Here is a 72089-nt window from a genome sequence, read left to right on the forward strand (position 1 = left end):
TTCCTTGTGGGATATTCAAAATTATTTTGGTGTTGATAGACATGTTTTAAGATACATTTTATTGTGTGGAAAAGAAATGTTTTCTAGTTAAAGATAGGCTATTTTGCATTGTTTTTGTTTGAACCTTGAAATTTCCTTGAAGGGCGAGATTTATACTCATTCCAAGGGATTATCAACCTCCGAGGAAGGTGTCGAATGAGAGTTTGATACATGGATGGATCAACTCCGTGATCACATTGTAGAAAAATATACTGGTAAAGGAGAGAGACCCGAATAACCACTGCTTGATACACTGGCCAAAGGTCAAGTGGTGAGAAGGCCACATAGGAAAGAAAGGTTTGCTCCTATAGCAACATGCAAGTTAGGGAGGCTGTGGACATCCCATGCTAGGCCTAGCATCAAGATAGAAAACCTTTGTGGCCTAGCATCTACATGTGTTGGGAGACTCTATTTTAGATAGAGGATGGATTATAAATCTTGAAGCAAATCAAATCGCTTGAATTCATGGGAAAGAGACCTAATGTCAAGACTAACATTGAAGTCTAGATTGAGACCCTTGCATATTATTTTGATGTGGTAGGAACAAATGTAACTAATAAGGTGATGATTGCAAAGCTACGACTTGTAGTCAAGGCACACTTCTGGTGGAAGTAGTGGCACTGAGACAATGCCGCCATCAAAGCCCTTATAAGCTAGGAAGAAATCAAGAAGGTTGTAAGACAAAGATACTTGCCATCTTCCTATCATTCTATCAAGATCAACGAGTTATTTACCTTGCATCAATTGGGATTAAGCCTAGAGGCATATTATTTTCAATTTATAATACTTCAAAAATATACCTTGCTAATGGATACGACCCAACAGGTGGCCAAATTCTATAATGGATTAATTCAATCCTTGGATACTCATCTAGAGTCTCTAAGCTGACTTGCAAGATGCTCTCATATGAGAGCCAAATCTTTGATTGGGTCAAATAGAGACCAAATTCTTGAAGATAGTTATCTTTTAGAGAGTGCCAAAGAAGACCATGATGACTCAAATAACGAAAGAATGAAGTGACACACGTGTGGTAGGGTAGGGCACATACGAAAGAGATATCCCAATTACCAATGCTTCCATTGCAATGAGCTAGGGTATATCCAAACTAATTGCTCTAAATGGGATCAAGAAGATAAGGAACCAATAGTAAAAAGAATCCACGCAAGTTTAGCATTTGGTCTACCTTAAGAATCAAGTAATGATGAAGGCCTAGACCCCATTGTGATCTTTAAACACATGAATAAAAACCCTAGAAAAGTCTTTATGAGATGTAATAAGCCTCATATTGTAATGAATCTCACTTTTGCGATAGCAATTGATCCATATTATATTCCAAATAATCTACTTTTAACTATGTTGTGTTGCCTTGAAATTTGAGTACTTGTGTCTAATCAAAATAGCATAGTAGAAGCATGGTATGCCCTAATCCACATGTCCTACAATGCAATGAAAACTTACCATAGGGAACAACAACCCATAAGTTGTGGATATGAGAATATCTCGACTCCTCTAAGGGGGAAAGGATGTAATATCCATGTCCTCTATATATGAATGAATGCTAGTCGATTGGGTGTTGGGGATGGGGGGATATAAAGGTTGAAAAACCTTGGCTTTGGTTTAAAAGAAATGAATTAATAGGAAGCCTTTCAAAAAGGTAAATGTCATCTCGGTCTACATCGCCACACTCGAAAAAAGGAGGCCATCAATCCTCATAGTTGATCCTAGAAGTTAATGTCATTATTATTTAAAGGCCCAAACTAGATTCCTATGTCCCCTTTAAGGTTGTCACTCTTATTATATGAATGATTAGTGACTTAAGTTTCCCTAATGGTCTACCTTCCCCAAAAATATTAGATGACAATTCATAATGCCTCTAAACATGAAATTCAATATGTGGAAGAATACTCCAAGCTTGGAGAGCTATCCATCCAACCAAAAATAGATGCCTCGATGAACAAATGCTATTTGACACACCTCTATCCCCAAGTTTACTTGCTATGAAAATGGCTCATGTGGCCATTCACCAAGCAAATACTTTGTCCTTGAATGGGAGCTTTAGGACCCACAAGTCCTTAAGGATCATCTCTAGCCTTTCCTTGGATAATTCTAGCCTCAAGCCTTCTTGTGGCCCTTTCTGTTTCCACCTTGACACACAACAGATTATTCACTTTGTTTGCCTTAATTCCCTTCGTGATGCTCATGCCTTTGAGACTCAACAGGGGTCCTTGACAGGCTGATCAAATACAACACCATTACTTATGTTGGCTAATCTAGTGGCCACATAGTACCATGTGAGTTGGAATGCCCTTGATAATCCCCACATCTCAATCTCCCATCCCAAACTCATCATTAATACCTTTCCTAGCTAGAGCATAACCTCTCTTACCAAGCATTAAAGGCAAGAAAGGACTGAAGTCCTAGAACCAAAACACATTGGTTTGCCAATATTAATCCCTTGATTAATCAATTCACCCTCTACTTTTAACAAGAGCTTTCTCCAAGCGAATAGCAAATAAAAAGTAAAACATTTAGCTTTATTTGCAAACAAAGCTTGAGTGGCCATGATCTACTTATCTAGCCCCCACTTATCACTAAACTTGCTATTCCTAATTGCTAAGACCTCAACCAAGGACTCTCTTGATCCCAATGTCTTATCACAAATGTTTCCCTTCTTAGAATTTTGAAGTTACAAGTATGTTAATCCTAAAGAACTTTCTCTTGCTTGAATGTTGTGCTGTCATAGTTTCATTTTAATGTTCTTTTTCCTGATTTGTATGCTTTGAAAAGTTCAAGAAGAGAGGGAAAAGCAATGCAAGATAGTGCCAAAATGACCCGTGGATTAGGAACTTTCAAGAAGTCATGGAAAAATGTGGAGCAAGTTTTGTCCAATCAAGTGCAACAAATCTTGGCTATAATTGATGTGACTAATGATCAACAACCAAGTTACCAACCAAATTGGAGTTGGGTGAAGAGGTAGATTAGGTGGGTGGAACCTACCAAAAGAAATAGTCATACATGACGAGAAAAGAGGACTACAAATGGTGAGTGAAGAAGGGCTATAAAAAAGGGCCTCGGCAATAAAGATGAAGAGCTAAGGAATGCAAGAGTGACAATAAGACGAGGGGTTGCGACTAGTAAAAACAATGCAAATAAAGAGATGGAAGATGGAGTCACAACATTGCTTACAACCACAAATAATTGAAATCAAAATATACAACTATAATCTCAAAGTCTTAGATTCCATTACGATGAGATTAGGATTCGAGGGCCATCCTATCCCCAAGGCTTGAAATGTGTAACATCAAGGGCGTATATAAATCACAAAGTGGTGAAGTAACAAAAAGATTCGAGTGAACCAGCAATCATTGCCTCACTTGAATGGGAGTCTTGGCATCTTAAAAACCTATTGCATTAATTTAAGGAAAAACAATTGTTAATTCAAAAGAAAATGCAAATTTCTAGAGAAAATGTCAGATTTCAATAAGTGCTAACAAACTAGTGCCTTGTAATTATGACCTATCATTGACACATCATTGTCTTGGGTCCCACCAATTGGTAGATGCATGTTGTTAGATTTTAGGAAAATACACTTTACGCAAGTTATCAATCTTTACCGTATGCACGAGACAATATGAACATTTCATATTGCATGGTAACATGGAAGCTTAGAAGAATTATAAAACAAATTTTGGATTGAGAGTTTAAAGGTGGACGATCTTGACTCATTTTACTTTGCAATCACCTTTTCTTAGGGTGGTTACACACCAAATAGCAGATGCCCATTTTGCAAGTGTTAACCAATCAAAGTACTTTAGGGATTGGGAGTCTTCAGTTTTTTTAAATACCGGAAAGAACATGACCTGTTGTTTACCTGCTAAACACAGAGTTGACTCTTCAAGAGTCACTAAACTCTTCACTAAACACAGAGTTGGTTCTAAAGATTTTATATATAGAATCACTAATTGGCGCTAATTTAACGTTAAAATTTTTGATGTATGAGAATGCCAACGTCTGAGAATGGGACAGTAAATGGTGGGTTACAAAAACCTACAGACCCTTTTCCTAGTGAGGTGTCTCAGGAGAGGTTCGTGTGCCTCTTCCTACTAATTTTCCCAACAGAAGACTCCCTTCTCTGTGTTCGGTCTATGTCGTGCCATGAGACGGTGCTTCAGAAAGGCTTCGTTCTAAGCATTAATACTCGCCTCATCCACATCAAATCCAGCTCCTGTCCAGCTATTGGGTTTGGGCTTCTGGCTTGAAAATCCCTTCACAAGGCTATTCCGCCCTTTTGTGTGGTTCCCTGTTCTAGCTGGATTTGAGCGGCTTCTAGATTCACCGGAACTGGCTGATAATGGCGTAACCCCTTCATCACTGGAAGTCGCCACCTTCAATGTGCCTTTTTGATCTGCCTTTTCATGCAAAGATTTAGAAGCCCGGCTCGGATCAACAGCAGGAGGATCCTCAACAGGGTTTCTTCTCTTTTCCTCCTGCAGAAGCACACATCTTCTGACACTCTGTTATACAGGATCTACTCTTTTATCAAAGAAACTATTTAACGACTCACATTTTCTTAGCCATGCTATTACTGTGAAGTGCTCCTTTAAGCATACTACGCAGCTCTCCAGCATTCTCCACAATTTGGAATGCCTCGTGTATAAGTTTCGAAAGGAAGGTACGGTTATATAACGAGTCATTTATACTTTTGCCTGCTAATAAAGCGATTGATTGCTTGAGCAATGAGTTAGAGCAGGGTTATTAAATTCCCCCTGGGCTGATGCTCACAAGACGATAATGCATTTATTTTAGGTCGATCCATGCATCACAGTGGAAGCTGCGAAAGTAGCTTTATCTTTTTCTTTTTCTATCTTAACCGTAAAAATCATCCAAGCCTTGATAAAAGCTGCTCTTGTTCACCTCACTATCTGAAGAAACCACACACCATTCAGAATTAATTTACACCTTGCACTTTAAGCATGATGATCATACTTACGTTTCCAGACTCTGCTGATGCCTCCTGTATATTAAGCTGAGGCGTTGTAGACCCCCCTCCATTAGCGAGAGAACTGGATTGAATAGCACCTCCTGACAATTCAGGATTAAGTGCTTCTAGTCTGTTCTTGAGTTCCTCTAATCGTGCATATTGAGATGCTGCACTTTCCTGTACCTGTAAGCCACCAATACATTAGCCACAAGGGCAATGCAAAAAATCAATCCTCTCAAAAAAATTCTCTAAAAGCAGATAAACCTACCAGCCGATTTAGATCTTCACAAAGTCTCTGCTTATTTTCCTCCTCCTCCTTTACTGCTTTACTAGCAGCTTCCCAAACCTATAACAAGGTATCAGTGATTCAAAATCCAGCACATAATTATCACAACATATATGATGCATCCTTATGTCCGAAATGAAGATCAGCAAATATTATAAGTATCTACAAGGTTAGGTTTTTTTTTTTTGGTGTGCATGTGTGTTTGCATCAAAGCATTATAACAGACCAAAATCAATCGTAGAATAGGGCATATGATATCATCAAAAGTAGAGACTTCAACAAGCAGCAGTAAGCAATCACACGTTTCTGATGTGCATAACTAGTAAGGAGTTAACAGTTGGACCTTTCTAGCCTGCTCCTCCTTTTGCTTTGCAATCTTGATTTTCTCCCCAGATAGCTCAATTTTCTTGCGAAGGTGCTCAAGAGCTAAACAAGGCCAGAACAAAAAGAAGAGAGAAACACAGATGTGAGACAAAAGAGAAGAAAATACTCTCAAAGAAAGTTCTGAAATCAAGAAAAAATGATAAGATTGTTTTCCTCAGGATCTACCTGCCTTCTTTGGTCCAGCAGTAAGTTTTATCTCCAATGCAAGAGATGACAATTCACGTTCCACATTCCGGATCTTCGAGTAATTGTCCTCAATAAACCTATAAGATCAATCCCAATAGCTTTGACATTTGAAAAAAATAAAAATCAACACATGCTGCATTGAGCATGCACAATGTGTCAGGTATCCAGTGCACGTATATAAGGTTCAAAAAAATCAAAGCTTCAAATTTTCTCAAACAATCAAAAAATCACTGCTTAGTGTGGGTCTTCATCAGCCATCCTTTTGAGCTTAACAGTGATTCGAACTGTTATGCAAGAGTTTGGAAATTACTAGTTCCTTGACCCTTGCCAAAATGGTTTTTAAGGGTCACAAAGTTCAATGCGTCAACAAGGACAGCAGTATTTCAGTTCACTCAGTATCTATGGCCTTGTGCACAAGATTATGAAGGATAGGGAGCCTCCTTGTGTTGAGGAGACTCTGAACAAGATTGTTCGTGGCACACCATTCAAGTTGAGTCAGATTCATTGAGCCTAATCAAAACCTTGCAGTTGGTTTTGCTTCCTCCTCTAGAGGACATCTATGTGGAGCAGCCAAGGACATTCAATGTCCGAAGATTAGAAGATCAGTGCATTATGCCCCAACCTCTACTTCAAATCGGTATAGGGTTTGCTGACCTTCCCTATCCCCTAGGTGGATTATTTGATCATTACAAGAGAGCCACAACATCAGCACATTGCCCATACAAGGGAGATGCTAAGCAAGGAGCTTGGGTTAATAATTCCTGGACTACCCCATTTCTTTCTTGGGCTTGATGTTTTTCAAATACCTGAGGGCATTTTCATCTTATAGTAAGATATATGGTTGAGTTGTCATTGTAGCATGATGACATGTTCATCTTGGGTGAGAAGATACATGTGTTGAGCTTAAAATTCATTACCCATTGATTAGCTCTTTAAATCTGACCCAAAACAGTAAATTACCAAAAGTTTCATTAAACAGGGAGTAATTCTAGAAAGTTTTTGTGTCCTACATGCAAAACCCTAATTTGGGAGGATCCTTCCACATCTATAAATAGATAGGCTGCTAGCCATTCAGCCCATCATTCTCTTGCAGGTTTCAGCCATCAGCCCTCTTCCATTAGCTGTCCAACCCCCACCGACTATTGTTAGACAGCCTACAGCTGTCACCCAGCCTCCCACTACTATCAATGATCAACTTCCATCCTCTACATTGGGTCATTTTTGTGTTTTCAGCACTATTCTTCATCAACCTCTGCTCCAGCTGGTAGTCACTACACTCAAGATCCATCTTCGATGAACAATACACATTGACACCTCCCTCAGCCCACTCCCACAAGAGCCACCGGCTGTTGGACAGTCTTGACCTTGAGCATCTTGTACACTCTTTCCTTCATTTACATCATTCATTCATTCACTTCGAAGTTCTCTCTTCTCTATTTTTGTTTGTGTATTTTTGCATTTTGCATTTGAGTTTTACGTTTGGGGTTTGAGTTTTGCACATCACTATCTGAGTCTTTTGTGTTTCAATCATGGTCATACTTTCTGTGCAAACCTTGTCAGAAGTGGTGCAACAATGGAAGCATAGACAAGTGCTGAGATAAACTGCTACACATAAGACAGAAGAGAGAGAAAATAGAAGAACGCTGCAAAACAAGAGAGCTCAGAGAAGTGCTCGGGAAATGGAATCCATATACCAAAAACGAGAATGACATGTATAACAATGAGTCTCTAGCTCCTAGGCACTAGCACCGGCACCGGCTCCCTCTCCCCATAAAACCTGACGGTGATGATGTGACTAAAAGATGAGGGAGCCGGGTGTATAAAGAAGAAAATAATGCCAAAATAGCAGCAAGTCGACCAACATATGTTGGGAATAAAGGCTCACTGTGCCTTTTACAGTGTTTGGGTGTGAACGCACCCTTACACTCTTGTACTTTATATATATTATCAAAACCTAAAAAGTGGTATACTCATCTTTGTACCGAACATCAAATGTGTCGTGCTCACTCTCCTCTCTATTGCTCTCTACTCTCTGTGTGATATCCGACGCGTCAACCCTCAACTCACTCAGTCTAGATCTGTCACGCTCCATCAAACCGGTATCAGAGCCAATGATGAGCATCAAGCTGCAGGACACGTGAGCAAGAGGCGCAAGCGAGTAGGAGGAGCTGCAAGTATCGCAAGCGAGCAGGATTTTCAGGGGTCACAAGCGATCAGGAGGAGATGCAAGGTTGTAGGTCACGCGACAAGTTGACAAGGGGTCAAGCAACTGATACGCAGCCAAGCAGACGAGACCGGCAACCAAGACCACTCACCATGAGACTGGCACGTGGCACCAAGCGACGACGGGCAGCAGTCAAAAAATTTTTTAATCAAAAATATCTGGGTTTTTTTTCCTTCTTTACCGAGAGTTCACACACAAAGGCACAAAGTGAAATTTTGCCCAAGAAAATTGGGGCTTTTCTTTGATTTGGAGATCTCAGTGCGGGACAAGACAATCCGATTCAGAAATTGCACATTTGGTATACATTTGCCCAAGAAATTTTGGGAATTCTCACATTTTAGTAGAATTTCTTCAATTTTACTAAAATGTGTACACTCTGAATGCAAAAATTTGGGGCTTCTGCAAAATCCCTTCAATTTGTGCAACAAATGTATGGTACATGCACTTGGGTACATGTACTGATGCAATCTGGACGGATTACCCTCTAAAAATTTGGGACTTTTAATCAAAATTATCAAATTTGTGCTCGGAAATGCCTTCAAAACAGAAATTGCAGTGAAATTTTGGGGATTTCACATGGAACTGGTGGCTTGGTCTCTAAATGTGTCAGTGTGCTTGAGGAGTGCAGCAAAAGACATCCCTTTAACTCTGAAAATCTATTTGCAGATCTGAAATTTTTGCAATCTCGGGATTTTCTCACTGCTGGTTGGTACTTTTATGTACCGTGGTTACCTGTGTCACATTTGGGCTTATCTTTGGTGACTGGTTAGTCAATTTGGGACTGCAAATTATGGCTGGAAACAATGGCGGCAATAATCTTTTGCACATTAAGAAGCTTGAGGGTGCACATAATTTTGCAATTTGGCAAAAACAATGCTACAATGTCTTGGTGCAGAAGAAACGTGTAAAGCCCACCAAAACAAAAGGAATCAAACCAACAGACATGGAACAAGATGAGTGGGATGACTTGGACGAGCTTGCTCGCTCTACCATTGAGCTCTCAGTGTCAGACTACTTGCTCTTTAACATTGAGAAGTTAAATTCAGCATATGCAATGTGGCAAAGGCTTGGAGAATTGTATGCTCAAAAAAGTGCAGCCAGCAAGGTTTATTGGGTGAAAATTTTAATGGACTTTCGCATGAAAGAAGGTACAGCTATGTCTATACATTTGAATGAGTTTAAATCAATTTTCAGTCAGCTCATTGCTTTGGATTTCCATATTGATGAAGAGTTCAAGGCTAATTTCTTGCTATGTACTTTGCTTGAAAGTTGGGATACTTTCAAGACAGCTTTGAGTAATTCGAATGCTCAACTGTTATACTCTGATGTGGAAAGTTCTTTGCTGATGGAAAAACTCAATAGACAGAATAACTCAGCAAACAAGTCTTCTAATGCATTACACACTAGAGGCAGATTTCAACACAAGGGCAGTTCTGAAAATAGAGCATGCAACAAATCTCGTGGAAAAAATGTGAAGTGCCATCACTATGGCAAAAAAGGGCACTACAAATGATATTGTTTTCAATTGAAGAAAGAGAAGGGCAAAAACAAAAACATTGAAGCCAACAAGGTTGAAAGCAAGGACACTCAACCTGCAAAAAAGAGCAATGTGAAAATAGAAGAGATTAATGTAGTCACTCATGATACTGACAATGATGGTGATGTATTTCTTGCTTCTTCTGTGAGTGCACATGCATTGATTGCAAATTTTGAGAATGATATGCACACTTGGATACTTGATTCAGGTGTGTCCTTTCACGTCACGCCACATCATGAGTGGTTCTTTGACTACAATGGTGGTGTACGTGGTGTTGTCCACTTTGTGGATAACTATGCATGTAAAATTGCACGCATTGGCAGTGTGAAACTGGAATTTCAGCATGGCTACATGTTTGTTTTGCATAATGTGAGACATGTACCTCAGCTCAAGAAGAGCTTGATCAGCACAGGACAACTAGATGATGAAGGCTATCACACCACCTTTGGGGATAGCAAATGGAAAATCTGTAAGGACTCTCACATTGTTGCCAAGGGGTCAAAAAGTAATACCTTGTATCCTTTGCATGTATCTAGTGTGTGTGACCATTTAACCACCATAACTGAGCAGCCAAGTGTTTCTTTGTGGCATAGCCGGTTGAGACACATGAGTCAATCTAGAATGAAAGTACTCTCTCGTTTGGGTTACTTACTGTCTTTGAGATATGCTGATTTTGAATAGTGTGATCATTGTATTTATAGTAAACATGATCAAACGTCAAACAAAAAATCTCTCTAAAGTCTTCACCCTTAGAGTTGGTACATTCAGATGTATATCAAATGTCGGGATTATCTTTAGGGAGGAAGAAGTATTTCATTACCTTTGTTGATGATGCTACTTGCTGAAAATCAAACCTACAAGACATTAAAATGCATTCGCTCTGACAATGGTGGGGAATATGTGTCCAAATCCTTTCAGGACTTTTGTGACAATAAAGGGATTAAAAGGGAGCTTATTGCCCTTCATAATCCGCCCCAAAATGGTGTTGCAGAGCATATGAATAGACCCATTCAAGACAAGGTCCATACAATGCTATCACATGCTACTTTACTCCATGGATTTTGGGTAGAGCCTATTATGACAACCGTACACTTGATTGGTCACCAAATAGGTCTTTGAAGGGGGGGGGGGGGGAAAGGGGGGAAGAGTCCCTCAACAAGAGTGGTCGGGCAAGCCACCTTCGTATGCTCACTTAAGAGTGTGCACATTCGCAAGGAAGAACGCAACAAACTTGAGCCAAAGTCCTATAAATGTATTTTCCTAGAATATGGTGATGAAGGTGAGATAGGATATCAATTATGGAATCCTGAGAAAAGAAAAGTAATACGCAGCAATGATGTTATCTTTCGGGAAGATCGCATGCACAAACAGCCCAAAAGAACAAAGGAGGTCAGAAGGGTTGTACTTCGAGAGAATGTACCAATAGAACAACAAAGAATGCCCATTAGACAGCAGCAAATACCTGCTATAAATGTCCTTGAAAATACAAGGAATTGAAGATAATCGGCAAGATCTTGCCCATGATGTCCCACAAATTCAACAAGAACATGTGCCTTTGGAACAACCTGAACCAGCTATACAACACACCGAACCTGCAAAACAACAAGTTGTTAATGCAGATTTGCAAGCTGAATAGTCAGCAAATCTTAACCATTGGGTCTGTAGGTCGACTAGAGTGCAAAAACAGCCAGATAGGTTCATTCCTTGTGTAAACTATGTGGCTGATTATGTCATGTTAACAAATTGTGGTGAATTGTCATGCTTCCAGGAAACAATGAACAAACACGATAGTAAAAAATGGCACAAAGCAATGCTTTCAGAGATAGAATCCCTCATGAAGAATGACACTTGGGATTTAGTGCATTTGCCAAAAGGACAAAAAGTGCTACCCTACCAATGGGTTTACAAAATGAAAGTCACTTTTGGTTCTTTGCCAAAGTACAAGGCATGCTTGGTTGCTAAAGGGTACAAGCAAGAACATGGAATTGATTTTGATGAAATCTTTTCTCCTGTAGTCAAAATGACTACTTTGCGAACCATCTTGGGCTTGGTTGCATCTGAAGACATGGAACTCATACATATGGATGTAAAAACTGCATTCTTACATGGTGATGTGCACGAGGAAATCTATATGCAACAACCTGAAGGTTTTGCTACAGAGGGAAAAGAGCACATGGTCTGTAAACTCAACAAGAGTTCCTATGGGCTGAAGCAAACACCATGAGAAATTTATCACAAATTTGATACATTCATGCAATCTCAAGGATTTCATCATTCTCAAGTTTATCATTGCTTGTACACCAAGAAGGCAACACATGGTAGCCTTATTCTCTTGGTTTTGTATACGGATGATATGCTGATTGCAAGCAAGGATGTTCATGCCTTGGACTCCTTGAAGCAAAGTTTACACAATAGCTTTGATATGAAGAATCTTGGTGAGACCAATCACATTCTTAGCATGCATATACTCAAAGACAGATCGAAGGGTCTTCTTTATCTGTCACAACAGGAGTATATCACTAAAGTTTTGCAACGTTTCAATATGGAAGGGGGGAAAGCCATTAGTGTACCATTGCCTCAATATGTGAAACTTAGTGCAAATGGCAGTCCTACATCAAATGATGGTAAGGCTAAAATGGCCAAGATACCCTATGCTTCAACTATTGGTAGCTTAATGTATGCTATGGTTGCTACACATCCTGACATTGCATTTACGATGGGAGTGGTTAGCAGATACATGGCATATCCTGGCAAAAAGCATTGGAAAGCAATGAAGGGTATCATGAGATACCTCAAACTTAGTGCAGATGGCAGTCCTACATCAAATGATGGTAAGGATGAAATGGCCAAGATACCCTATGCTTCAACTGTTCGTAGCTTAATGTATGCCATGGTTGCTACACGTCCTGACATTGCATTTACAGTGAGAGTGGTTAGCAGATACATGGCATATCCTAGCAAAAAGATTTGGGAAGCAATGAGGGGTATCATGAGATACCTCAAGGGCACAGAGGATTTGTGTATCTACTATGGTAAGCAAAAGTCATATGTTGTTGGGTTCACGGATGCAAACTATGCTGGCCATCTTGACTACTACAAGAAGTCTACTTCAAGATATGTGTTCATATTCACAGGTGGAGCAGTCTCTTGGATATCGAGGCTGCAAAAGTGTGTTGCATTGTCTACTACAAAGGCAGAATATGTGGCTGCCACTGAGGCATATAAAGAGGCTTTATGGCTTTCAAATCTGGTGAGCGAGCTTGGTATTACAGAGGTTCCTATCCTCCACTGTGACGGCCAAAGTGCTATCATGCTAGCACGGGTCGGAATCCTGTCTTTCACGCAAAGACAAAGCACATACAAGTGAAGTATCACTTTATCAAGGATGTACTTGACAGTAAAGGCATTGAGCTTGTCAAAGTACATACAGATGATAATCTTGCAAACCTTCTCATGAAGGGTCTTCTAACCAAGCGGTTTGCTCATTGCTGCCAAATGATGGGGATTGGATAGTATATGTGTCTTTCAACTTTGTACACACATAGACTTAGCTGATTCTTTCCTCTACCTTCAAGCACGTTGCCTTTAGGTGGAAGGTTGTTTGGAATAAAAGCTCATTGTGCCTTTTACAATATTTGGGTGTAAACGCACCCTTACACTCTTGTACTTTATATATATTATCAAAACCTAAAAAGTGGTATACTCGTCTTTGTGCCGAACATCGAGTGTGTCATGCTCACTCTCCTCTCTACAGCTCTCTACTCTTTGTGTGATATCCTACGCGTTTACCCTCAGCTCTCACTCAGTCCAAATCCATCAAGCTCCATCAACATAAAATGCCCCAAATAGGCATCATAATAACCATAATAAAATGCCTAAATAATCTAGCCATGCAAACTCACATATGAGTTGTCTCAATTGCTAACACCCTCTCTTAGATCATGTGTGATCCGATACAATACAATGAGATAATGATAATGACTCATCACAATCCATATGACTTAAAGCCACCAAAGTAGAACCGTGGATACCCAAGCAGTGGGTGATCAAGCCACCACCAAGGTGTCTCAAAGAGAACCTGAGAGGTTGATGTCAACTGTACCAACTTCAAAAAATTGAGAAGTCATAACAAATCTGTATCTATCAACAATGTCTCGTAGTAGCAAACTTACACCATCCTGTTATTTGAGAAGTCATAACAAATCTGTATCTATCAACAATGTCTCGTAGTAGCAAACTTACACCATCCTGTTAAAAATGCCTTTGAACATATGTGACCATGAATTCCCCGCCTTTGGCCAAGACCACCAGAGTGTCCCCTCGTGAGTTCGGATTAGAAGCCAATCCGGCTCTCTATCAAAGAAACACCCTAACATGAACCTAGATGGCAATCCCAGCTCTAGGTTTTGAACTTGTCAAACTTCGGTCAATGCGTCATGGACGTCCCTCTCTGGAACTTGTATACATGTATACTTGTATAGATGAGGCTCAACTGTCCCATCACACCACCCTCTTACACTCCCTCTTTGGCACTAGAGAGTCACAAGTATACATGTATACTTATATAGATGAGGCTCAACTGTCCCATCACACCACCCTCTTACACTCCCTCTTTGGCACTAGAGAGTCACAAGGAATGACCATATTACCTAGACTAGAAAGCAGCAGAGGAAGGGATAGCTAAGCACTTCCCTCAATCTGAAGAAGTGGATCCTTGCTGCAGCTTAGACTTCCCCTTCGCCCAAGGATCGGATTCCAGGTCTGAGAAAGAGGATGACTCATCGAAAAAGTCCACATCCCACTTTTTCTTCTTCTCCTTCTTCTTCTGTGAGGTTACTAACTCCTTACAATCCTTCCGCAAGTGTCCCTTCTTACAGAAATGATAACACTAGGTCTTCGACTTCTCTTTCTATTACCCCTCTCTGAAGCTATAAAGGCCTTACTAGAACCTCCATAATGACACAGAAGCCTCCCTTGTAAGTGCAAAGATGTCTCGTGCTCAAGCAACAGAGAACATATGTTTTAAACTCACATGCAAAGCATTGGCCACTCCATCAAACTCTAAGGGGAGCTTGTAGAGTACCGTTCCCACTAGATGTGCCTCTCAAAGGGGAAATCTACATACGTCGAACCTAGTTTTCTACCTATGTAACACAAAGCAAAAAGGACTAAATGGTGTTCTTCGGCTCAAACTTCATCTGCTAAAGCTGTCTATAAAGGGTCACTACACGCATGGGAGAAGATGCCTCGTACAACAACTGAAGCTTCGACCACATTTCTAATGATGTCCTGCAAGAGTAACCACCAGTAGAACTTTAGAAATACATCGAAGCAGTGCAAAATATACACATGCATCTCCGAATCCCATGTAAGCACAGCTTCCTCATGGTTGTTCTCATCAAAATCTTTGGAAAGAGAAAAATGACACTGAGGCCAATGAATAGCTCCACATACAATGTACCAAATCTACTTCCGCACAAACCATGCTTTCATCATAGCACTCCATGTAAGATAGTCAAGTCCATGTAACTTATCATCTGTAGAAGTGCATAAAGGAGCCATTGAGAGAGGATGAGAAGGAAAGATAGAGAATAGAAGGGATATAAAGAGAGAATACATCCAAACCAACAACAATTCACAAAATGAAAGTTCACAATAAAAAAAGAAGGCCAACTGCTGCAAAATGGAAAAAAAAAAAAGCAATCAAAAACTGCAAAAACTGTTAGCAGTCATGTTTGTCATGCCTTGTCATCTCCTGCCTGTGAGCCTCAGTCTGAGTCAGACGAGGACATTAGGAGCTCTGACATGTCTATCACTTGTTTTGACGGAGGAGGTAGCTCATTCTAGAGCACTCAGATGTGCATTTCCCGGGGCAGTTTCTGCATTCATCAGCTTGCCTCACCTGCCGGACATTGTCCACCCTTTCCGGGATTTTTCTGAGCATTCCTGGCATTTTTACCAGCATTAAATGCTGGTCAGATCAGCATTAAATGCTGGTCGGACATATTTATGGCCTCAAATTTCAGGTCGGCCAGTTTGTGGGTTTTTTGGCTATTTATAGCCATTTCCCACTTGGCAGTCAGTTGTATTATCAACTTCCCTCCTTCCTTGGCAGGTGCACACTCCGACTCCGTCATCTTCCTCCGTCTTTGGTGCTGCCATCGTCATCAGCCTGATCTGATTCCCTTACTGACGCTTCGGGCTGCGTGCAGGGACTGATCAGTCCATTTCAGTGTATTCAGCATTCATTTCAGTCAGTGCAGATTTTCTTCCTTCATTCTCTGCTTTCTCTCCTCTCCTCCGTGTTCGTATTTCCTCTTCCGTTGCGCACTCTCACATGGTATCATCGCCAAACTGAGAGCACGGAGGTCTTCATCGACTGGAGAGAGACCACACCTATCATCTGTTGCTGCCCCCCTTCTCTCCAACAGCCAGGCGGCCCCTCCAGGTGGTCTGTATATTTGCGTTTGCTGCATCAGCCCCTTCCAGAGGCTGCCACGTCATCAACCAGCCCCTGTTTCCTTGCATTTTCAGCTGGGCGGCCTTCTTTTCAGCTGGGCGCCTCCACTATAGGCTGCGTTTTGCATCCAAGGTGGGGTCGTATTTCCTCCTGGCGGCTCATCTCCAGCTGGCGCTTCTTTTCTGGGCTGCGTTTTGGTGCCTGGCAACTTTTCCTCCGGATTTTGTGCCCTACACAGCTGCGTTTTCACCTTCTGGTGCTAGGCGACCTGATTTCCTGGAGTTTGGTGGTTCTTCTGGTGGTTGGTGACCCTTCTGGTGGTCATTCTTCGGCATCGGCACAGTTTTCTTTGGTGTTTGGTGTTTTGCAGATTTAGAAGATGTCTTATCATCAGTTTACAGGTTTTGATGATTCAGATGATGAGCTTTTGTCTCGACATTCATCTGAACGGAGGCGTGATTTCTATCACAAGGACCGTCGTCCGGAGTCTATTCCTCTTTCCCGTCCCCCTTCTATTCATGTATCTCGGCGATCCCCTTCCAGTGGGCCGAAGATGCAGCCTTTGGTACCCCCTGTACAGGTACCCGTACTTCCTCAGCTGCCCAAAGAGGACCGGTTGGATGGCTCCAACTTTTCTCTATGGTCCTGCAAGGTGGAGTGTATCTTGGACTCCTTCGATCTTTGGGAGCTTGTTTCTATTCCTATTCCCCGGCCTAAGGTGGATCCCGCAGATGGGACATCTATGGATCGTGCAGCCTTATGGGATCGGCTTAATTCTAGAGCCAGATCTTTCCTCTTTCTGAGTTTGCAGGATTCTGTCCTTGTTCATGTTCACAGGTTGAAGACTGCAGTAGACGTGTGGAGAAAGCTTGCGTCTCTCTATCAACAGAAGACGTTTGCCCACCGGATATCTCTTGAAAAGAAGTTGCGGATGCTCGCTATTGATGATAGTCCTTCCATGAAGGACCACATCAACAGATTACAGGATATGAGGGATGAGCTTGCATCCCTCGGTCGGACGATATCTTCTGAAGACATGGCTATGATTCTTTTGACTCAGCTGCCATCGCCTCGGTTTGATGTCTTCTACACCAGCCTTCTTACATCGAGGACCCGTGAGAAGCTTCTATGGGAGGAGCTATCCCCGCTTGTCTTGGAGCATGACGAGCGACTCAGAGAGGTCAGTGCTAGTGGATCCGACTCCACTAGAGCCTTTGTTGCAGGTTCGGGAGGACAGAAGAAGAAGACGAAGTCAAAGGCTAAGAAGAAGGACAGTTCTTCAGGCTCTGACTCAGATTCAGAGAGACTGAAGTGCCCACACTGTGGGAAAGGGACACATCCAGAGGAGAAATGCTGGAAGAAGTACCCTCACCTTCGTCCGGGAGCGAAGGGTGGATCTACATCGGAGCCTTCTTCTACCTCTACACCAGCTGTTACCCATGAGTCAGTGTTCCTTCATATCCATGCTTTGGAGGAGGATCCTTCTTCCGTGGCTGCAGTGTCTTCTGCGCAGCCTTGGTTAGTGGACAGTGGTGCTTCGAGTCATACGACTCCCCGAGGTGATTTGTTACAGGATCTCCGTCCATCCGAGGGTTCAGTCACTATTGGTGACATTTTATCGGTGCCTATTAGTGGTGTTGGCACATTGCCTTTGTTTACCGACCGACCTTCGAGCTCCTTTTCACAGGCCCTACATGTTCCGGATTTGGGACTTCCCCTCCTCTCAGTTTATGGCCTTACGAGGCTTGGCACACGAGTGATCTTCACCGAGCATGCCGTTGTTATTGAGGATTCTCTTACAGGAGCTGTCTTATCTACAGGTTGGCAGGAGAGCGGGCTTTACAGGCTCCATTCCCCTTCTTTGATGCAGGGTCCTCCGAGGCAGTCTATTGCTACACCCGTTCCCGCTTGTGCACATTCTATTCCACAGGTTCCTTCCCATCCCCCACCTTCTCCTCCGGTGGTTCCCTCGTACCCTCCATCCCTTTCAGAGGGGGACGATCTCGGTGATGCGGCTGTGGATTCCCTGGCCCCTAGTGTTTTAGAGGGGGATTCCCAGGATCGTGAGGAGCTCCTTCAGCAGCAGTCTACATCGACAGACTTCATCGACCTTGGCATTCCTCTTGCCACCCCAGGATCCGTTTCTCCCTTGGCCTTCTACCACATCCAGGATCTGAGAGGGGGTGTTAGCAGTCATGTTTGTCATGCCTTGTCATCTCCTGCCTGTGAGCCTCAGTCTGAGTCAGACGAGGACATTAGGAGCTCTGACATGTCTATCACTTGTTTTGACGGAGGAGGTAGCTCATTCTAGAGCACTCAGATGTGCATTTCCCGGGGCAGTTTCTGCATTCATCAGCTTGCCTCACCTGCCGGACATTGTCCACCCTTTCCGGGATTTTTCTGAGCATTCCTGGCATTTTTACCAGCATTAAATGCTGGTCAGATCAGCATTAAATGCTGGTCGGACATATTTATGGCCTCAAATTTCAGGTCGGCCAGTTTGTGGGTTTTTTGGCTATTTATAGCCATTTCCCACTTGGCAGTCAGTTGTATTATCAACTTCCCTCCTTCCTTGGCAGGTGCACACTCCGACTCCGTCATCTTCCTCCGTCTTTGGTGCTGCCATCGTCATCAGCCTGATCTGATTCCCTTACTGACGCTTCGGGCTGCGTGCAGGGACTGATCAGTCCATTTCAGTGTATTCAGCATTCATTTCAGTCAGTGCAGATTTTCTTCCTTCATTCTCTGCTTTCTCTCCTCTCCTCCGTGTTCGTATTTCCTCTTCCGTTGCGCACTCTCACAAAAACAACCTATAAAAAAAGTTGCCCAACCATGGTTAGGGGTAGAAAATGAAAAACACAGGTTGATGGAGCATTTAATGCAGCAAACTGATAATTGCAGGCTGGAATCCAAGGGTAGGCTGAAAACACAAGTTGCTGATCTGAAAAACGCAAGCTTGATCAACAAGGGAAAGAAAGGCCTATAATCAGTAGAAAATCACAGCAAGAACCTAGATCTTACAATCTGATACCATGTCAAAAGTGGTGCAGCAATGGAAGCATAGACAGGTGCTGAAATAAACTGCTGAACACAAGACAAGAGAAAGAAAACAAAATAACACTGCAAAAGAAGAGAACTCAAAGATGTGCTCGAAAAATGGAATCCATATACCAAACACAAGAATGACGCATATAACAATGAGTCTCTGGCTCCTAGGCACTAGCACTAGCTCTCTCTCTCTCCACAAAACCTGTAGGTGATGATGTGATTGAATGAGGAGGAAGCTAGGTATATAAAGAATAAAATAATGCTAAAATAGGAGCAGGTCTGCGAGCATAAAATGCCCCAAATAAGCATCATAATAACCATAATAAAATGATTAAATAACCTAGCCATGCCCCAAAGACACACACAAGAGCTATCTGAGCTGCTAACAAACCCTAGCATATCTTCACATGGTATCAAAGCCGATGCTCTTGTAAAGAGTATCCTGCCAATATTATGGAGGCTTGGTTTTGTGCAAGATACACGAACACGTATCTAATTCATAATGTCTTAATCACCTTCTTCTCAAGATCCCATGATGTCTTATCGGGCTTCTCCATCATTGGAGGCCCTAAGGAGGCATTATGGACTCAAAAAAAAAGACGACACCCCACCTTCACCTTCACCCTCTTTTTCTTCTTCTATTCAAGATTTCAATCTCTTGACAGAGAAGAAGCTTGAAGAGTACTTGCACATTACCTAGAGTCGGGCTTACACCCCTCCTACAAGCTTTGCTACTCCATCCGAACTGGTTGGTGAGGCTAGCCACCTCTCCGATCATGGAGAACATATGACATTTGGGACAACTCGCAACCCATTTGTTTCATCTCAGCTAGGCTCAATATCGGATTGTACAATCCCTTTGAGTCATATAAATCAAAACCCTCTCCTATTTCTCCCTTTAGTGTCCAAGATACAAATCATTCTCCATGTGTAAACTTCAATAGAGGAGACTCTCGAAACAAACATCCTTCATTAGATATATCTACATCTTTTGGTTCATTTGAGCATGTAAACCACTCTTCTCAAATCCCTCCTATCCCACCCTCTTCTAGTCCACACCTCAATTTTCTCTCTTCTTCATTCTAAAACCTCGGATTACACTCCACTTCTGCATCCAGCACACTAGGAGTTGGATCCTCCATCTCTGCTCCTAGCACTTTCTCTTTCTCCACACCATCTTCTACATACCCTCACTTCACTACCCCTTTGTACCCTAGTACATCTTTAGGGTGAACACTACCCGTTAACACTGTGCTTTCCACATTCTCGCAAGTGAGCACTTTTTTTCACCTTGTGACGGCTGTGATGGATATCCCCCTCACTACCCTTGTTCACTCACCTCCCCACTTATCGACCTTCCACACACACAAATTCCCATCCTTTGCTTATCATTCAACTCATTACCCTAAATGCCGACCTTTTATAAGATCAAGTGTCAGTTTTTGTGTTATGAAAGGCTACAAAATCAAGTCCACAAGATGAAACCGGTCTATGACTCACATAAAGCAGTAGTTCCTTCAATTAACATCTGGTCTTTACACAAGTAGAAACCTCACTCCCTCGCTCAACACCAGATTGGCCTCGAAGACCGGCGCCCCTCTCGATATTTCTTTATCAATTAAAAGATGGAAATTTACAAAAAATGATAATGTTCCAAAATACATAAACTATGAACAGTTGGTTTTCATCTCTTCTAAGTAAATTCCAACTGCATAAGAATAGTACAGCATGTCCAAATCAACATCCCTTTTAGGAAAGCATTTTCTGTGACCAAAACTCAATGATTCCTGTGCAGAATTGCAATCTACAGATCTCTGAATTCATTGTTCTTGCTGTCCAGCATGTCCAGTGTTCACTGTTCTTACTACCCAACATGTGCAGAATTCATTGTTCTTACTATCCAGCACATTGTTCTTACTGTCCAACATGTGCAGAATTCACTGTTCTTACTATTCAGCATGTGACCAAGACTCAATGATTCGTGTGTAGTATTACAATCTGCAGATCTCTGAATTCACTATTCTTACTGTCCAGCATGTCTTGCCATTTCTGTGACCAATATTCGATGACTCATGTGTAAAATTTCAAAGAAAACACAAAATTGTACCTTCGATGGAATCAGCCCATCATGCGAAGCATTTCCTCTGAGAATAGAGAGAGAGTTGATTACAAGGAGCAAGCTCTACCTCCGTACTTAAGTCAAAGACGTAGAAGTACTCTCCATGGCTAATTTTCTTGCAGCAATCTGCCCTCAGCTCCTCAAAACTTCATTCTCCCATCTGCCCCTTATGTCTATTACGTTTTTTTTAATGCTCTCTCTTTTGGGAATTTGTGCCACATGGCATACATGTAACAATTTTCCCGTTTAAACCTTTTGATCTAAAATTCTCCATGATCGATGCAAAATTTAACCTCGGCACAAACTAGAGAATTAATCCTCGTGCAAAAACAAAGATAATGACACAAATAGATTCTAGGGTCCAAAAATAGTAACTCCCTAAAATTTAGGGATGGTGGCCCTTGCATTCCTCAAGTTGTTCTCAACAACTTTTATCATTGTGACCACATCAAAAAGTGTAATGTGACTCAATTATGGTGACTTTTATTTCGTGAGCATTCTCACATGTGCATCTTCTGTCTTGGCCAGGCTCATTGTCCTGCACCATCTCCAGTGGCTAAGCACACAGTCCCAAACCACTGGCATTCTATTCTTCAATGCCCATTCAATATGAAACCGGTCCTAAGGCTCAGACAAACCATTAGTCTAATTTGTCCCAATGGCTACCTCTTTAGGCCATGCAAAGATCCCGGCTTATTCCAACAGAACTCTGGGAATAAAAAGCAACAACAACAAAAGAAAAGAAAAATAAAATATTTATATAAGTAAATAAGAAAAGCAACTGTAAAAAGTATCACCACCTGGTGACACAATAAGTCCTTCACATACTCTTATTCAGAGAGAGGTTTGGTTGCCTCTTCTTCACATGGAAAAACCAACGGTAATAAGAACTCACAAGATGTGAAGACAAGCCAAAACAAGGGTGAACACCCCCTTTCTCCGACCAAACCAAAGAAATAAAATCCATTTGGCAACAACTCCCTAAGAAAAATAAGTTTTGCACACACTATTAGAGATTGAGCCATATGTATGAGAAGTGTTGTACCAAGGCTTGTTGAGTTAAAATTCATTATATCTTGATTAGCTCTTTAAAACAGCCCCAAACAGCAAAATTACCAAAAGCTTCATTAAACAGGAAGTAGATCTAGAATGTCCGAATCACAGAATCCCTGCAACTCTAGCGTATCCTTTCCATAGCATATACACCTGTCTTGTGTACCTTTTAAGTATCTAAAGATACATTTCACCGCTTCCCGATGTGGTTTGCCAGGGTTAGACATGAATCTACTAACAATACCCACTACATGAGCAATGTTAGGATGAGTTGCAGCCGTGGCATACATCAAAGAATCACAAGTTGATGCATAAGATATACCCTTCATAACAATAGAAGTTGCATCATCTTTTGGACAATCAACTTTGCTAAGCTTTGTATATGATGGTAAATGCACACCAAGAGGCTTAGCATCAGCCATATTAAATCTTTCAAGTACTTTGTTGATGTACTTGTCTTGGGAGAGAAACAACAAGTGCTGCCCTCTATCTCTTTTAATACGCATATCCAAAATATGTTCAATTGCTTCCAAATCTTTCATTGAGAAGGCTAATCTCAATTGCCTTTTAAGAGCATGTAAAGTACTCTGATGCTTTCTGTAATCAGCATGTCATCCACATATAAGACCAACACAATAAGGCTTTCATCATCAACCTTTTTAGTGTATAAGCAGTGATTTGCATCACTGCATTTGAATCTATGGCTGAGCATAAAAGTATCAAACTTTTTGCAAAAAGGCTTACTTCATGTGACTTGTCACCTTTCTGTTTAGTTGGCTTGAAGGTTTGATGTAAATATATCCATACATTAATATACACTTATTCGTGAAAAAAATAGACGTGCAAAAAACCTTCTAAATTAGGGTTTTGTATGTGACACAAGAGACCTTGACACTAGAAAATCTACCAATGGGTATATCTTTACTTTGGTTGGTGGGGCTATTTCTTGATGTTCAATGTTGCAGAAAATTATAGCACTGAGTACGATGGAGCCTGAATATATTTCAGCCACAAAAGCTTATAAGGAAGCTATTTGGCTTGGCCGTTTGGTCAAGGGTTTTGATCTTTCTTTACGGACTCCAGTGCTTGGTCGTTGTAGCCAGAGAGTTGTTTGTCTAGCTAAAAATGCCATGTTTCATGCACGTACCAAACACATAGATGTTCAATATCACTTCATTCGACAGGTCTTAGACGATGGTCTTGTCACACTAACTAAGGTCAAAACTCATGATAACCCTACAAATGTTCTCACTAAAAGTCTTGCAAAGGCTTAGTTTGAGATTGCATTCGATTAGTGAAAGTTGACTAGCTTAAAGATACCACTTCAGGCCTTTAAGTAGGAGGTTGTTGAGTGTAAAGTCCCATTAATCTCCATGTGTATAAACTTATGGATGTGAACACACCCTTATTTCTACCCTAACATCTAAATACATTTTTATTCTTTATGTACCATAACACTAACGGGTACACTTATCTTGGAATTCTCTCTCTCACTCTCACTCTCAACTCTGCTCCTACTCCATTCCTATCTCGTACTCCATTGCACTCTCGCCTCAATACACTCAGGATCCATCTTCGTTGAACTCACATTCTGATGCTCATTGCTTTGCCCTTGAGCTAAGCTCACTCCCATGAGAGCCACTGGTTGCTGGACAGCTCTATCCTTGAGCATCTTGTACATTCTTTCCTCATTAATAGCTTTCATTCATTCACTTTAGAGTTCTCTCTCTTCTCTATTTGTGTTTGGACTTTTTGAGTTTTGCATTTAGGGTTTGAGTTTTACACATCACTATCTAAGTCTTTTGTGTTTCAATTGTGGTCATACTTTTTGTGTTTTCTCTATGCAAACCCTAGCATATCTTCACACTAAGGGGAATATTATGTTTGTGAAGGAAAATGTGGGTATCTTTCCCTCAAAGCCTCTAGTGAGGGGAATATCAACATCAAGGAAAGAGGCTTTGAGGGGAACTACTTGGTGATGAAGATTGAGATATCACTTCTTTTGTTTTCATGTACTCTTGAATGCCAAGCTTTCTTATCAAGGCTCTCAAGTGTCAATTGAGAGCACCTAGCTTGGATACCATGTAAAGAAATGCTAAGGCAAACAAAGAGAAATACAAACTGTCCTTCTAGAGGCTTCCACAAGTTACAGTATGCAACTGCTAGCATTATCATCCTAGAACTCCACGACCTTCAACCTACCTGTGTTTTGTTATTTTCTAGAGTTGTTGCCTACTCGTCACCATCTATTGCACATTGGACAGCCACCCTAACTATTGCAGCTCTTGATGACTTGTTCCCAAATGCCAAACTGCTCTTCCAGCTGCATGACAGCTATGTTTTCAGGCCTGATCAACCACCTGCTACTGGACAGCTTTCGAAGGTCACACGCTACTCAACATCCAGCTACAAGCTGTGTTTTTGCTGCCTACCCGCTTCACCACCATCTCTTAGCTCAAACTAGTGGTTTCAACACTCAGAATCTGTCTCTAATGGATGTCACTCTCCAACACCTCCCTCAGCCTGCTCCCACGAGAGCCATCAGCTCTTGGACAGCTTTACCTTTGAGCATAGTGTACAACCATTCATGTACTTTCAGCATTCATTCAATTTCATGAAAGTTTCTTCTTCTCTCAGTTGCATTTCGGTGTTTTTGCCAAAGTTATTTTGTTTTATTTGTGTTTGTACATGCTATGTTTACTCAGTTGAAACCCTTGCATATCTTCACAATGAAATGTTGATGCCACCTGGCTGTCCACGTGCAGCAGAAAGCACAGGCTGTGGCCAATCAAAATGCAGATGATAGCAGCTTGAATGATGTTGGCAGCAGCTGATCAACCCTCCAAATGATGAAACAATGATGCCAAATGGCTAAAAGCTGCTCTAACAGCTGGGTGAAGGCAGGCTGAGTGATGGTCACAGTTGTGCAAACCTCCAAAAGAGCTGTTGACAGCAGCAAGAGGCTAGTCGGAGCAGTTGGTGGCTGGGCAAAAGCTGAGACAGAACTCCCTCGGGCTAGTGATGACCTCCAATGGGTGTGCACAGCACAAGGATGAAGCTGGCTGATAGGAATCATGAGGGATGGGTTGGGATGCCAACAACATGCTCTATTTATGAAGGATTTTTGGGCAATGGTCTTACTATTCAAAAAATGAAACCTTTTATTTTTGGCAATTGCTTCTTATTGCTTTTTGGGATTGTTTAAGGAGAAAACAATAGGCATAAATGAATGTTAATTTTAGATTGACATGCACCGTGATTTTAGTGGCTCAACAAACATGTCCAACCTTCATAGCCTCTATCCCAAATTGAAACCTTGTAAGGCCAAGAGCCATCATCAACCCCACAAGCCAAATCTTGAATTTTCGAACCCCATATTGTATGCCAAAACTGAGGTACCATTTGAAGGACCAACGTAATGTCCCCATATCTTATCATGGCAAAGAAGCCATTGAATCAAGGCATTGCCTCTCCCCAAATCTATGTAAATCACATGCTTGTGCCCAAGAGAAAAGAATTAATGATGTCTACTTTCCAAGTACAAATGCCAACTCAAGCCCAAGTGAAGCTGAAGACCATGAAGACCGATATAAATTCCGCAAAGAACACGGAACTCAACATCAAGTACAAGAAGACCAACTTGGGGTCCTTATTCCAATATTATATCTCTTAAGAGGCCGACCACCCACGAAGGGGGGGCTCTCCTTGTCCACCATATTAAAGCCATGGACCATTCTTATAGGTCAATGCCAATATTAAGTTCCTCTTTTTTTTTGGGGTGGGGGTTGGGCAGCTGCTTATTCATGCCATGTAAACAATCAACACAACCTACCTGGGGGTTTTGCAAATGTTAGTGCCTACAAATATCAATTAATGGTTACTAGAATGTTAGTGCAAAAGAATGGTTTGTGGACGAATGCGGCAAGCACTGATGTAATGCATGTAAAGAGATGTAGTTTTGAACAAGACTTTGTAAAGCCACCACGAGGTGCAGAGAATCTAGGGGTGCATCCACCAAATTAGGGGGTAAGCATGTGACTATCACTGACCCTTGGAATCATGAAAGAAACCCTAATTGTCATGTATCTAAGTCTATTTAAAGGCAACAGCCTAATTAGAAGATCTATCTGAGTGCATTTGTCAATGTATCACTCTTTCATGGCTCCATTCTCTCATGGAACCCTCTTGCATTTAAGATCTGATAATACAATTGCACTTTGAACACTGACTAGCAGTGTTCAAATTCGTCAACTTGTTCTATCTTTATCCAATCTTGATCAATAATTTACTTTTGGCCCACCCATGACCTGGACACTTTAACAACATCTAAGGTCCTTGACTTGTGTGCACCGATTTTAAAACAATCTGTTGATTTGGTGACTATCCACTTTATCATTCTGCATGCCATTCTTCCTATCTCATTCAACAGTGCTACCATTGCAAGCACACAATCATGTGTATACTGTTTGCAGTCGGCACTGTTCACTGATGCAGTTTGTGCCACAGGAAGACTGATTGGCAGAAAGCCCAAAGAGGCCAGACCAGCAGGAAGCCTGGCTATCCTCACGAGCTACAAGCATACAACAACTAACAGAAAGAGGTAGGAGATTCATACCTCTCCTCTTGCATAGACAAACACATACATGAGAAAGCAAATCAGGGAGAAATGAGTGTATCCCTTTAGGCAAGCCTGTTTTGCTAAGGCCTTGTATAAGGCATCTTGCAAATTACAAGTTTTCTCTCAACTTTTTCTGAATATTGTAAATGTCTGTGAGCAAACCAGGTGAGTTTCTTCAACCCACTAACTGCAAGTTGAAGGAGGCAAGAGAAGAGGACCAGAAAGAGGTCAAAAACTAAATTTTCAGTGCATCCAACCAGCATTATAAAAGATACTTGAAACGTCGAGCTCACAAATTCATACAAAACTTATGTCTGTAGAATAACGTTAGCATTTTACGTGAACTCTCTTCTGTTTGATGAGCTTTCACATCAACCAAGGATATAGCACGCAAACAGATGTATGCAAGAAACTCTTGCAATGAAACACACTATACATAAGTTCTTTAGTTTGTGGCAGAAGAAGACGACCCGCTATCAGGAACAGAACTGAATGGAGGATTTGAACTTACTTTTTCAGCTGAAGCTCCTTTTCTTCTAGAACCTGTCCCAGGCAGGTGAAGATATAATTAGGAAAGAAGGAACAAGTGATGAAAATTCTGCATAAAGAATGTAAATCGAGCTTGCCTTCTCTGTGTAGGCGATGGCAGGAGAATCGGTTGCAATGCCGTCTGGTCCGATTTGAGGCGCCAGGTCAACTGGTAATGACGCCATCACTTGCGTGTGTGGAAGTTAGAACAGCAGCAAGATGCAGGATGGCCGACGTCTCCTCCGCAGTTACAGAACGATGAATGTCCTCAGATCCAAACTTCCATGTGACATGGTTTCTTTTCTATCTCCAGATCCAAGGTCGCATGATCAGATTCTAATGAAGGTCAAACATCCATGATGATCTGCATTTGGAAGGAAACGGTAGTAGATGCAGTAGTGTGGCCATGAACCAACGGTCTGTGCAGGAGCGGGGCGGAGAGAGCCGATCTGGACTTCTTTTTCTTCTTCTTCCCTACATTTGATCAGGTCGTACGTTTCGAGAAGAACGTGATCACATTCCTTGAGAATCATTTTTACGGCTGCCAAAAAGGCCGGGCATACCTGGGTGAGCCAGTCATCTTTTACCTCTCTTTTTTAAAATCTGTACAAGTGCAGCTGGTTTTTTGTTTATCTTTTGCTAATTATGGTTTTTTGGGGTTTTATCCGTTTTTTTGGACTAGCATGTTTTGTTTTTTTAATTAAGAGAATAGCGTGAAATTTGAAAGATGTCTCTAAGCTGTACTCAAAGATGTGAACTCGCACACCCATTTATACACCTAGACGCTCAAACCACAACTCCAACCCCATTGGCAAGCACATAAAAGAATTGGAAATTTGCTACATTTTCTTTTAAATTTTGAAAGAGTTTTGCTGTCTTCTTTAAATGCACTAAAGCTTTTTGATTTCTTGTTTCATTACTTCGTGCCTACCAAGCCGCTCTTACCAACCACCGTCGTCCCCCCCCCCCCCCCCCCCCCCTTTCCCATAAGCAATGATGGAGGGATTCCACAAGATCACATCAACAAAGAAGGTAGGGGAGGGAAGTGGAAATCTGACCCAACCACAAGTAAGTTATTACTTGCTTGACTATGTGTGAAAAGCTATTGTTTGCCTACATATTGCCTACATGTTTGTGTCTTGTGTAGATTAAATGGTAGTATTGGTGTTGTGAATTAACGTAGCTTTAGATATGTCTCAAAAATAACCTACTACAGCCAACTCCCAACCTTTTTACGCCCATTGGGTGATCAGGCCATTCCTAGTATAGATACTCCCATCCTTGCTAATAAAAGATGGAATGCGCTTTATGAACATATTTTTAAAAAAACAAAGGGCTAGACGAGGAAACCCTATCCTTTCAAGTGTGTTATCTCAACTCACCACTACTTGAGGAGCCTAAAATCTAGGAACTAATGAAGATAAGGGCATAGGTTGATAAGAGGGAAGCCAAGTCCAATGAGGAATCTCTCGAGGAGCGCATCAATAAAGGGATCGGCAAGCAATTCAATGAGAAATGGGTCTTCTGACAACCCAAAAGGGAGTAGTATAAGTATGAAGAGAACCATTGGACCAACCATGAGGTGTCTTTATACAATCTAATGAATGACATTATTGGGGAAATTGAGCAAACTAACCCTCAATATACACTGCTTCAATAAAAAAATATGGGAATGATCCAATTTCAAAAGTTGGTAGAGGAGAACTTGCATCAGTTTCTGTATGAGACTCCATATCCTCTGCAAGGATTACCCTTTCTTAGCAATTTTTTGACAATAGACCCGAGGAGTGATAGCTATACCATGTTACCTCCCCAACCTAGCTATGGGCCTTCACTCCTTAGGGAATATAGTTTCTCCTTGGTACTTCCTGACAGTGGTACAAATACAATTTCTTATTGACTACAAGGAGGTCAACCCATTCAAAATCAATCTATTGAGGGCCTTCTTGAAGCTTTTGTTTACCTAAAATAACAAAGAGCTGGTGTGTTTGTACCTTTGGAAACCCATAGCTATAGGAAAGTCTACATTGGTGCAACTCATTGAGTATATCCCAGGAGAATCTTGATGTGCCCTTGATATCCTTCGACTCACTAGCAAGTTTGAAACGAGGACATTTTAGGATAAGATTTTATTGACACTTCCCATTATTCCCTCCAAGGTCAATAATACACAATGCTCTATGCTCATAAAGATCATTCCATAGGATAAAGTCACCTATGAGGTAAAGAACGGTCTGATTTATGCAATAGATCCCAAAGGACTCCTAATAGTCATTGCCAACACCATGTGGGATGCAAGACAAAACAAGCAAGTTTCTGTGCTAATTCATGTACATTTTAACTCCTAGGGTAGCTGCGAAGAGAGACCCATACCTACTAGATAAGCTAAAAGAAAAGCCAAGCAGACTAGTTAGATGGGCACTCTCCATACCCATTGAGCATTGTTGCATTGGGCAACACGTGGAGGCCCTCAATGAGCTAACTAGAGGGGGGAGTAGACCACACGTGCATATTAGACTAGATCTCAAAAAATGTGCATCATTGCCTTGGGAATGAGCTCCTCTTAGGGGTGAGGAAAATCGCCACACCTGGGTCTTTGTATGATGTTGGGGGTAAAGGTGCCTTGCCTAGCCGCCCATGTATTACTACACTGGCAATACCCACCACCACTGCACACTGCAGGTGATGGGCGCCCGTCACCATCACTTTATTCTTTATTCTTTTAGTGACAATTTGAATAAAGGAAGGCCCGATCATACATTGCGATTGTTGGAGTTCCCATTTGTGCCTCTCTCCTTGCTCTTGCTCTCCGCCATAGCTCACTTCCAAGCAAGCTTCAATCCTTCTCACCTTTCAATTGGTATCAGAGCTTTGGATTAGAGCTTGATCATGGAGCTTGGGCCGGCATTACTTCAGCTTGGATTGAAGATATAGAGCTTGGAGCTTCAATGCCAACCATGGCTTCTTCCCCCCGAGGTAAAATTTCATCTCCTGCCTCTCCCTGACCCTCATAGGCTATTTGCAGGTGTTCCTTGGCTTCATTGGGCACCTTGTATGCCCAATAGCCCCCTTATCCTCAACATAACCAGCAAGCCCCACAATCAGCTCACGTTTTTTTTGTGCATGTTTCAAAATCTGGCTCAAAAATCCCATTTTTTCTCATATCTCAAGCATCCGAAACCTGATCTAGGCAAAGTAAGAGTCTAACTTGGGGTTTTTGCACGCTCTGAACGCGATGGCGATGTTAGATCTGCCAAATTCTGATCGTAGCATTTTCTACAACAGATCTAAGTTGATTTACAACAAGAAAATGTCATGCTCTTAACTTATGTGATGCTTCTGAGGCTTGGTATTTGATGCCCAGATACTTTGGGGATGTTTGCCCAATGTTTTGAGATGCTTTGGGACTTGGTTTGAGCTTCCATAGCTCATTTTATGCAGGGATTTACTGCTGTACATTGTTTGGGCAGCAAGGTCAGGGACGGCTTATGCATAATGCTCTTTGTTGACATTCGAGTGTCCTGTTGGATGTATTGATGCTTGGTCATCATGGCTTATGCCCAGATATGCTATTTGAGAGCTATATGAGCCTTGATTTAGATGCAAACACTTTGTTGGTAGTTGGGATTTATGCTACCTTGGTTGACATGTTATTTTATCTCTAGTTTGGTTATGCCTATTGGTTTCAGGCTGTGTCTTCGGGATATGCAATGAAGTATTGATCTTCGAGGTACGACATCAAGCTTGTCTTTGGTTTCGGATCTTTATTTGAGCTTGATCTCGGCTTTGAAATGCATTTGATGCTTCGTCTTGGATGTACATATGGCATGTATGTTACCTATGTCTGAACGGTCTTGACATGCTTGGCCTATGCCACTACTACATGCTACTTACATTGTTTGGAGCCGATTGCTACTAGTGCCTTGTCTTGGCTTGCATCTGGCTTCCAGGAACTTACTGACGATTTGTTTGACATGCTTGGGTGTTTGCTCGATATCCATATGATTGTCATATGTTGATTTATGCTTGCTTGATGATGGTTATGCTTTAACAATCACTGGTTGACTTGGTGCATTGATTTTGCCTACAGTTTGCTCTCATTGTACATGGCTATAATTTATTACAGCAAGCAATTATGTATGGATTGATGTGGAATTTTCATGCTAAATCATCCTGATTTTATGTACTTTTGATGGTACTTGGTGGGCAGCATCATTAGCTATCAGTTCATGGTCATTTTGCCTTGGTTTTGGTGGTATTTTGGCTATTTACAGTAGAAAATAGCAAGTAGTTTTAAACTGACTGCACTGTTTTGGACTGCATTATGGGTTTTTCTTCCACTGACAATGCTATCTTCAACATCACTAAGCTTGATGGTACGAATTATGCCTATTGGAAGAGCCAAGTTTGGCAGGTATTGGTGCAGAAATTGCAAATAAAGCCACTAAGGATGCATGGCGAGCAGCCTGAAACTATGACTAATGGGATGAGCTTGATGAGTTATGCAAGTCCACCCTCATATGACTAATGACGAATGGGATGAGCTTGATGAGTCATGGCGAGCATCCTGAAACTATGATTAATGACGAATGGGATGAGCTTGATGAGTTATGTAAGTCCACCCTCATATTGTCTCTCACTAAACAAGTGCATTACAATGTGGTTGAGAAAGCACAGAGTGCTTGGCAGCTTTGGGATAAAATTAAGAACCTTTATGACAAGAAAAGTCCAGCAAGTCAGATGTATTGGCTGAAGCAGCTTATGGACCTACACATGAAGGAGAATATGACAATGTCTGCTCATTTGAGCCAATTCCATGCTATTCTCAAGAACTTGACTTCGCAGGGTATTACCTTTAATGATGAGGTTACTTCATTGTTTTTGCTTGGGACTCTAAGTGAGCCATGGGATGTATTCTGCATTTGAACTTGCCTGATGTAGAGAGTACTCTTCTGCAGGAAGAGATCAACCGTAAGAACTTGGATGCCTCTTGTGTGTCACACGCTTTGACAGTTAGAGGTAGAGATGGTAATGGCAAGAATGACAGTGGGAATGGCCATGGCAGAGACTTGCAGAAGTCTAGGTCTAAGTCGCGTGGTAAGTCACGTAGCAAGTCTCTGGGAGAAATGCTAATGTGACATGTCATCATTGTGGCAAAAAGGGTCATATATGCCCACATTGTCATGATTTGCGTAATGAGAAGCACAAAGAGGAGGGGAAAGACAAAGTACAGGAAAAGTCCTATGATCGCAGCATTATGCCTGCAAAATCCAGTGTGAAAATCGAGGAGATAAATGTCATGCAGACTGATGACTCCGATGAGGAGTACATACTTGCAACTAGTTCTTGTGATGCTACGTTGTTGATCGATGTTCACTCTATGTATGCGTAATGCTGGCTTTTGGATTCTAGTGCTTTATTTCATGTTACACCATGTTGTGAGTGGTTCCACTCCTACCTCACTGTCTCTAGTTCAGTTTTCTTGGGTGATGACAGGTCACTTGCTATTGTTGGCATTGGGGATGTACAGCTGCAGTTCTCTATTGGCAGTACTTTTCTGTTATAGGATGTACGTCATGTACCTACGCTTACACGCAGTCTTATGTCTGCATAGCAGCTTGATGCTGGGTTTCATGTTTCATTTGGGGGTTCTGCCTAGAAGATCACCTGTGGTAGACTTGTGCTTGCTAGAGGTGCCAAAGCTGGTAGCCTCTATTCTCTTGTAGCTGATGGGTCCTCTGTTGACCATGTTTTGTCAGTGGGTTCCATCCCACATGTATCTCTTTGGCATGCCCGTTTGGCCCATATGTCCTTGAAGGGAATAAGAATGCTTTTTGGTTTGCAGTACTTACCGTCCCTTGACTACGCATGTTTTGATTCATGAGAGCATTATCTTTATAGCAAATAGACTAGGAATACACATAAGAAGTCTAGTAGGACACACATAAGTGAGCCCTGGCATTGGTACATTCGGATGTTTGTGGGCCCATGCGTATCTCTACCACCTTCTTCGGTTGCCTATACATATTGTCTTCATGGAAGACTACATCATGACTGCGGATGACTTTCCACGCTTGCGGATCCCAGAGGCAGTAACCCATCTCGCCTACATCCCCATAGCCAAGGAAAATTCATTTAACACTCTTAGGATCCAACTTAGTACGCTTGTCTTTGGGCACATGGTAGAATGCCTCATATCCAAAGACACATAGATGCGCATAAGATGGAGGTTTCCCAGTCCATACCTCCTCTGCAACCTGGAAATCCAAACCACTAGAAGGTGATCTATTTATGACATGCACAACTATAATGACTACCTCAATCCAAAAGCTCTGTGGTAAGCTTGCATGGCTAAGCATACTGCGTACATGCTCCTGGATGGTTCTATTCATCCGCTCAGCCAAACCATTCTGGGGTGGGGTATAGGGGGCAGTCAATTGACGCTTAATACTTCTCTTGTCACATAGTTGCTCAAAAGCATGTGACACATATTCTCCCCCATTGTCACAGTCCTAAGGTATTTCAGCCTATGCCCAGTTTGGTTTTCAACAAATGCAAGCCATCTCTAAAATACAGCCAAGACATCGGACTTAAACTTAATGGGGTAAGCCCAAACTTTACGTGAAAAATCGTCAATGAACGTCACAAAATACTTTGCACCACAATAGTTGGGTACACATGGCCAGGCTGTTGGACCGGCCGTAGAGCCTGCCATGAGACGGTCTACTAGAGATAGGCGTCCACCTGATAGATTTGAGTCCTCGATGCATTATGTCTTGGTTACAGATGGAGGAGAGCCTCTCACCTATGATGAGGCTATGCACAGAGGTGACAGCCATTCCTAGGAGAGGGCTATGCAGTCTGAGATGGACTCCCTGCATAAGAATATGACTTGGGATTTGGTTGCATTGCCTCAGGGCAAGAAGGCTTTGCCATGCAAATGGGTGGACAAGCTGAAAAGTACCCCTTGAAACCCCAAGCCGGCTTATAAGGCAAGATTTTTCGCTAAGGATTTTAAACAGGAGCATGGAGTTGACTTTGATGAAGTCATTTCTCCTATGGTTAAGATGACCACCCTACGCTTGGTTTTGGCCTTAGTCACGTAGCTTGACTTGGATTTGTACCAGATGGATGCCAAGACTGCATTCTTGCATGGGGATTTGCATGATGAGATATACATGGAGCAGCTTAAGGGCTTTCCAGAACCTGGTAGGGAGCACTTAGTGTGCAAGTTGAAGAAAAGTCTTTATGGCTTGAAGCAGGCACCTAGGGAGTGGCATCATAAGTTTGATGCCTTTATGCAGTCATAGGGCTACAGCATAAGTGTTATGGATCCATGTCTTTACACGAAGAAAGCTCGTGATGGCTCATTGTTTATTTTGGTACTTTATGTGGATGATATGCTGATAGCATGGAAAGCTCATGATGAGCTGGATGCTCTTAAATCTTAGCTAAAGAAGAGCTTTGAGATGAAAGATTTGGGACATGCCTCTCATATTCTTGGTATGCGTATTAAGTGCGACAGGCATCAGGGACTACTCTACCTCTCACAGAGGGAGTACATTCATAAAGTCCTTGAGCGTTTTCGCATGCAAGATGTAAAGCCTATTGGTTGTCCATTACCTTCTTATGTGAAGGTTTCACAAGCCGATTGTTTGCAGACGGATGAGCAGAGGGTTGAGATGGTCAAGATCCCTTATGCATCACAGCAGTGGGTAGTTTGATGTATGCCATGATAGCCACTCGTCCAGATGTTTCCTTTGCAATTGGTATTGTAGCACGCTATACGGCTACACCTTGCAAAAAGCATTGAGATGCCGTAAAGGGTATCATGAGATACCTGAAGGGTAGAGCAGATATGTGTATTTACTATGGCTGCCAGGATACAGGAGTTGTGGGTCACACATACTCTGATTATGTAGGACATGTAGATAGTAGGAAGTCCACTTTCGGCTATGTCTTTACCTATGCTGGAGGTTTTGTTTCTTGGATGTCCAGGGTTCAGAAGTGTACGGCTCTCTCTACCACTGAGACCAAGTATGTTGCGGCGACTGAGGCTTGCAAGGAGGCCATATGGTTGGGTCGTTTGGTTCATGACCTTGGGATTGGTACTATACCTACGCTGCATTCGGATTCTATGAGTGCTATTCAGCTAGCCAAGAATCTGGTCTTCCATGCGAAGACAAAACACATTGAGGTGAGGTATCACCATGTGTGGGGTCATGGGAGGACAAGTCTGTTGACCTTGTCAAGATCTCCACTGACAAAAATCCTGTAGATCTACTCACAAAACGCCACACTACTGAGCGCTTTTCCTTCCTCAAGCGATTGATGGGCGTTGGATGAGATGAAGTTTTTCCTCATCCTGTTGTACATGTGTATATTGTACTGTCTTTTCTTTTTCTTTTCACTCCTCATTGGGACTGATTCACCTTTAAGTGGGAGGTTGTTGGCGGTAAAGGCACCTCTGCCTAGTTGCGCATGTATTACTACACTGACAATACCTGCCACCCACTTCACATTGCACTGGCAGGTGCCCATCACCGTCACTTTATTCTTTATTCTTTTAGTGACAGTTTGAATAAAGGAAGGCCCGATCACACATTGTGACTGTTGGAGTTCCCATTTGTGTCTCTCTCTCTTCTTGCTCTTGCTCTCTGCCATAGCCCACTTCCAAGCGAGCTTCAATCCTTCTCACCTTTCATATGAATCTTATGTAGAGTACTAGAAGCTAATGAAATTAAACCAATCAACTATTATTCTTTCAAAGAGGTGTTGGACAACTCCATCCTATCTAAAGACTATAGGGGGTTTGGTGCAGAAAAGAAAGCCGTGGGGGAGCATACTGATCATTGAACAATTGGGAGAGCTACTGAAAAATAATGTAAAGTTTCATTTGGCCTAGATACTGAGCAAGGAAGAACCTTGGAGGGGGTTTTACAATGACAATAGACTATTTGAACAAGAGGAGGAGAAGGAGAGAGAGGAATCCTTACCTATTGAGCCTCTAATTGAAAATCTAGTTGATGACATGGTTTAAGTAGGTGATATCGATCATGTTGATCATTTCCTCAGATTGGGGAAAAATCAAAATGCCACTAATTGTGTGGTTAATGCTCTTTTAGAGGAGGTGGAGGAGCACCAAGAGGAATTGGGAAATCTAGTAGACATGGATATTTTCGGGATGATTGAAGAAGAAGACCATGCTATTAGGGGGTTCTTAGCAGAACACTCTAAGTTGGACAATTTGGACCCAATAGAGTGGATAGAGGAAGAAATCAATGTCGAGGTTATTCAATTGATTCCCATTAGAGCACTCATCCAAAGGGAAATACTCATCCTATATGACTAGTCTAAAAAAGCATTTGACTACCCTATTAGGCCTGCCTGGAAGCTTAGTTTCCTCTATCACTATGGAAGGATGAGTGTAACCCTTGGTAAATGATCTATCGGGGTGTGTGGAATAGTTGAAATGTCTCCCTCATCAGTTTCATGAGCTACTAAACCACCTTAAGTGTCATTCTTCTAGCATAGCAAAAGCTAGCTATATGCTTTTTCACCTATTTAGGGGAGGAGCTACATGATACTTCTAGAGAGGGTGTCCTATACAACAACTATTTGCAACTTCCTATAATGATTTGGCTAGTTATCCTAAATTGATACCCTAGATTGAGGGGGGATCAACAACCATGCAACCATAGAAAACCTTAAGAGGGACCTCAAGGGGACCATGAAAGAGGTTTCAAGGAAGACTAAACTGCCTCCAAAGTTGGTTCTCAAGGAATTAGATATAATTGCATGTCACATAGGTAAATATTCTAGACTTATGGGCAAGGTGTGGGCACCTAATATGTGGGAGGCTTACCACTCTCGTTCCTTCTAGAAGTACATATTTTTATAGTGGGGAGAGGATATTCCTAAGCCTTTACTAAAGGTGTTGTTTTATTTAGGTTTAAATGGAGCTAGCTTGACAGGGGAGGAAACCCTGTGGGGTGGAGTTTAAGATATGCATGCACCGAGTAATGCACCACCCCCTTTTGCAAGCATTATCCCTCTTTCAAACTTCAATAGGGCAAAGAGAGAAGATTTTCTGGCCTATTACATGTGGGCTCCCTTATTATGGGAAGGAGGAGGCGGCCTCAATCATGGTGGGTAGGAAAAGGAGTAGTTATCATGAGGGTATGATGATCTCCCAAGCATTGGCTTCTCACAAGCTTGTCCTTCTCATGTCTATAGTAGAAAAGCTACTCAAAGATTGGTCTAGGATACCTAGTAACTTGGAAAATGATGGTCTACTCTCACAGGAGAAGAGACAAGACAGAACATGCTCAACAACCTAAACTCTTTTTTGAGGGCTCTGAGCCTAGAGTTCTTGAGATTGCCTATCTTATCGAAGAAGAAGAAATAGACCCAAAAAAACACAAAATGACAATAAAAAAAAGGGATATCCAAGGAAAAGATCAACATAATTGACATCATTGACATTGCGTGCTATAGGGCTACAATCCCTCCCCTTGGTCTCTCTCTAAACAAAAAAATATATACAAAAAATACAAAACAAAAAAACATTTAAAAAGTGAGGTCCAAGGAAAATATCAACATATTTGACATAATGACATAATCAACATGGCCAAATAGAGTGCCACAATCCCTAGGTCTCTCTCTTTTTAACTCTTTGTTCCCTCCTCCTTGCATCTCATACATGCTTTGAAGAAGCTTTTTCTCACATTTTCCCTCTTTTTTTACATTGTTTTTCTTATTAGCATGACATATGAGGCTTTTTCCTACTTTAGTAGGTGGTTTTGGTATGTTCAAGTATTTCCTAGACCAGTCTTCTTAGTCTCCCTTTGCCTCATTTCACAAACCCTTGAGAAGGCCATCTCTAACTAAAAGGGTCCACAATAAGAAGACCAACATCGCTTGCTTGTGAACTTAGCTATTGAATTGTGGGCCTCCATGGACTTGGAATGAGATTAATCTGCTAATTTCACAAGTCGGCTAGGTTGGGGGTTCTAATCCATTTATCTTTACTTCATCCCCTAAGTCATCCATTCATTGCTTTTGCTCCCTACCAACATACTAATCTTTCATGTATGGTATTTTATGGATAAGTGAAGACTAGATGTCGTTAGGCAGCAAACCTCTAACCTAGCTATCAAAGGATGTTTAGCGCTATAGTCCCCTTCATTATATGTGCGCACTGTGAATGGGTTGGGGCCCAACAAGGATGAAATACATTAGCACACCATCAAAATACTCCTAATAGATCCTAGCTCCTTTTCATTCACCATCCCCTACCATGAGATTATACAAGTTACTTTCCAGGTTCTTGTGGGTTTCTTTGTGAATCACACAGTCAACTTCTTTTTACTCTTGGTCAACTACCAAAGGGATCCCACCCCTTAACTATGTCCTCTTATCATGCTCATAAAGGTCTTTAAAGCCCCCTGGCTACTTGACTAAAAGGTCCCCCTCATGTATAACAATGTACATGGAGGGTAGTCCACCTTGTTCACCTAAAATGACCATTAGGGGGTATAGTACTATATCTTTTATGTCTAGCAAGGACAAATTTTGTTCCGGCACTATAATTACAAGTAGGCCATTTTGGATATGTCAGGGGGTGGGAGTGGTCTCCCTTAAAACTAACCGAGAGGACAAGAATGCACATTTATAGGGTGGATAGTTCCCCATTTAAAATAAACTACCAAAGGTCACCACATGAGCAACAAGTTTAATGGAAATTGACTCAATCCTTTATCGATCAATTTTTTCTCACTAGTAGAAGATGAAAAAGAAAGAGTTTTGTAAGTACACCTTTATGGAAAAATGGTTGTGACTCTCATAGAGTTATAAGTAGCTAGACTCCCCTTGAAATATGCTTACCTAGAGTAGCTCGAGGATTGCAAGTCTATAGGCATGCTACCAAGGCCAATCCAAGCTTTCAACTTATCGCTAACTAATATGCAACCAGTTGAATGGCTTGGTACTAAAAGAAAGAGAACCTCTAGCGAAACATTGTACATTAATTTGACTCTTCGCAAATGGGCCATAGAGCCCCCATGCTCTAGCCCTCCCTTAAAAACTAGTTCTCTCTCTTTACAAAGTTGATTCCATGTGGCTAGGAAGGGGGCAAACCCCCTTATTTTATTGAAAGTGAGGAGGTTCCGTCTTGAGAAAAACAACATAACTAATATTTTAGAAGAGGGTACCCCTATGAATAATAATAATAAAATGATATGTTCATTGGCTAGCTCGATGGTTGACTTATACGAAGAAAGGGAGAGATGACAAAAGTGGAGACAGAGCAAGAAAGTATTGCTTCTACCACTCAATTAGCATGCCCAATAGGATCTCTCCCTCAAGACATCAGCGTGGAAGGTCCCCTCCCTATTGCTTTTCTTGGAACAAGCATAGACTAGGGGGACGACCCCTTCCCCCCATTGTTACTTCACCACCACGAACTTTAGTGGTGGACCCTCTCTCCTCCCCGAATAAGAATTCCCCTTCAAGGAAAACATTTAATGAGATAAGTGAGATAGGCCTACTTGCTTGTAGAGAGCCTTAGTACTAGGAGCAAGATTATAGATGTATCCCAAGTCAACATAATGGGAGAAGATACCCCTATGACCCCATTGAGAAAAAGTAGATGTGAACAAGTTCTTTGACTTATTTATAGGGCATGGGTAGCTCTTTCTATAGGCATTATTCCCAAGATTTTTGAGAAGTGGTGGAAGAACATGAAGGCCCACAAGCGAGAGGTGATGAGCCAAAGGCATATGGTTCCACCCAAGCATGCCTTTTAGATGCCATAGATCACACTCGAGGTGCTATTGGAGATTGGAAAGGTCTAGGCCTAAATCTGTTAGGGATCAAGGAAAAGAGAAGACAAATGGAAGAAAGAAATGCTAGAACAATAACTCTTGAAGATACTATAGGACACAAGAAATAGAGAAGCCCAACAAGAAACTATATTAAACTCAGAAATGATGTGCTACTGCAATACATCCCTTCAAATTGAATACAATATGACTAAGACATAGCTTATGAAAACTCTATCTGAGACGATAGCTTAGCACCACTCTTTCAATCGAAAGAAATTACAACAACAAATATAAAGAAAAACTTTGAAGTAGAGTAGAATAACTTGCCAAAATAGCCTAGATATGCATAAAATATCCAGGAACCACTTCATCCATTTTTCTTTGGTAATGCCTTGTGAGATCTCTTCAATCATAGCCACACAAACACTTTTAGTCCTCACCTATAGTAGTAGGTAATTATATCTTTATATTTGACCCAAAAATAACCTCCTATAGGTAGGCTGTTTTAGGCTAAAGGTCCCCATAAAGAGGTAGAAATCACTTGTCTTTTACTTTGTCTTGTTAATCACAATAGTGAATCACTTGTTTATTTGCACAGGCTTATAACAATGACTTAGATCTCTATTTATAACCATTTGCAATAATCCAAGCATGCTTTTGTCATTTTTGCAATGCCTTTTTTCTATTTTGTAAGACATGTTTATGGATTGAACAAAACTTAAGTTGTTGATTTTCATGCTTTTTTCCTTTAAAACTCTTGATGTTTGCTTTAGTGCTTTTTTTTTTGTGCTTGGCTACAATCATCTTGACATAACTTTCACTTAAAACTAAGAATAGTGTCATCCAAATACTCAAATCGAAGTATAAAAACTTGGTTAACGAGGAAACATGGGCAAAATTGATATATTTTAGCTTGGAAGACTAGTATCACTACTCAAAATAAGTATTGGCACATTGATTATGGTCTTTGATGCTTAATTTTAGGCACTTACATGTCCGGCATATGAACTGGTACTTTACACTATGTCATATATTGACTTACTCTTGATAGATCACATAAATAATTGAATAACTTATTCCATATGTATACACTGAAATCATGTAGTAGATTCTATTCTATCATACTCTTTTCTATCTTGCAAACATATTCTCTAGAAGCTCTCTTCATCTCTTTAATCCTTTAGAATTTCATGGAACCTATTGTACTGAGAATCCTACTAAGCCTAAAGAAAAAGCATCTTCATCTGCAACAACAATAAATGAGAGCTTTATCTAGTACCACCATAATCCCGCATCACAACAATACTTATCGAAAGACCTGGTTCTCAAAACTCTCTAGCATTGGGAGGATTGCATAATCCCTCAATATATCCATGTTTCTTACATGATTGACACCTATTGTCACAAATTGCATTGCTCTTCTGTTATCTTTGCTCTTGATTCTTGCATAGGCAGAATCATCATCCAAGACTTTAGTCTCCACCATCATTGTAGAACCATCATATAGAATTTCAGTCTCCATCCATGTTTTAGTAATAAATGGTTGCCCTAAGATGACTGGGTATGATGAAGAACCATGCATAAAGAAATGGTGATCATCCTATACATCTCCTATGGTAATCTTCGCATTTGGATAGGTAGCATACATGTCTATTGTAGAGTTATTGGCTACTTGCATCCTGCATTCATAGGTCAACATCCACATGCCATCTTCCAATCTCATAAATACTATTCACGATGACATTTATCTCTGAACCACGGTCTATTAGTGTAAGACATGGAGTTTCTAGCTCTCCAACCTTCACTATAGTCTTTGTGGTAGCAATGGCCAAATGGTTCTTGGAATAATGACTCTTGAGTAGTATGATCCCTGAAGCCACTTCATCCTTTGTACAGAGCATGGGCTATACATCTGTTGTGTTTCTACTGCATATCACAATCTTCTTTGTAACATTGTTCACTTTAACACTATCTACAATAAGCTTGTGAGAGCTCACACTTGACCATCAAGACCCACAACCACTTATTGTGTTTCAAGGCAAGTGCAATGGCTACCTCTCACATAGCCGTGTGCATTCTCACACCTACAAGTGTAGTGAGCTTATCTTCATGCTCGATTGAGTTGCCTCCTCCCACGAGCTCTCTCTGGTAGCTCCACGATCCGAGGTGCAAGCTCGATCCTCAAGCTCCAAGCTCCATTTCTGTGCTGTGCAAGAGAAGAGAAGAGAAGAGAAGAAGAAGAGTGGAGAAGATGGAGAGCTTCTCCACCACGTTCCATCACCCTCACACATGCACTTCCTCACTCCCTCACGCTTTCTCTCTCAAGCACAAGTAAATACAAGAACAATAAGAAGAGAGCTAGTTTTGGTCACGCACAAGAACGAGCTTCTTTATTCACTTTTTGCTATGTATACATGCTCTACCTCCTCCTTGGGCGCCCATCCCCTTTTTACATGTCCGGCCATTTTAGCTTAGGTCCTCTTTCCCTACTCCCTTCCTTTACATTATTCCTTCACCCATGCCTGTTTACATTTACAAATTGCATAGGAGGGAACTTGGCACTCTTTTACAAAAAATTAGGATGCACTTTTATATTTAAAATGCGACTTTCCCTTTTTTCACTTGCCTTGGGCTTTTAAAGTTGCTCTTGTAGTTTTGGATTTTTTCCTCCTATTTTTTCATTGGGCCACCTTTTTCTGCTTTGCTCTGCATATTTTGATTTTCTTTCACTTTCTTTGCACTGGGGTTAACATACCCCCCTCTTAGCCAGGTGCCAGTTCCATTGCACGTGTTGGTGAGAGCTCGAGTGGTTGAAGGTTTGCCATGTGGATCAATGATGGGGCTTTGGGGAGATTGGTCATGGAGAAGAAGCTTAATAAAATGGGTGTGAGGTTGGGGTTGGTCATGGGTGATTGAATATACCTGAAAATAAAAAGGAAGTGCACTACCTGGGGATGTATCTACCTCACCGTGTAGTGTATGGTGTTTGTGCTAGTGGAATTGGGAGTTGGGTCCGAGAACCTCAGGCAAGCCTATGGTGTTGTCCCACACTTGAGGACCTGGATCGTGCAAGGGGAAGTGTTGTGGGCGTGACTTAGGAAGACATGTCTAACCGTAGGCAAGTGTAAACTCCCTAGGTGTGTCTTGCCCTTGATGTGCCCTAAGTGTGGTGGGGAAAAGGGGCTAGGGATATAATTGTCCCTAGGTGCAGTGTATGTGGCACTTTGATGGTACATGAGAATTCAATTTCTTCCTTTTCTTGTGCTCCATCTTTATATTTGCTTTCTTTCTTTCTCTCCTTTTAAAAAAATATTTAATACATTAGGAGGGAGCATGCTAGATGTCATCCCGATGCTCTTCAAGAGCTACATTGAGAGGAGGCCTAAGGAACTTAACAAGGAAGGGTATGCTCTACAAGTAGCCTTTTATGTTAATATGTATGTTTAGGGGTGTTATTTATAGGATGGGGTGACTGAACTTGGTGAAGTGGATGTCGTTCATATCTTCAAGGACTACCATACAAAAGGAAGGTAGGAGCGTGGCCCTCATTATGAGGTGGGCCATCGTGTAGCTATTGATTCTTGTTGGGGGTAAAGGCGCCTCTGCCTAGCCACCCGTGTATTACTATGCTGATAGTCACCGCCACTGCACACTGCAGGTGGTGGGCGCTCGTCACCATCACTTTATTCTTTATTCTTTTAGTGACAGTTTGAATAAAGGAAGTCCTGGTCACACATTGTGACTGTTGGAGTTCCCATTTCTTGTCTCTCTCTTTCTTGCTCTTGCCCGTCACCATCACTTTATTCTTTATTCTTTTAGTGACAGTTTGAATAAAGGAAGTCCTGGTCACACATTGTGACTGTTGGAGTTCCTATTTCTTGTCTCTCTCTTTCTTGCTCTTGCTCTCCCGCCATAGCTCTCGAGTGCAAGCTTAGACCGTTCTCACCTTTCAACTGGTATCAGAGCACGGCTTCCCGACTCTTGAGCTTGGCTCATGGCATTCTCAGCTTCCTATTGACTCCCCACTCGCATTGGGTCTCCTTTCCGGGAGCCATAGCTCATTCTCTTGAGCTCCCGTCACTCCCCGGCTTCCCAAGCTTCTTCCCGGCCTATTGAGGCACCATCAAGGCATTGACATTGAGGTATTTCTTCATTATTTCAGAGTTTTACTTCAGTCCACAGGTCTAGGTAAACAGGGTTTTCACAGGTTGTGGGCAACCATAGCTCACACCTCTTGGAGCTTCCTTCACTTGGATCTTGCTTCCAGCCTATCAAGGCTTGCTGAGGCTTAGTGTAGGCCTTTCTTTGGCCCCCATTTGTGCCCCCTTTGGACCCCATTGTTGATACGTGGGACAGCAGACCCCCCCAGCCAGCTCACGTTTTTTTTTGCGCTTGTTTCAAAATCTGGCCCAAAAATCACTCTTTTTGTCATATCTCGGGCATTCGGAACCCAATTCAGGTAAGGTAAGAGTCTAAGTTGGGGTTTTGACATTCTTTGGACGCGATGGTGATGTCGGATTTGCCAAATTTTGATGAGAAAATATTTTGCAATAGATTTCATGTCTGAGACAGCATGTATTTGTATGCCTATGGCTTATGTGATGCTTCTACTAATGCCTATTGATACCGGATCACTTGTGGATATTATGCCTCTTATGTGAGACGCATTTGGAGCAGATTTAGCTCAGCCATTGAATGTTTTGAACAATCCCAGATCTGTCCAAAATAGGGCAGCCACTTGTTACTTCAATTTTATGCTTACAGGTCTTGGCATTTGATGCCCGATTATGCCCGGTTGGTGCCTATACATAAGGGAATGTATGCCTATGGTTTGCCTATGGATTTGAGCTTGGATTGAGCACTGATTTGCTCAATTTATAGAGGTTATATGCTGCTGGAAACTTCAGGGCTGAAGCTATTTATGCTATAGTTAGGTTATACCTATTGGTCACGGGGTGCTCCCAACTACTCGGTATGATGTCATGATATATTTGAACTATGTCACATGTCTTGTTTATGCTCCGGAATGCTTTTGAGCTGAGATTAGAGCTTGATTTGGCTTTGACTGTCACTTCTTTGTAACTGGCATTTCATCTATGACACGGTTTATGCCTAGGCTACCCAGTACAAGTTATGATGTCTTGGTGAATGCTTTATGCTTTGGTTGTGGATGGCAGTTGTTTGAGCTCATCTCGACATTCATTTGAGTATTCCCTTGAGCAGTTGGACATTGACTTGGATTTTTCCATTACGACTTGGCTTTTTCCATTACGACCTTAGATGCTATTAAGGCATTGTCTTGGTTACTTGTCTTTAGTGCTTTGACTTGGTTTGCTTGAGCTGTTGAGCTTGTTTATCCGCCTTTTGAGCCAGTGGGAGCATCTTGTATGCTTGACCGACATTGAGTAGGAGGTTTATGCTATTTGAGCATTTTTACAGATACTTGAGACTTCGGGATCTCTTACACTTACATGTTGCATGGTTCATGCATTGATATCTTGGAATTGCTTTTGACCTGAGCTTGGGCTTTGCATTCTAGTGAGCATACACCTACTGGTGTCAGGTCTTGCTAGTGTTATGTATACTTTACCCTACTGTCCAGGGGGTATGCCTACTCACTCACGGATGCTTTGGTGACATGTTTGGGTGTTTGCTCAGGGTTTTGATGACTGTTTGGTGTTGATTTATGCCCGTTTATGGTTGGTCATTTCTTGGCTATCATTTCTTGACTTGGTGCAGTGATTTGGTCAGCAATTGCCTCTCACAGTACCTTGCTATTATTTATTACAGTAAGCATATAACTTTGGATTGACATGGATTTTTCATGCTAAAATATTCTGAAATGATGTACTTTCACTAGTACTTGGTAGGCAGCAGCTTTGGTTACACTTTTCTCACCATTTTTCTCTCGATTTTGGTGATTTTTTGGTCATTTTTTGTAGTAAACAGCAAGCGGTTTTAAATTGTCTGTAGTCTTCTAGCCTGCATTATGGCGAGTTTGTCCATTGATAATGCTATTTTCAACATCACTAAGCTTGATGGTACGCATTACTCTTATTGTAAGAGCCAGATTTGGCAGGTGTTGGTGCAGAAATCACAGATCAAACCTTTGAGGTTGAACGGGCATTTGCCTGCAACTATGCTAGATGAGGAATGGCTTGAGCTTGATGAGTTATGCAAGTCCACTATTGTATTATCTCTCACAGAACAGGTTCATCGCAATGTATTTGAGGAAGGACAGAGTGCATGGCAGTTGTGGGATAAAATCAAGAATCTCTATGACAAGAAAAGTCCAGCGAGTCAGATGTATTGACTGAAGCAGCTTATGGATCTGCTCATGAAGGAGAATGTGACCATGTTTGCTCACTTGAGCTAGTTCCATGCTATACTCAAGAACTTGACTTTGGAGGACATCACTTTTGCAGAGGATGTCACTCCTCTTTTCTTGCTTGGTACTCTTAATGAGTCATGGGATGTATTCCGCACTGCATTATGTGCCTGTACTGCTACCTTGAAATTATCTGATGTTGAGAGTGCTCTTTTGCAGAGGAAGAGGTTAACCGTAAGAATTTGGATGCCTTTCATGTGTCGCATGCTATTACAGTCCTTATGTTATAGTTCACTTCTTTTTGCGTGGAATTCTCAACATAATCTTTCCCTTTTCTCCCTGGCTTGATGGGACAGAGTCCTCCTCACCTTGCTCACTAACAATTCTTTCGCTCGAACCCTCCTATTGTTGCTGGGTTTGGAGGTGAGCTTCCTTCTTCTTTGCAGCTTGCTTTGGTTCTTCCTTAAGGGATGAATGCATTGGCGACCCATGGGCTGGTGAGCGCTCATGTGTTTCTTCCATCACTTCCTCGCTCTCTACATCTCCCACAGCTTTCCGGATTATGGCGATTAGCACACTCCTATGTTGAGAGTTTGGCAATCACACCTGTTTGTATGCCTCTTTAAATGGAGTAGTGGGCAAGGGAAATGCAAGCAGTCTAGGAAGAGGTGCATGAATTCCATAGGCATAGTAGAGAAAAAGGGAACCATCATGAGCCTATAAGGCATTGTACTTTCTTATCATTTGAATAGTATGTCGTTGTCCTTTCTGGTTATGCATGTGTAGATCTGTTTGTGGGATTCGACGGGCTAAGTCGCCCTATCCCGTGGTTGCCAATGAGAGTTGGATTATAGGAGCCGATTGTGAGCCAGGTTTGAAGCATTTGAGGCCTTTTTTTAGAGCAAGAAGTGCCCATGAAGCGCTGAAGACCAAAATTTTATGAAAAATCAAACGGTGGTGGCGGATGGCCGAGCCATAGTTTTTCTAGATGCATTTCGACGTCAGGAATCCAACGCAAGTCTCAATTTGTTGATCGTTTGACCCTCCATTTAATCCCCACAAGGTTTAGCGTTATAAAGCAGCTACTGGATCCAAGAGTTAGAAAGTATGTGACAGAGGTCAAGTTTATGGATTTTGATGTCACGGAGCCAACTGTCTAGTTAGATCGCGATTTTGAGTTCGTTTGGCTTTCCAAACAGGCCGAAACTACTTGGTTTGCAGTGTGAACATGGATGTTTTGAGCTAGATAATTTATAAATGAAATGAAACTCAAATGAAACCTTGAAAAAACATGGAAATTTCATATTGAGCAGGTGGAGGGGCGTTTTTTGATTTGCGCCCCAAAATTTGAGGGTTTTTGTACATTTTCATGCTTCCACAATCAAGAGAGATGATAATGGATCTTTGATCTATGGAAGAAGAGTAACATTTTGGCTCCAATCTTATGGAATATGATGGAGGAAATCAAAATCTGATTTTCTAGTATTTCTCTCTCCTCTCTCCTCTTAGCGCGACTGTTCATATGCATCAATTCAAGAGAGAAGGGGGAGGATTGTGATGATGACTCTAGACCAAATGATGATGCTAAAGTGATGGAGGACGTAGATTGAGCTGAGAGAGTGCGTCAACGGCAAAGAAGAAGCATCAGTAGCCTCCCATCTATGAGATACGAGCCTCGGAATCGCGATTTCTATGCGTAAGTGAGCGGTTCTTGTGTTTTATGGAAAATGATTGGAGAAAGTGCTTGATTTTGATTGTTCTTGATTTTCCATGCTGCATTCTCTCTGAAATATGAAAGAAAACCAAAAAATATGATGACATAATAATTTTTTGCAAAATACACAAAATCGTAAGTCGCGGTTTTTATGAAAATAATAGAATTTAGGATTTTTGTTGAGTGTTTTGGGGTCATATGGGATAAAAATTGATATGAAAATAATGTTGAGTGTCCTTGATCAGTGAGAACTCATAATTTTTAAATATCATATTTTAATGAAGAAATAAATAAAGATAAATAGAAAAAAAATGGAGAATTTAGTTTTTATGCTAGAAAATTAGAAAAAAATAAGGTTTATGTCCGTGAATGTATGGCATGGCTGTAACATGAGGGGTAAGCCTCAGTTTAGATGTTACTTCATGTTAAAGTCTGTTTTTATTGCTTTTTATAAGGAAAACACACAAAAAAACCGTTCTTTACACCTATCAACAATGCAAAACCTAAATGGTAGGGGAAAAGAGGGGTTTTGATACTGATTAGTTGCTGAAAATATATAAAATTTTGGTCCATTTATTTGTGCATACCATATAGGACATTTATAAATTAAGTTAAAAGGGGGCTAAGCTGCATGAGAAGGCTTGGGGATAACCCTTAGCAATGAAGCATGACGTATAGACTGCAATCATGGAAAGACATGTTTGTTGCACCGCACAAAGCTGATTTATAAAATGTTTGAGCACTGTGGCATTCACAATTGCATTGCCCATATCACATGGTAACTCGTGGATGCATTGCAATTGGTTTCTAATATGCATGACCCGCACTAAGTTATGAGGCACCTAAGTTGTAGGTTTAGGCGTTTGGGTTCCTTGGGAGATTGTCAAGTGAGGAAATTTCTATCTCCTGGATTGTTTAAAACAAGAGTGGAGCTTGTTACGTTTGTGTTATTTGTGTTACAGTACCACATCTAGGGACTAATTCTCTCGGTGTAGGTGAGTTGCAGTGGGGCCACAACATTTAGTCGGAGAGGTTGCCTCTTCCATGTTTATTTTACGTGGTATATTATACCAAGATGTATGGGATCTCACTCTGAGGAGTAAGGAAGGGAAATCATTGGACTGCATTCCATTACAAACGCAATAGCTATATTAATAATTAGGGCAGTGTGTCCCTTAGATGCTCCTGGCCACGAGGCTGTGTGGGGTTGTCTTAAGAGTGTTAGACATATAGCCAGTGTCGGGCCAGTTTTAGGTCCCGACATGTGGTGCATTTGTCGAGAGCTACCTACAAGTGGCGGTTTCTATGCCTTGGTCGATTGGGACCTATGCTCTAGTGTATGCCACAAATTAGTGAGCTAGACTCACAATACTATCAAGCGGAGCTCCAAAAGCAAGAAAGGGCTAAATGAGCTAGATGGCAGGCTGAGATAAATAAAAGATACTCTCCGCAAAGGAGTGCCTCAATAGCTTTGCAAGGGTGGATTTTTAATAACCCTAGCTCAGCACACAGTCCATTAGGGGGAGGAAGCTCTAGTTCTTTCCCCCCTCCAATCAGTCCCTCCACTTTGAGTGGAGCTATAGTCTCGGTTGTTCGAACCCCTGTAGCGAATCCGATTGTTACCATGGTAGCACTACCTATATGCTATAATTTCTGGAATGGCGGATTTGCTAGCTTTAGGCTTCCCCCTACCCATCTTTAATGGGTTAGTGGAGGAAGATGCAGAGCTCCACATTAGGAAGTTTCAAAAGTTGATGTTCAACAGTCGCATCTAGGATGAAGGACATTTAACGATGTTCTTTAACATGACTCTCAAAGGAAGAGCTGCCATATGGTATCACGGCCTAGAGACCGAAACCATAACCACTATTAATTCATTTTTTGAAGCCTTTCGAAGGGAGTTTACTCCTGAAAGGGGTGGTCAATATTGGCTACGTGTACTAAATGTAACATGTCAAGAGCCAAATGAGGATATTCAAGCATATGCCAAGAAGTTAAAAGATGTCTTTCGTGAATTGCAAGCCTCTATCCCTATTCTAGCAACTGCCCAACTGCAATATTTCTTGCATGGTTTGGATTTCAACATTCAAGTGTAGTTGAGTAGTGTCACTTTGTCGGATGTAGACATGCCATTAGACGAGCACAATAAGTAGAATCCCGACTGCAAGCGGCCTATGCCTCTCGAACCAATCTTAATATGGGTCTAGTTTCAGGAAATAATTTGGCATTGACCAATGGTAATGGAAGTCAAGGGATAGCTATGACTAACCCAAATGTGAGAGGAAGCATGGCCCAAAATGTGCATTTATTGCCAACTCCTCCCACTGTGACTATGCCTCTGGCTAGTTAGTTGGCTCCACCCAATGTTGGAGGCCAAGCATCGAATCCCAACATTGTTCTTGTGAGTTAACAACCAATGCCCAATCAAATTGTTAGGCCAATGGAACGACGAATAGACGATCATGGCTATGAGTCAAGTGCATCAAATGTCCTTAGCAAAGTCAAGGATATGATGAAGCATTACATTGATATGATTTTCGAGAAATATAGACAAATAGCTATTGATGTTAATTTCCTTAAAAAAAAAACACAATTTGATAGGGAGTATACATCCTAAAGAGGGTGCATCCTTAAGATTTAGTTGTAAATGGTTTGGTGGCCAGCACTACCCTAGAAATTATCGAAATGTTAAACGCGATATTTGTGGGAAGTTCAACCATTTAGCTGCCACTTGTTGGAGAAAGATTAGCTCTCTCCAGCAAGGTAGTAGATAGCTAGGTCCTGTTAACCATTGTGCACAAGGGAACAATCTTTAGCGAGATGATGGACCGAAATAAATACTTCAAAGAGGTAAGGCTATTATAGAGGAGGTGCCTAGTGGCAGTGGAGTTAGCCAAATTGAGACTGTGCGGGTTAATGGCACTGAAGCTTCTAACCAACGGGCCATTACGAGAGGTCAAAAGGGTAAAGAAGGCAACAAAGATAATGTAAAACATGTTGATGGAAACCCTAAGCAAGATGACACAGGGACACAAGTCCTTAACCCTGACATGGAAGGGGGCCCTTTAAAACCCGCAGAGAGTAAAGTCGATGCTAAGAAGGATAAAGCATTACTAAGGAGAAAGGTAAAAGCTAAGAAGAAAGCATCAAAGCTAGTTCAACAACCAAAAGAGAGAATGGTTTGGTGAGAGAGAGAGCTCTAACGAATTATCATGAATTCAATTTGGCAAGCTCTCTTTGTGAAGTTAAACCAAACATGAATCTCTTGTAGCTGATTAAGTTGTTTCCAGGAGTGCGCAAGGAATTTAAAAAGATCCTGCGTACTGGGTATATCATAGAACCTTTGGGCATAGTGCGAGTAAGTGATGATTGGTGGGAGCATGCTGAAAAACATTGCCCAAGGGTTGCAGCCTACGTTGATGGAATACTAGTGGATAATGCTATCATAGATACAGGATCATTTGTTAACATCATGAGTTCAGAATTGATGGAGAGGCTGGGTCTAGCAATCCAAAAGGATACCTCCACAATTTTGCGAATGGTTGATGAAAGTTTGAGACAACTTGAAGGTTGTATTACCAAAGTCCTTGTGACCGTTGCGAGTGTGGATTGCACTATGGACTTTAGGGTTATTAGGTTCACAGGATGGCCAAGCTATCAAGTATTGTTAGGAAGGCCATGGATCTTGCGATTCTACTATCAAGTGGATATACCTGCTAGTCGTTTGATTTTTTGGTAGAGGTGCCAATCGTGTGGTAGTAGATGCATATCTTGAGTCTCCTCAAAGCGCAGAGCTCCTCTATCCTCTACAAAATTAGAGACATTAGAAGATGTATTTGCCCGTAAGACTTCATCAAGTGATGAATCCAAAGAAGAGTCCTCTACAGAGGACATCTATCAAATAACTCTAAATGAGCCAATAGAGCCTCAAGATCGAATAAGAGACATGGATGTGATTGAGCTATATCTTGGTATGCCAAATGATTCGTGGCCAATTAAATTAGGGTCCATGCTCAGTGCGGAAGAAAGGGAGGACTATGTGTCCCTTATCCAAGAGTCCCGTGACATTTTTGCTTGGAGTTGTGATGAGCTGAGAAGTATTCCTCCCAGCATGGCTGTTCATACAATTCCTTTAAAGAAAGATAGAGGTCCTATGCGTTAGAAAGTAAGACGTATGCCTTTTGAATTCAGGGACAAGTTGTTCGAGGAATTGTAGAAATTGTGACAAGTTGGTTTGATCTTCCTTGTTCAACACACTGAATGGTGTTCACCTGTTGTTATCAGGAAGAAGAAAAATAATCAAATCCGGCTTTGCCTAGACTTTAGAGAGTTGAATAAGCAGATAGTTAAGGAATACTACCCGTTGCCCTTTATTGACTAGATTTTGGACCAGGTAGGGAGATATATTCGTTTATGGATTGTTTTGCGGGATACAACCAGATGGCAATTGCAAAAGAAGATAAGTTGAAAATAACCTTCATTACTATCTTCGGTACATTTGCGTACCATGTGATGGCCTTTGGTTTATGTAATGCACCTAGTTCATGGTAGCAAACAACAGACAAGCCCTTTGGTGATGCCTTTCCAGAGGAGTTGAAAGTATTTATCAATGATCTGGGGACAACCACCATAAGGGAAAGGTAGTTGATTATTTTAAGAAAGTGTTTTGAGCACTACAAACAATTTTGCATAGCTCTTAACCCACAAAAGTGCATATTTGGGGTGTGTTATGGGCTATTGCTAGGCCATGTGGTCAGTTCAATAGGGATCATGAATCACCCTAAAAAGATCAAGGTCATAGTCACCATGAGTTTGGCATGCACTCCAAAAGAAGTACACATCTTTCTCTCATTTGTGGGGTACTACTGGAGGTTGATAAATGCCCTAACAAAGAGAACGTTGCCACTAACAAATCTATTATCCTTTAGCTGTCTATTTGAATGGAGTGACCCTTGTAAGGTAGCTTTTGATGATGTGAAACAAGAGCTAGTAAAAGCACCAGTTTTAAAAGTACCTAAAAGGGGTGAAGTATTCTATATATTTTCAACAGCCACCATACATAGTATCAACTATTGTTTATCCCAAATCTGGGAGAAAAAATGGTATCATCCAATAGCCTTTGCTAGTCGAAAGTTGGCTATATGAGAAATCAACTATACCTATATGGAGAAGTTGTGCCTTGCAATTGAATTTGTGACAAAAAAATTCAGGCATTACATCCTCTATGAGAAGGTATCCTTCACCACAGGTGGTGGACCACGGAAGACCACTCAGGATGAGAGTGGAAAAGATTTGAAGACACTGGGTACAAACAGGGGAAAACAGGGCAGTTTGGTCATAGTTTTGAACAATTTGATAGGTCTACAAGTGCTATAGATTTGATTCCAGGTGGTGATTACAGCCTATAGGTTTCCCTTCGATGCCCACATGAGTTTTACCATGGTCTATATGCATATGGGATGAAACAGTGCTCAAACAGTGCTTCTACAGGATTTTATAGGGTGCAGTCCCAGTCTGGACAGTCATAAAGAACCTATTATAGGAAAGGCATTTTAAATTCTGCAATAAGAATTCTTGCACTTAGTACGTAGAGCTTGAAGTCCTCTTCGATCCTAGCTATAGCACACCTCATTTGGAGTAGCGGAGCTCAAGTTATAGCCCATTTTGTGACAGGTGGTCACTGTAGATGCACTTTGACAGGCAGGTAGAGAGACACTGTTTTGGTCTGGAACCATTATATACCTTTTCCAAAGTGCTTATTTCAGTAAATATGGTATATATGCATATTTTAAGCTCCGTTTGCAGCTATAGAGCACTTGGATTGGGGAAGCATAGCTCAAGATATAGACCAATCTCTTCGATTGCTAGTGTTGAAATTACAACATGGCAAGGAACAAGAAGAAAGAGTAAATGTTAGACCACATTGAGGAAGGCTTGGAGGAGTATCATGCTGAGAAAAACGAAAATAATAGAGCCACAAATCAGAGGCGAGAATTCATGGGAGTTAGTACCACCAATGACGAGGTGCAATGGCCAAAGAACCCTCATGTCATAGATCAGGGGAATGAAGTAAACATCTCACGCGATTCTAACGACTTCCAACAAATGTCTAAGCAACTTGGCAATATGAATGATGGTTTACTTCAGCTTACCCACTCCATTCATGATAAATTTAATAAGATTATTTCTCATATGGAGCAACAAAGTAATAGATTGGATACCAAGTTTGATCAGTTTGATCACTATATTCAACAATTTGGGAAATAGATTCCAAAGTAAACTGCCATCCCATGTTGAAGAAGTGCCACTTATTCATGGGAATGTGAGATCTATTATAGCACATCAAAATATACCATCGACTTATGAACATGGTGGTCCTTCTAGAGTGAATGAAACCACTCAGCCACGTGCTAACTCATGGAATAGAGGCAGGCCTAAATTTCCTATCTCAAGAGAACATGGACAGCAAGGTCATTCACTGCATGAAGATGAAGAAGAGTTTATTCATGGATGTCACCCCTTTTATAAAGAGTTTGATACTCATCATGCTCAAACTCCTATTGTAAGAGAACCTAATGTGAGAGAAGATCACGGATAGCATGTACATGGGAACAATTTTCAGCATATGAATGCTCATGACAGTTTTCAGCATGTTAATGTTCATGAGGATAGAATGCCACATAGTGTTTCTAATCATACCCAATCACATGGAAATTCATTGCTTGGCCATCAATCTCATGGAAACCATCGCAATGGGTAGCAATCATATACTAACAATCGTGGGCATCAACCAAGGAGTGACTCTTTTCATAGACAACAATCTTTTGGCTTCAACAATCATGGTGGGCAGCAATATCACTATGATAAAGAATACAAGGATAAGATCAATATAACAAATTTCAAAGGAGATAACCCTTCACCAATCGAGCTTGAGGAGTGGATCAATAAATTGGAAATGTACTTCACTCTTTACCCTTGCAACGAACAAGCAAAGATTTATTATGCAGCCCTACACCTAGAAGGTTATGCATATACTTGGTGGAGATACATGTGCAAGATAGGGGAAAATTTTCAATCTTGGGATGAGTTTAAATCAGCCACACCATGACTCAAGTATTTGTGTCACCCATGGAAAAGAAAAAACTTGAACGAAGATGGTATGATCTTAGGCAAAGGGGATCTTCCGTAAGAGATTATTCCAACCAATTCTTAAATCTTTCCATGTATGTCGAAGGTATCTTCGATGCAAGTTAAATAAGTACATCTTTGGTCTTGATCCTAACCTTTCAGCTGAAGTTGGAGCAGCCAAACCAACTAGTGTACATGGAGCCATACAATATGCTGAAAGGTACAGCCAAAAGTATAAAAGAGAGTTGACTGCATTTCAACCCAAAACAGGGACACATTATCAAGCAAATCAACCCATGAGATTTGGACAGCAGTTCAGCCAACAAAGAGAAGGAAATAGAGCTGAAAATAGGTTCTCAAATAATTCCAGCAGGGTGCCTGTATATCCTACAGCTTATGCTTCAAGGCAGGGCACTAATTTTAGGAGTAATGCTGATTCAAAAGGGGATTTCAAGAGGACTGAAGCTGCAGCCAAACGATATCCCATTGCCAAGTACAAAAAGCACTTCCCAATGACAAAACCAAGGGCCTATGTTACAAGTGTGGAGAGAAGTGGTCTCCTGAACATAAACAGAAGTGCAAGGGATACATAGCAAAGTCAAACATGCTGAATATAGAAGAATTTGAGGATGAAGAAGTAAATGAAGATGCTCTTTTGCAAGTGGATGCAACCCCCACATATGAAGACATGCATGATCAAGAGGACCAAGATGTGCAGGAGGATTTAGAGCCGATCAATAGCTTTCCCTATGATCCAGGTGGTTCTATGGTTTCTTGTTAACCCATGTTATGTTCCATATCTTAGGATGCATGGATGGGTTGTAAGGGTGAAAATACACTTCGGCTCAAAGGTACTATAAATTCAAAGGTTGCTCATATTCTCATTGATACGGACATCACACATAGTTTTGTCAATGCTAAGTCATTGTATGAGCTGAAGTTTTTACCACAAGAAATGGATTCCCTATTGAAGGTAGAAGTGGCAAATGGAGCTCAAGAGTTGAGTAAAGAGATATGTTGGCAGACTCCTATTGAACTATCACAGTCTTGCACTATTATGACAGACTTGATTGTCCTAGATATGGGTCCTATTGACATCATCATTGGCTGTGATTGGCTTAAATAGCTTGGAAAATTTTCCTTGGATCTTAACCATATGTTCATGGAGTTTACTTGGAATGGGCAGCAAGTAAAACTTAATGGCATTGAGAGAAAACAAGTGGAAATAATTAGTAAGAAGAAGATGAAGAGGGAAATCAATGCTATGTCTTGCATTTTCACACTTCTTCTATCAAAGGAAGATGAAAATCAGCAATCTACTTCACCTAAGGAGCAAGATCCATGTCTATGTAAACTTTTGGAAGAGTTTAAGGACATATTTCAGCCACCTACATCATTGCCTCCTCAGCAAGAAGTGGATCATCCTATTGATTTAATGCCTGACATTAAACCCATCAATAAACCTCCTTACAGATTATCCAAGTGTGAGAGAGAAGAAGTAGAGAAACATGTTAAAGACTTGCTGGAAATGGGATTTAATCAGCCTAGTCAGTCACCTTTTGCTTCTCCCGTACTGCTTGTTAAGAAGAAAGATGCTTGATGCTGCAGGCCTGCAAATCAGTCACGGCCATTGGCCATGACAATCTGGATTAGGAGAGAGACGAGTAGCCAACGACCTCCTTACCATGTTGGTGACCACCCCTGTAACTCTAAGTTTGGGAGACCTGCTTAAGCAGCATCCCACCCTATGGCAAGACCTGAAACAGTGGGTTGAAGGATCACGAGAGCAATATGCTGATTTGCACGACCATGATGCAGAGACACAAATACCGACTCTGACGCTGCACTCTGTGCCAAAGTCCTTGTACATCAATGCCTTCTAAGAGGGCACCGAGATGCATGCAGTCTTATCGGTCCTAGCCCTAGGTGACACAAAGAGAAAGGGGATCGTAGACACGGGAGCTGGGGTTAGTGTGCTTAGCCACATAGTGCTTCAGACTTGGGGAAACCCACCTGTTGAGACTGCTAAGTTTAATGTCACACTAGCAAATGGTATGAGAGTGAAACCATTTGAGGTGCTTAAAAACTGGCCAGTGAAAATCGCAGGTGTCCAGTTCTCGGTTGGCTTTATAGTCATGAAGGGTGTGGACTACAATATCCTATTAGGCCAACTGTGGATGTGCAATGCCAGAGTCATTGAAGATTGGGGTAACGGCTTAATCTTCCTTGGCAATAGAACGGATCTTGTGAGGGTAGAGATGGACACCTAGAAGACCTCACCAGTCGACTTGGATGCCATCTCTGCGATGCTTAAAGGGAACAGTCAAGCCAAGAAGTCCTATGGACCCTTGACCAAGTATATTCCATGCCTAGAGGATGAGTGAGATTGGATGCATGTCCTTGCTACAATCAACTTGCCATTCTTGGATCATGAGGCATATGAGCAAATCCATCAAGACAATCGGTAAGTCTAAAGACGCATCCTCCGTACTTGTTTGCATGATGGCAGGAACCCTTCAAGGGAGACCTAAACTTGTCACCTTCCAAGTGCCAAATAACAAGAGGGAACTCCAGGATATTCTGGAATATTTAACGGGAAAGTTAGCTGGCAATCCAACAGCAAACTTCAAACCACTCCAGGATCTCTTAGATGAATCCAAGTGGCAATGGACCAGGGTGCATGACTTGAACCTCATGTACAACTGGGCCCTAATCCCCCATCAAAGACAAGAGATATACCAAGACCTAGGAGACAACGAGCAGTCTGATGAAGAGGACTCCAACGACGAATACGAAGACTGCCGATCTTTCAATGACGAAAGCGAGGGTGAGATGGATACCATAGAATACGACACTGAGGGACATGAAATAGAACAAATACGTGTAGACTCCAAGCCACAGAAAAAGAGTGCCTTCAGGATAGAGTGAGGGGTCATGTGCATCGATTGTGATCGTGCCTGGTTGGAACACGTATGAGCCATAGATTTTGATCAAGCAAGCCTAGCCCAATCCAGTACAACACCAATGCTTAGGACAGAGTCACCATCTGAGTTGCGACCACCAGGGGAGACCACCTCTTCTAGCGAAGACGGGGAGTTTGACTCTGAGTTGGAGGTAAGTTCAGATCGCGACCGAGAGATACCTAGGCCGACACACCAAGGGAGACCTACCCGTCCACTTGAGGCGTAGACGGTTGAAAGAGGAAAGGATAAAACAACCTAGGGACACGAATGGAAGAACAGAGAAAACCGCATGATCTCCCTAAAAGATTTATGAAATTCAAGAAAGGGGATAGGGTAGTGATCCTGTTGGGAGCCAAACGTCAAGGGAAAACGAGTGAACCGATCGAGGGACCAGCCAAGGTCAAGGAGGTGAACCTAGCCTAGGAAGGGGAGACACCCCAACCAGTCTTCATTGCCGATGACTTGACTAAGGAAGAGGAAACGAGTCTTGTCGCTCTCTTGCAAGAGTACATAGACGTATTCACTTGGTCCTTAGAAGAGCTTAAGGGGGTAGATCCGAGTGTAGTGACTCATAACATACCCATGATGCCAGATGCTACGCCGATCAAGCAGGGATCGTACCCTATGAATCCAAAACATGCTCACGCGGTCAAGGAAGAGATTGACAAGCTGATGAGAGCAGGATTCATTTATGAAATTGAGCACACGGACTAGGTATCGCCCGTAATCATTGTCATAAAGAAGAATGGAAAAATCAGAGTGTGCGCCAATTACAAGAAGGTGAACGTTGCTACTAAGAGGGAAAACTATCCATTTCCGTACATCGAGAACATGCTTGAAAGAGTGGCTAGCAAGGAAGTCTACATTTTTTTGGATGGCTTCTCAGGATACAATCAGGTGCAAGTGCATCCTGGCGACAAGCATAAGACTACCTTCGCCACTGAGTGGGGTGTCTTTGCTTACATAGTCATACCCTTTGGGTTGACTAATGCCTCCACCATCTTCCAATGCCTTATGTGCACCATATTTAAAGACATGCTTCGCAAAGAGTTGGAAGTCTTTGTAGATGACTTGTGTGTTCACTTGACCTAGAGAGAACACTTAGACAAACTTGGAGTAGTCTTTGAGCGGTGTCACTATATCATCTCTCCGTGAACCCCTTAAAGTGCCAGTTTTGGGTGAAGCATTGATGCATCCTAGGGCATGTGGTGTCAAAGAACGGCATTTCCACTGACTTCTCGAAAGTCATTGTTGATCTTCCATTCCCAATCAACTATAAGGGAGTTCAATGCTTCTTAGGCCATAGGGGATACTATTGGCGTTTTGTGTTGAATTACGTGTTGATTGCCAGACCTTTATACAAGCTACTGATTGTCTTTGAATGGACTGAAGCATGCCAACGAGCATATGAAGAGTTGAAGAAGGCTCTAACCACAACACCGATTCTACGAGCCCTAGATTGGACCATTACCTTCCACGTGCATATCGATGCCTCAAAATTTGTTGTGGGGACAGTGTTGTGCCAACTTGGCAAACACAACCTGGACTACCCAGTGAGCTTTGCTAGCAGACAACTCACTGAGATGGAGATGAATTACTCTATGACAGAGAGAGAGGGCTTGGCCATGGTGTTTGCTGTGAAGAAATTTTGGCATTATCTATTGGCTACACCCTTTACATTCTTTGTGGACCATAAAGCCTTGCTATATCTAGTGAATAAACCTTGCACTACAGGATGCATAGCTCGGTGGCTCCTTCTGATTTTGGAGTTCGACTTCTCTGTGGTTGTACGGAAAGGAAAACAACAATATATGGCTGACCATATGTCACGCATCCCCACGGGAGAGGTCATTGGAGAAGGCATTGCCGATGAATTGCCAGATGCCCATCTCTTTAACCTTTCCAGCGAGAGAGATTTATTTAAGGCTGATCTAATGCCATATTAGGCAGATGACATAGTCCAAGTGCTTGAGCACGGACTGCTTGAGTGATCGATAGAAAATGCAAGACTTAGGCGACTCATCCTCAAGATCCAACCCCACCAGTTGATAGCAGGCCAACTATATCGACTAGGGCAAGATGGACTGCTGCGTATATGCATATGTGAGCATGAGATGCATGATGTGCTCTCAGAGGCACACAGTGGAATCGCTGCTGGGCACTTTAGCGGAGACATGAAAGCCCGCAAGGTGCTGCAATCTCAACTATGGTGGCCAACGCTGTTTTGTGATGCAACATTATTCGTTAAGCACTGTGACGAGTGTTAGTGGACAAAGGTCTTGATTTGCAAGGATCAAATGGAGTTGACCCCAATCATTGCACGACAACCCTTCAAAAAATGGGGAATTGACTTCATAGGACCCATTAGTCCAGTTGCACAGTATTCATAGGCCAAATACATCATTGTGGCCACAGACTACCTAACGAAATGGGCAGAAGTGAGAGCAACACGAAAGAACGATGCTAGAACGACTGCAAAGTTCTTGTGGGAGCAGGTGATTTCATGATTCGGCTGGCCCATCAACTTAGTCAGTGACCAGGGCACACACTTCATCAATGAAGTGATAGGATATCTTCTATCCACCTTTCTAATTATCCATCGAAAATCCTCTCCATACTACCCTCAAGCAAACGGCCAGGCGGAATCCACGAATAAGATTCTTGTAAGCGTCTTGACCAAAGTAGTCTCTACTTCATGTAGCAACTGGGATAACAAGCCGATGACAGCCTTGTGGACTTACCGTATAGCTTATAAAATGGCTGTCAGCCAGACTCCCTTTAGGTTGACCTACGGAACTCAAGCAATTCTCCCTGTAGAGTTATTCATTCCTAACTTGAGAATAGCACTTCAGAAACGATGGAAAGGAAAGGAGGCATGGACGCAATACCTAGTTGAGCTCGAATGCCTCTCGAAAACTTGTCTTCTAGCCATTCACGCATTCATATGTGAGAAGGCATGATGCAAGAGAGCTGGTTTGACAAGCATGTCAAGGAGCGTGATTTTGAATAGGGAGACTTAGTACTCCTGTACTCAGTTAAGGGACATAAGAAGAAAATGAAGTTTAGAGGTCTTGGACCTTTCAAAGTTCGTGCAATGAGCTGAACTGGCAACGTTGAGCTTGAGACTCTAGACGACGAAGGCATAGGCTTCTTCAATGGCAGTCGTGTCAAGAAGTACTACCCTCCCACACATCCTCTGCATGAGCCATCAATGTTAGAACCCCCTGTCAAAGTACGAGTAGCCACGATCACTGAAATGGATGATGAGGATGAGGAAGCCATACAACTTGCATACCTACACATCATGGTCACTGCTAAGCAAACATGCGCTTTCAATGCCTTGATTGACGAGGGAGCAGACTTCAATGTCTTAACTCACGATCATTGGACCCAACTGGGCAAACCACCACTATAGCCCACCAATGCCAAGTTAAGCCCATATGGGGGCCGCTCATACGCACTTCTCGGCAAGTGCAAGGCCGCCATTTCTATCGAGCCTGAGGCTGTACCAATGATCTTCTAGATGTTGCCAAATGCTGAAGACACAGACACGGAATCGCTGCTAGGGCGAACCTTCAAGAAGTAAACTCACTGCAATGTTGATTATGAATCGCAACGTATCCACCTCACCATAGGCAACGTTCACATTGTTACAGCCTTCAACAAGGACTATGCTACCTCGTCAAAGTCTGCAAGACCATCGGTAGAAATATTAGCAGCCAAGTCTAAGGAGGGGGTAGTGCTCGGCCACCACCCACCGAATCTCTAGAATCGCTGCTCACAGTAGCAAAGGCTAAGGTCCAACAACCTAGCCTTCAATGGAGGCCCAAGCAACCGCAACTACCACTTAGGAGTCGAAGCTCATGTCCTCATAAAACTAGAAATTCTAAACCTAGGAGGCCAAGGCACAGTTACAAAAGTTGATCCATGGTCAAGCCAAGATGGGTCCCTAAAGCCCTCTTGTATGCGCAAGGCTACTATGAGGAAAATGCATGGATCCCTAAGGCCCGCATGGCCGGATGCACTACTCGCATGCCAGCCTCAAGTTTGATCACACCAAGCCCCATAAAACCTCAAAGCCAAAAGCCGCAATGCTTTCAAGACCCATATCCATCAAGCTCATTTGCACATATGCCCAAGAAAGTCGAACAAGCCTATCGGCCCAAACGATAAACACTATCACATGAATCAACACCTGATAGAGCCGCTTAGACTTCCTTGATCCATAACAGAAGGCAACAGTCCGTCAGACATCACTACTACTACCCCAGCCATAATCCAAGAGGTCCAACCGCAATCTCAAGAACACCCACAACCGCAACTATTTGTTGTCAAAGGCTCTAGTTCTATCAAACCCCAACCGCCACAACAGGCCTTCGACCCCCTTATGAGCGGAAATCATTCTTAACACTGGCCGCCGATTTGGCTGAGGACACAGAGGAGGATGTGGTTGATTGCATTAGATGACTCGATGCCATCTTCATATTGTTAGCTCTAAGCTATGATCGCTTGGATTTAGGCCTACTGCAAGAATCCTTTGCAAATGAAGTTTGAGCAATGCCTTGTTCTTGGGAGACATTTGAATTTGCATTCACAAAAGTCTCCTGTTGAATTGCTCACCAGCAGGATATCCAAAGAGCAGACCATCAAATAGTGCCTCATCATGTCCTATGATAAACGAACCACTTTTGCCATTACTGACCAAGAAATCACAGAATTATCAAAACTTGCTGATACTGAATCCCCATTCTTAAGGCACTCGTACACTGTTCGATTGCAATGTGAAGTTGAATGATGCCAATAATGACCAACGCTGAGCAGCAATGTTGCATAATCAAAACAGCGGAGTACGACCCCACTTATGTCGCCCCAACCTTGTATAGAGTGTTAACCACTCTTCGTGGCTGACCCATGGAAGAGCACATCAAAGGACACCCCTACCTTGATCGCCTACTGACTGAGGAAGAGTTACATATTGCTAGCCGTGTCGATTCTGGTGACTTCCTAACAGATATTCTCACATACATCACACACGTAGACACTCGACCCTTTGATCTAGACTGCAAAGCTCAGTTAGAGTACAATCCCAATGTCTATACTTGGCTCCTACGCAGGTAAATCCTAGACCACATTGCAGAATGCCCTTGACCTCCTAACTTTCAATCCTAGGAAGGATTCTTCTCAAGCTGGAAGGGGAGGGGGGTAAGGTAAATCAAACCAAAACCAAGGAAAATCAAGCAAACACATAAACACATAAAAAACCAGTGAGGTAGAGAAAATGGCACGAGAACTTTGAAATAAAAGAAAAAAAAAGTCAGATCTGAAGGGAAGAATCTACATTGGATTTTAATGCTTTCATTCAATAAACACATATAGTCTTTCTTTTCCAGCAAATTATTATTTTGAAAGCACTAATGAAAACTTGGGTTCATGACAGGAACGAAAGATGTCGCAGCAAGACCGTGCCCATCGACTCCCATTCATGGAGGAGGAAAGGATGCAATATCGCATCACCCTAGAAAACCGCACCTACAACTAGCTCAAATTTCAAACCATCCATAACATAGAGGGTGTAGTGGCCAAGGAGGAAACAACCAAGAGAGTTGTCGAGTAGTGCAACCTCACAAAGTACCTTGAAAAGTTTGCACAAGAGGCTGATCACTAAAGTGTGTGGAGTTTCTCAGGACATACAACCCAGACCAGGAGTGCGGCACATGACGGTGGGAAGGGGAGAAAAGGCCAAGCAGGTGCAGGTACACTTAAACCTAGCCTTGGTGGAGAAGGCATTGTGGTTGGAGCCGAAGGTAGAGAAAAAGCATAAGAGAGATGTTTATGCCATGCTTAAGATGAAGAGGGAAGAAGTGTTGACCAATGATGGCATTAGTATCTAGGACATTCATGATGCCTACAAGCAAAGCTAGTGCATGCGCTCTTCTCCAACCAGTGCTACAACTCCTTGATGCATTGAATCAGCATGCCTGTGTTGGAGAATGTGGCAGCTCGCACCTTGAACGAAGTTGAATGGAATGGCTATGTACGTAAGACCATTGACCAGGCGGTGGCAAAAGCGCTAGCTTTGCGCAGTAAACCAGTAGGTGGGAATTCCCCAACGCCCAAGACCACAGAAAGAAAGAAGGTCTCGTCTAAAGCCTCATCCATTGGCTATGGAAGCATTTTGACTGCCCTCATTCAGAAGGCGGTAAAAAAGGCTCAGGATGCAGAGGAAGGAGAAGGAGAAACACCTGGACAAAGAGGTATCCAGTGATAGAACTAAGAGTGAAGAAGAAGGGGAAGAACAGAAGGAACAGATAAGCAAGAAGACAACAAAGAAACCTGTTAAAAAGATGACACAAAAGAAGAAGCAGCAGGACAAAGGCCAAAAAAAAGAGAAAGAGGATATTGAGAGGGCAAAGAAGGAATCCCTCAAGGAGGTTGAAGAGAGGGAGAAGAAGAAAAAACAAGAAACAGATAGATTGGAAGAAGAGTCTAGGAAAACAGAGAAAGAGAGGAAGAGAAGAGCTGTTGAAGAAGAGGAGGAGCTAAGATGGAAGGAGGAGGAAGACTTGGCCGAAGCTACACTCCAGTCAATAGAACAACAAAGTAGGGCAGATGACCTAGGGGCTATGAGCCCGCCCAGAGAGGAGGGGCCCAGTTCCAGCACATAGGTGCTAGAAATTGTACCATTGGCCATCACTAAGGCCAAAGGCAAGGCCCCCATCCACCCTATTTCGACCCTCCTAGTGCCTCCCACCGAAGCAACAAACCTCACCCCGAGCATCCCCACCAGCGCAGATGTCTCAAACTTCATGGCGTGGATGTAGTACTTTATTAACAAAGAACTGGCCTGAGGGAAGAGCACCTAGACCACAACCATAGGGTAGAAAAGGCCGGCCACGGATGCCGAGTCAAGGCAGGATCTGAAGCGCCAGAAAGTGGAGGCCTCGACCACTCCCATACACACAACAATGACGCCACCAACTAATTACGACGAGTACGTCGCCGAGCTGCTTTCTCAAGTGGAGAAGGATAAGGAGGAAAGGAAGATAGCTGTGGCTAAGTTGGTGGCAGAAAAATAGTCGGTGGATACATTTTAGCTCAAAAAGACCCGAGTAATAGCCATGTAGCAAAGGGAGATCTTTGATCTCAAACAAGAGCTGAAGGTTAAGGATGACATGGAAGAGGGCTGGAGGCAGCTGCTGGAGGATGAAACACAGGAACTCGTGAAGATGCAAAGAGAATACAAGCTCTTGATCGTGCAACATGAAGAGTTGACTGCAAAAACCGATTAGATCGAAAAGCTTATGGTTGAGTTTACCGCCAGGGATGAGGAAAGAAAGCAGGAGTTAGAGCAGCAACAGAAAGAGATCAAAACCATGACCGACAAGCTGGACCAAGGAAAAAAAGAACAGGAAACCATGAGCAAAGAGCTAAAGGACCAAGAGTAGAAACTTGTGTCCCTAGTCTAGAGGCAGGGTGAGAGCATGGAAGAGATGAAGAAGAGAGCCGAGGAATGGGTAGGGAAAAATGAAAGAATGGTGAAGACACTGGTGCGACGCCTGGCTCTGGCAAAGAAAGAGAAGATCCTTGCAGAGAGCAAAGTAGAAGCCGCCCAGGTAGCCTTTAATAACTAGCAAAAGGCCTTTTTAGATACACTGATGGACTCCACCCGCCCAGAAGAAGGAGAGTCATTGGAGGTGGTTAAGAAGAAACTCAATATCGCATGCAGAGCTCTGCACGTAGGGCTGCATATGCCACCCCAAACTATGGAGGTTAAGATGAGCTTGGATGATCAACGAAAGTACTTATTACTGGCTGGCCTAACCCCCCCCATGAAATTGATGCAATAGGATTTGAAGAGAGAACACAACAAGGAGACCGGCAGGGGGATGAAGCTGAACTTCAATTCGATATGGGAAGGTTTAGAGAAGAGGTGATCTCACCGCCCCCCTCGCTGCATTCCCAAGAGCAACAACCGGTTGGCACATCTGTGGAAGGACAAGCTGCGCTCAGGGAAAGAAGGAAAAAAATTAGTAGAAGAAACCAGAAAGCAGCTAAGAGCCAGTCGCGCAGCCGTCCGCGCCCCTCCCACCATGCCTTGATGACATTCCCGCAGGATTCCACGCAGAACTGCTAGTTTGAGAGCGACAGTAAAGAGAAAAAGAGCCATTCACTTTTAGCTTTCTCATGCCAACCTGCGGAGGGTCTTACCACTCAAGGTGATGGAGGAGGTGATTGGGATTGCTAGCCGACTAGGACAGAAGTGGCTGGAAGAAAGAGAGAAGAACCCCACTCTTTGGGGAATTGAAGAAGCTGAATTCTGGCAAAATAAAGTGTTTGAAGTGCCACATTCCATGCCAGGTTATAACTGCCAGCCCCTATGGAGGAGGCGGGTGTGCGACATCAGCATGCTTTCCTGGATGGCTTTTTGCAACACCTTGTCCTACGAGAGGGACAACCCCATATTTATGGTGTACCCTTCTAGGGTAGGAGTGGATTTTGATGCCACCCTCCATAGGCGATATGATTTTCCCATTATCTACAACTCTGATGTTGTCTCTTTTGAACACACCCTCGTCTTCAACTTGGAAAGCTTGGATGACTCCATGACTCACTTCCTGGCTGACTTCTCCTCTTGCCATGATCCAGCTTTCATAACTACATGTAATTATCTTAGGCTCCTTAAATTATTACTTAAGCAGGACTCGACTCCACAAGAACGTGGCCTGCCTCCCCTCTTCTTTGATCCTAATGCCATCGATAGCTGTGCCATGGTGCACTTGATGATGAGGGCTAGCCTCCTCCCTTCTTTTTGCCTAGCTCTCTTGAAAGACATGAAGGACAGCTAGTTCACCAGATGTAACCATCCCTTCCTCTCCACCACTTCACTCCACGTTTGCATGAATCTAAAGGATACATGTAGAGCTGGCAATTTTTGAGCAAATCCATCCGACCCCCTTCTCCACCTAATTCAGACGATGAGAATTAGGCACTAGTTGTCATCCTACTAGTGTAATAATTATTAAAAAAAGAAAAAACAAAGAAAAAAGAAGAAGAATCAAAAGAAGAAAAGGAAAAGCATGAAAGGAAAAGCAAGAAGAACATCACACAAGGACATGGAAAAAACGACTCACTTGAAGAAGCACTTAGCACCACATAAAACACGATCATTGCACCTAGGGATCCTTAAGTTGGGCGTGCTGAGAGCGGAGTTTTGAGCTCGGGATGTGCCTAAAATTTTCCAAAAAATCCAGAATTTAGGGGAAAAATATTTAACATCGAAGGCGGCGGCTCCAGCTAGGACGATTTTAAGCACCAAGTGAAATACGACTCTTAAAAGGCGCTCGAGTGACACTTGTTGATTTTTGATAATTTTTTAGACTGCCGTGTGGGTTTTCAGGAGTTGCCAGCTAATGCGGGATGTCAAGCCGGATGCCCAGGATTTTTCAGAGCTCAATTTGGAGCCCGAACGGGGAAATGGCCAAGAAACCGGTCAAGATATGAAGAGGTGGACAAAGTTTGGCCAAAAGGGAATGGTGCCTTTTGGGGCCCCCCCCCCCCCCCCCCCCCCCCCCTCCAACATTTTATGCCACACATCAAATCGTGGGCAACATGGAGAAGAAGAAAAATATGAGAAGAGGAGGCGCCATCTGCGCCCGAAAAATGCGCTCATAATCTTGATGATCAATCTCCTGCCTGTGAGCAACCTACCCAATGGACATTGGGGCTTGCCTACCCTCTGCCTGCTGATCATTTTGCCGCCCTTCGCTCGTGCAATGATGGCCTGGATGAAGAACTCTGATTTTAGTCTTTCTCTCTCCTCCCTCTCTCCCCTAAGGGGCTGTTCTTGTGTGCAAGAGGAAAATGAAGAATGGTGAAGGAAAGCTTGTTTGGATGAGACCGGATTGCTCCCGGATCAATGTAGACATGAAGATTGCTGATCTTGAAGGTGCTGGATATTGAATGAGGGCTGTCACGCAGTCCCATAGCAAAATCGAGATCCCGAGACACAAAGCCTAAGCGGTAATTCAATTTTTACGAAGAAACAATGGTTTTTTATGTTATTTGGTTGATGAAATATTGTTCCCATGGGCTGATTACGCATCATAATGTTGTTTGCTATGAGTTTGATCAGTTTATGCTCAAAAAATCAGAAAATCGTAAGTGATATGGCTGAAATTAATGGTATAAAACCTGTAAGACACGCGTTTAGGAGTAAAATGGGGTTTTTTGCAAAATAAAAGGGAAATATGAAACATAATACCTACAAAACCTGAAATTTTACTGTCAAGAAACCTAAGGGCCACAGCCCACAATCAATCTTAATTTCTAGTCATTTTTTATTGAGGAAAATAGGGAAAAATACCCAAAAATGAAAAAAATGGGTTTAAAATTAGGAAAAAATAGAAAATGGGATGAGGAAAAATTATGGAAAAATATATCTATGTTTGTGCAATGTATAACAATGGCAAAGCTCGAGGTTGGCCTCGGTTTGTCCCCCGTTTCTATGTTTTGTGCGTATTTATTGTTCTTTTAAAAGGGAAAAAATGCATAGAAACCCTATCTAACCGATCAATGATGCAAAATGCTAAGAGTTAGATGAAGAGGGACTGAAACGCTGAAAGATAAAGAGAAGATTTGATTTATGCATTGCACTTGGCATATAGGAAACTGTTTGAATAAAGAGGATGGTAGCATGAGCATATGGCTCGGTGCCTCCTTTCAACGCAGCACGCGCTAGTAAAATTCATGGAAAGAATGGTTTATTTACTATTCACGATGCTGATCTTTCTTTTTTCTGAGCACATAGTCGTACACGTTTCGCATTAAGCATAATAATTAAAAGGTATCAGAAAAACCTCCTGGATGCATGGCACCTATTTTCCTTAGGTTGTGACCAACGTTGAACGTGAGAGGATGTCCTAAGCTGAAGGTTAGTCGTTGGGTCCTAAGGGGAAAGTGTAGTGAGGAATGGTACATCCTTGAACGTAAAATATTGGTACCTTGAGAGGAGTTGTGCGGAAATGTTCTATATGTCTAGCAGCGCATTAAGGGGCCAATCCCTGCGATGTAGGAGAGCTGCAGTGGGGCTCTGACTATTAGTCGGTGGAGTGCCTCCTATGTGTGTGTGACGAGGCGTTATACCTATGTACTTTGGGATCTCCCTCTGAGGAGTTTAAGGGAAACGCTGGACTATAGACTATAAATGCATGAATTAAGCTTTAGGCCAGTTTGTCCTTTAGCATTAGATTGACGCTCCTGGTCCGCGAGGCCGTGAGGGTGTTTGTGTATCATGAGCATGAGGTCCGGCTAGTGTTATAGCCAGTGCCGGCCCATTTCAGGTCCCATTAGTGGTGTGTCTGCCCGGAGCTACCTATAAGTGGTGGTTTTTGAATCTAGGGTTTCTAGGGTTTCTAGGGACCAAAAGAAAGTTGGTTTATGTCCTCTGACAAGGATTGTCAAGTTGAAATCCAAAAAGCAGAGCGTGCTGAGAGGGCTAGACAGCGATTAGAGATCGTAAGTCATTATTCTCCTCAAAGGAGTAGCCCAGTACGTATAAGAGGCAGTGGTCTTAGTAACCCAATTGCTCCTCATAGTTCGTTAGGTGCAGGAGGAAGCGTAAGTTCTTCCTCTTTTCCACCAAGTCTACCCACTTCAAGTGGGGGTGTGAATCCATCAGTTCAGGCTCCTATTGCTAATCCGATCGTTGCCATGGCACAACCCATTGCAATTTTTGCAGGGATGCCGGATTTACTAGCTGTAGGAGTTCCCTTGCCCATTTTTAATGGGTTAGCAGAAGAGGATGCGGAATTTCACATTTGTGAGTTTCAAATTTTGATGTTCAATTATTGGATCCAAGATGAGGGAAATCTCATGATGTTCTTTAATATGACGTTAAAAGGAAGGGCTGCAATATGGTATCACAGCATAGAGTCTGGGACCATAACCAAAATTGATCAATTCTATGCAGCTTTCCGAGGAGAATATGCCCCTGAAAGAGGTGGCCAATATTGGTTGCGTGTCTTGAATGTAACACGCCAAGACCCTCATGAGAATGTGAAAGCATATGCCAAGAAGCTTAAGGAAGTGTTTCGTAAGTTACAAACTTACATTCCCATTCCGCCGGTTGCCCAATTGCAATACTTCTTGCATGGGTTGGATTTTAATATTCAAGTATAAATTGAGCAGTGTGGCCTTGGCAGATATAGACACCGCTATTACGCGGGCAGAGGGAGTAGAAGCACGATTACAAAGGGCCTACTCCTCTCGAATGAATGTTAATGCAGGTTTAGTACCTGGAGGCAATCTATCATTGACAAATGGAAGTCAAGGGATGCCTACGACTAACCCTAATGGGAGAGGAAGTATGGTTTAGAATGTACCCTTGCTGCCAGCTCCTCCCAGTGTGACTATGCCTATGGCAAGTCAGTTGGCTCCACCAAATGTTGGAGGCTAAGTTTCGAATTCTAATGTTGTTCCTCTGGGTCAACAGCCAATGCCAAATCAAATTGTTAGGCCAATGGAAAGACGGGTTGACGATCGAGGCTATGAGTCGAGTGCATCTAATGTCCTTGGCAAAGTTAAGGATGTGATGAAGCATTTTACTGACATGATTTTCGAGCAATATCGACAAATAGCTGTCGACGTTAATTTCTTGAAGAAACAATAGAATCTGATAGGGAGTCGACGCCCTGAAGAGGGTGGACCCTCAAGATTCAGTTGTAAGTGGTGTGGTGGACAGCATTTCCCTAGAAACTGTCCAAATGTTAAATGCAACATTTGTGGGAAGTCGGGCCATTTAGCTGCTACCTATTGGAGCAAGATTAGTTCCCTCCAACAAGGGAGTAAACAGCCAGGCCCTGTGAATCATAGAGCGCAAGGAAATAACTTGCAGCAGAATGATGCACCAAGACAAATATTGCAAAGGGGAAAGACCACTGTAGAAGAGTTGCCACAAGGCAACGGAGTCAGCCTAATTGAGGCTGTACGAGTCAATGATGCTGAAACCTCTAACTTGAGAGCCGTGACAAGAGGCCAAAAGGCTAAAGAGGTTGATAAAGATCATGCAAAACCGGTTGAGGGAAACCCTAAGCAAGGGGATAAGGGGACGCAAGTCCAGAATCCTAGCATGGAAGGGGGACTGCTAAGGCTGGTTGACAAGAAAGTTGACCTTAAGAAGGATGAGGCAGTGCCAAGAAAGAAGGCAAGAGCCAAGAAAGAAGCACCAAAACCGGTCCAAAGACCAAAGGAAAGAATGGTTTGGCGAGAAAAGAGAGCTTTGGCTACTTATCATGACTTTGATTTAGCAAGTTCTCTTTGTGAAGTCAAACGAAATGTGAACCTCTTGCAATTGATTAAATTATCTCCAGGATTACGCAAGGAATTTAAAAGATCCTGCATATTGGGTATATTGTAGAACCTTTGGGCATAGCATGAGTAGGGGAAGATTGATTTGACCATGCTGAAAAGAACTGCCCTAGGGTTCCAACTTATGTGGATGGAATATTGGTGGAGCATGCTATTGTAGACACTGGATCCTCCGTCAATATCATAAGTTCAGAATTGATGGAGAGGTTGGGTCTAGGCATCCAAAAAGATAGCTCCACCCTCCTTAGAATGGCTGATGATAGTCTGAGACAATCAGAAGGTTGCGTTACTAAGGTCCATGTTA

The 72089-nt window shown here is 42.3% G+C and overlaps 1 protein-coding gene across 4 annotated transcripts; it reads right to left on the minus strand.

Annotated features, from left to right (window-relative positions):
• Positions 1-3713: 3713 nt before the first annotated feature.
• LOC148033474 (junctophilin-like protein) lies at positions 3714-28024 on the minus strand. Of its 4 annotated transcripts, XR_015691313.1 has the most exons (8): positions 27562-28024; positions 27447-27478; positions 5856-5953; positions 5650-5732; positions 5289-5366; positions 5030-5203; positions 4604-4961; positions 4389-4526 (listed from the first exon to the last, which is right to left on the minus strand). XR_015691313.1 is itself a non-coding variant. In XM_087681404.1 (7 exons), the coding sequence occupies exons 1-7, from the start codon at positions 27646-27648 to the stop codon at positions 4224-4226; spliced, it is 855 nt and encodes a 284-aa protein (XP_087537530.1). In that variant the 5' UTR covers positions 27649-28021; the 3' UTR covers positions 3714-4223. The 4 variants fall into 4 exon arrangements, 3 of the variants coding, with proteins under 3 accessions (XP_087537530.1, XP_087537532.1, XP_087537531.1); XM_087681404.1 differs by lacking the exon at positions 4604-4961 and having other exon boundaries at positions 3714-4526; positions 27562-28021; XM_087681406.1 differs by having other exon boundaries at positions 4388-4957.
• Between the last annotated feature and the right edge of the window lie 44065 nt (positions 28025-72089).

This window comes from Lygodium microphyllum, chromosome 7 (genome assembly GCF_053477565.2).
Source record: "Lygodium microphyllum isolate KBCC chromosome 7, Lygodium_microphyllum_v1.1.10, whole genome shotgun sequence".
NCBI classification, from domain to species: Eukaryota; Viridiplantae; Streptophyta; class Polypodiopsida; order Schizaeales; family Lygodiaceae; genus Lygodium; species Lygodium microphyllum.

What these genes read in the sequence shown, in the direction of transcription:
- LOC148033474 (XM_087681404.1), bottom strand. Translation starts at nt 27,648, where the DNA reads ATGGCGTCATTACCAGTTGACCTGGCGCCTCAAATCGGACCAGACGGC. An exon ending in TGCTGGACCAAAGAAGGCAG is followed by an intron (nt 5,733 to 5,855) that starts GTAGATCCTGAG and finishes GGCCTTGTTTAG; the next exon opens with CTCTTGAGCACCTTCGCAAG. An exon ending in GTGAAGATCTAAATCGGCTG is followed by an intron (nt 5,204 to 5,288) that starts GTAGGTTTATCT and finishes GGTGGCTTACAG; the next exon opens with GTACAGGAAAGTGCAGCATC.